We start from the raw sequence: 57004 nt of genomic DNA, 5'->3' as shown, positions 1-57004 counted from the left end.
TTAAGGGGCCTAAATGAAATTCTTGCACAGGGCACGGGAATGGCTAGTTACGGCACTGGGTGGGACCATTTGTAATATTTTTTTTTTTTAAAGTTTTAAACTTTTAACACTATAAAATGGCAAAAGCCTTAATTCTGAGTTTAGAGATAAGTTTTATAAAAAAAAACTGTAAATGCTAATAACCAGTAAAACTGTCATTGTGTCCGATCCTACTCTCCCACCCCTCGGAACAGGTGTTGTTAACCGCGTCCCAATGTTGATGTCATTTATGTACACCCCATAAGGGTTCTTGGAAAATAATTGTATTGTAGATCAGCAATGAGGAAATTGCCGCGGGGTAGTTTTCGTTGCCTAATTTATTATTATACGAAGTAAAAGTAGTTTTCCCCTATAAAACTGTCTAGCGAAATTATATAATTCAGAACATTATTTTCTGGTACAACTATCATATAAAATTAATTTCGATTCGTAAACAGCATACTTTGGGATAGCTGTTTGAGTGCTGTCGGCGGATCAACGTATAGAGAAAGTATCAGTTCTAATGTTAGCTGTACAATTGGCTCAAAGCAATCAAAGGGAAACTCCTTTTAAGCTTTAATTGAGTACCTACTGTATTTGTTGACATTACTTTAACAAATCACAGACTTGTGAAAGCAATAAATTGCCGCGAAAAGCCCAGCCCCGCCTCCGACCATCGAAGTGAAATGTAAATAATCGCTATAAATTCGCTTCTTTAATCGTTTTCTTATCTCTGATTAACTAATTAATGTTCTTAGACAGTATTTAGGCGAGTAAACATCATTTTAGAACCGTGAAGCTATAAATTTTCCGAGAAAGTCAATTCCCCCTCCCGCGTTACGTAATACAAGAAAATATGTAAATAATCGCATAAAACATTACGTATTATAGTTGAACATTGTAAAAATAGTCAAAATACTATAAAAATAATGTATAATACACATTATCGCGAAGAAAACTTGTGTTAACTTCGACCCCCCTACTCTCTCCCAGAGATATAAAGAGTTTGGTTATTTTAACCTATCATTGTTACGTTTATCGCCATACTCGGATGATACAAAGTGGTACAATTTCATTGGTCAAATGGACAGATTTTTTTCTAACGTCGAGCTTCTGTCTGTTTATTTCATTAAATTTACACAATTTTACAATCAAACTTCCACGTTACGATCTTCTATACAGCGAATTTCTCCATATAACGAATTTTTGCATCGTACAGGTACACTGCTCTTTCAGCCAAAAAATATATGTAACATTGCTTCTAAATAACAAAGTTCCGGATTTAGGTTCAATTTCAGATTTCAATCTGTAAACCTTTTGTAAAACCGCGGCCCAGGTGTGAGAATTACTAGTCGCTAGATTTTAAAACAATTTTGTTATCCGCTCCCTGCGGCTACCAGTTGTAAAGAAGGGATTATCTGACAACGAGAACATTTGCACCTAAACGATTTACAGTATTTATGTATTAAAATAAATAAATTTAATACAATTTTTCTTAGTAATACGGGTACTAAACGTTACTGTATTAAATTTATTTATTTGTTTTAATACATACATACTTAAGTTGTTATTGAAAAAAAAAATATTGTACTGTAATTTAATTTTATCTATATACATTTTAAATATATTAAACTTCATATTTATACATACATTTCATTTATAGTTGAGTACGTTTGACACTTTCATAGGCTAAACATACTTTTTATACTCTATCTTCTTTCTATCATAATGTCTAAATAATTTATAATATTTTGTTTTTCAGTATATTATTGCTTAGTTAAGTCACAGACCATTTATCAGACTCGCGTTGAACTCTCCCGATACGTTCTTCCATAACTAGATCAAACTCAGAAAGCAATTCTACCAACTTTAGGAAATTTCCGTTATTAGGCTGAAACAAATGTTCAGTTGTTCCACGAAAAGCTAAGCATTGTGAGGCCAACAGTCTAATAATTGACATAATTCTTTTTAGAAATCCTTTCCGATGCTGAATTTCTATATCCATAATTCGTTGATGCACACTAAATTTTTAAAAATTATCCCGCGGGGGAGAGAAAGAGGGTTAAGGATTATCTTCAAGAACTCGGCTTTACTGAGCTATTTTAGATGCGTTTTTTTTTCTTGCGTTTTTTCAGAAAATCGAACATATTTTTAGACCATGTAAAAATTCTGTAATTAATCTCAGAGGGAGACTAATTCTTGCAAGCAGTGAAAACGGGTGAGATAGGCTATAAGCTAATAATTTTAATTTTCTCTATCGTTACTTTTTGCCCGAGCAACGCCGAGCTCATCTGTGTTAGACGAATATCTGTGAAATTGACAGCTAGCAGCCGTTTTGACATATGCCTTTCCTTAAGTTGTCATTGTATTGTCTCCGCTTTAACGTATATGAATTTAGTAAAAATAGAGCAAAAAATAACGAATGCAAAAGTAGGCAAATGCAAATATTTCCTAAGCAACTCTCTCTATCACACGCAAAACGTAATAGTAGTCCAATATTACTTAAATAACTCTCTATCATACACAGGGACACGTTCCGCACATGATATATCCAGTCCATGCAAATCCTACTTTTTAATTCGAGTCCCTATTGTCACAAAATAATCCTTTTCAATGATAATAAGTAACTACAATTGTTGTAAAAAAACAATAATTCTTTTACCTGATCTACTTTTTAAAACACAAAAACTGAACTAGTATAAATGCAAAAATATTATACTGATACAGATATATATCTGATTTAAACACAGCACAGCCACTTGCTACTTCTCGAGACAAACTAACGTTAAAATCAAATATTGTCAATAATTTAAGCTCAAAGCAGAACTATCAACACGTTACACGTGCAATTGTCTTTTATGATAATTGCCGCCTCAGCTTTTAGGAGCGGTCGCGCGGTATATTACAAACAAAAACAATAGCTTTGCGCTGTCACGTCAAAAGCCTTTAGGCAAGCGCTCGCCAACAATGCACATGAACCAGAAACCAAAATCAAAGTGTACCGAACGCGCTTAGGCAGAAACGTGCGATAAATCAAATCGTATACATCAATATCAGAATAACATAGATTAATATAGAAAAGCGTTACGTAAAAATTTTTAATTATTGAATTGTTCAAATATTATTTTGATTTCGCTGCTTATGCCGCCCCCTTACGGTGCCGCCTGATGCAGCGCCTCTCTGCGTCATAGCCCGGCACGGCCCTGCTCAAGACACCAATAATTTTTACAGCATAAGAGGCCCCTTTTATGAAAATTTTCCCATCCGAATAAAATTATCTGTTTATAAAAATAAGAAAGTTAGCTTTTTCTTAAAAAAAACTTAATTTCCAGAATCCCCGGATGTTACAATTGATAATATTTACAATGTTCATAGAATGACTGGTCTAATCCCCTTAACGAAAACATTGAAACAGAAATTTTAAAAAAAGTATTAGTTTAATTCATATTATATTGTTTCTTGTGGGAAAATTTGTTTGGGTGTGAGAACAAATTGGTTATCGAACAACTTTTAGGTACGAATTAAGTTCGAAACCCGAGGTTTGACTGTATATGCTGAAGAGTTATTACTATTTTTACGATCGACTTTAAGTTTTTGTACATATTTAAATATCTATTCAATACAATTTTTATAAGTTAAATTGTATAATTTATTAAGTAAATTGTGGGTCCATAAAAGTTTATTGTTCCACGTGGTCTGTAGTTGGAACATCTGGCTTTCATCCGAAGGCTCGAGTTCTATTCCTAATATGAGAACATTTTACACACGCTAATTTCTAGACGATGTTATTGTTAGCTACTTTGTTATTGATCATACCGAGAATAATAAATTCTTCATAGAAAATTCTTCTTCTTCTTCTCTATGGCCCTCATAGTCCTTGCAGGACCTTGGCCTCATCCAGGATTTTCACCCATTCCCTTCTATTTTGAGCCTTCCTTCTCCAGCAGCTCACACCCATCCTTCTCAAATCATCTTTTACATCCTCATCCCATCTTTTTCGTGGTCTCTCTCTCCACCTTCTCCCCTCTGGTCTTTTTCTATACACTTGACACACATTTCTCTCCGGGTCCATTCTGACCAAATGCCCAATCCATCGAAATCTCCCTCTTTTGATTTCTGTCACAATATCAGAATTTTCATATAAATCTTCAAGAAAACAGAAAATTAGCTAACAATTTTAATTTAACATTCAGAAAATCATTTTCAAATTAATATTTTAATTTGTTTTTACTTTTTTTGTTCTTTTCCAAATCTATCAAATTTCATATAAAAATGTGAAAAATTAGGCTAATACATATAAGTAATATAATTTTAGATGAATAAATTTTATAAAATGATCCTTTAATCTTTGTACAATATTATTGAAAGCTGATTGATTAAATTTTTGATAATGTTGAAAACGTATATTATAATTTTATGTCAAAGAAGGATGTATTTCAAATTCATACAGCAGTATTGTCTGATTTATGTATTTTGTCAAAACACTAATTTGGTTGGAGATTTGAAATATCAATTTACACTGTAATATAATAAATACTTTTTAATATTAACTGCAATATAAAAATAAATTTTCAGTAATATCTTAATGTGAATTAATTAATTTTAGCTTTAAGAAATTATCTAACAAAATGAATTGTTTATTTAATCTTTAATTTTATTATATTTCTTACATAAGCAAATAAAAAATTTTAATTTATCAAAAAAGTACAGAAAATATGAAAGTATAATTTATAAATTATGGAATATAGTATTTTAAGAATATTCTAAACTTTCGCTAAAAATGTTTTATATAAGCTTGTATATATGCATAAGGCTGGCTGATGCACATATATAGTCCTACTACATATATAGTCTTGTATAGACTTCTATAAATAGCATTTGAGTGTACCTACCTAGTTATAAATATCATCAAAGATATATTTTTAATGGCTAGATAGACAAGACAGTAAAGGGAACAGCCTACTGTCTAAGAAACCTGGGATTGAATCTGAATGAGCAACCCCAGAAATTTTTTGTGGATATGTTGAAACTGTGTCTCTCAATATTTGGACATCCTCATTCATTACTAATTTATTCATTTTAAAATTACCTAAGTCTACATTTAGGTGCACTTGCAATTCTCTTTGAAATATCTACATCACCAATCAATTCATCTAATTTTCCTCTCAGTTCAATAGTCATTGTATAGAACATATTACGCTCAGCAGTAATATTCTGTAAATAAAAATAATATAATTATAACAAAAACATTTATTTGCAGTAAAACATTTAAGATCATAACCTTTAATTCCACAATAGCAAATAATAATATAAATAAAAATAAATATATTATTGCATATAGTTGTGCCTATCTATTAATATTTCCAATCTCTGTGACTCATAGACCAGATCTGGCATACCAAATTCACACTAAATTTTAAAATATTTTTATAATAGATAAATACATTTATAATTGGTGTGCAAATAAGTCAATTAAGTTATTGATAGTAATTATATTGTAAATGTATATATACAAATTTTAGAAATTCAATTAAATGTAAAAAAAATAAACATGCCAATAAATTTTCTTTTCCATGCACAAATGAGTGTGTAATTCTATGTTGCCAAATGAAAAATGTAAAAATATAGTAGAAAATTTACAACAGACAAAATTTTAATATTTTGCTTTAAAATTAAATTATTATTTTATTTAAAATGTGTCATTTATTTTTTCTTGCTGCTTTTCTTTGGTATGGCCTGTGAAATTTTGTTGTGAATCCTATTTGGTCCTCATGAAAAAGGTTGGAGTTCCTGATATGAATAATTGAAACTCTATATGAATAAAGCTGCATTGAAAAATTTTTATTCATAAAAAATATGCCACTTCCATTTCTTAACATGTGCAATTTTTTTATATTGTATTGCCAATTTGCTATGAAGAACAAGCAATTATTTATGGTGACATCACCACAATGCTGTCATTTTTAGTAGTCTTGTTGCCCCTGTACATCATACTTTTCCTGCTAACAATAAAGTGATACTAGTCATTTATCTAACTCTGTTCAGAAAAAACTTTTCAATTGAAAAAACATGACTTCTAGTCAAAACCAGAATTTTATATATAGTTAATCAGGCTTCCTACTCTTATGCCTTCCATATCGTCTCAACTTTTATCTATCTAACTCTATTCTAGAGACTAAGGAAGGACAGACAACAGATGGACACCATTGGCAATTTATAGGTCTGCAATATTTGAAAATTGCAGCCAAACAAAAAATAAATCTTTTATTGTAAAATTACCTTCATACAGTAAAAAGAATTTTACATACCTTTAATGACAGACACTTTTTATTTAACTGTTGGCGATAATATTGAACTTCTTTCATAGCAGTGGCATTATAAGGTTGAACATGTTGCTTTATGGAGATTATATCTGATTCTTTCTGTTTTAATTTTGACTGCAATTGTTTAATTTTATATGTTTTTTCAGCAAGTAGTTCATGAAGAATACATATTTGTTGTATTAGATGAAATTTCTCAGGTTGTGTACTCTAAATAAATTAAAAACTTCTTCATTATGTAAGTGAAAGATTAAAAATTTTGTTAAATACACAGGATAAAATATATTTAAATTATGCTCAGGTTTTAAATATAAAAATTCAGATGATAAATTATGAAAGAAATTTTGAACTTATTGCATTTTTCATTTTTTTGATAAATTTTAAACAAATAATCAAACAATATAAATTTCTGTTAAACTTTAAAATTACAATATATTATTAGAGAAACAGGTAAGAACATTAAAAACAATGTGGATATTGCTTTGTTTATTCATTTGAAATGATACATATAAAAATTTATGGTATATTAAAAAGTCCTTATTACTTACCCCTATTATTCTCCATTTATGTATGTTGGTTGGAGATTCAATTACATGCATCAAAGCTGAATTGTATATATCTTTTTTGAGCAATTCTTTTTTTGATTGCTGTAAATCAAATTGCATTTCTTCAAGCAGATTTCTACTAACAGTTACAGTGGATATTTTATTATTATCTTTATATTGAAACTTTAATAACTTCATTTCATTCATTTGTGAAGCAAATTCTTTCTTTTCTAGCAAAAAATGTACTTCTGTATCTTTCAGTTTTTCTTTTAAGGATAAAATTTCTTTATCTCTATTAGATAATTTTGATGTCAACTGATATTTTCTTCTTTCAGCTGTAAACAAATATATCTTTACAAATAATAAATTATCATAATTCTAAATTAATTACCTTTAATTTTATAACTTTTTGTAAAAACTAAACTCTAGTCTAAATATAAGCACAACTTTAACTTTATAAAAATATATTCATTCTGATTGGTTCAGACAATACATTCATTTATAAATTAATAAAGATTATATAATTAATATTTTTAATCATTTACATTACATTTTTACTTTCCCAGCTGTTACATACAACAGAGGGAAAGTATGGGAATTAGTCAAAAAATGACCCACCCAGATTTTTACATTTTTGAACTCAGGACACTTGAAACATTGAGAAATGCAAAAAAATCAGGGTTTTTTTCTGTATGTATGGATGTTAGTGTGTGTGTGTGTTTGTGAGGGAGGCCATGATTTTGTTCACCCTCTTTGAAACTTAATAACTCCTGTGCTTTTTGTCGAAAATTTCTGAAATTTTGTAGGGAGGTTTGTGTATTAGGAGGAGTGATACAATAAAATTTTGGTGGTTAAAGGTCGAGAGGTGTGGAGATAAAGGAGTTGTGTCATATCTTGAGTAGGGCTGACTTAATGACAATCTTATTTGTTATTAGCATTTACAATTTTTATAAAACCCATCTTTAAGTTTTTTATCTTTTTATAATAGTTATAAAATTTTATAATATAAAAATATTTTTAATAAAATATGATAACAGATGGCACCACCAAAATTTAAATGTTGCCAGAAAAGTTAAGCAACTGGTTGTTGGTTTTTTAAAATGTGTAATGGATAATTATAGGCATAATAAGGAAAAATTTTTCTGGCTTAATAAGGCATTTTTATTGATGAGGTAGAGGTTAAGAAAAGTGAATTTTTGACTTCAAAAATTATTAATTCTTGTGTAAAAGAGAAATTTAATAGATGTAAGGAGAATAAGCATTTTTTTTTTATTCTCATTTTTTCAGTGGTGTTGTATGGCTCTGAGGTTTGAATATTTGACTGGTTTTAAAATTTGAGAGTACTCAATGGAAATTTATCAGAAGAATGTATAATTTATGACGGTGGGTCATTATTATATTCTTATCCTTAAAGTTGGTACACTTCTTAATTGTGAAATATTATTAAACAATGTTTTTCTTGGTTGGCAATGATAGATTTTTAAATCAGTTATGCTTCAGTCAAGTAGGATTTTCTCTAGCATGAAGGAGGGTTAGGGAAGAAAGTTGTGTGCTTTAGTAAATTCATACAGTTATTCAGATCAATTATTGACTTCAAGGGATATTGATGTCTCAGATTTGTTAAAGTTTTGGATAATTACATGTTGGAGTTTAGAAGTAAAGCTTTAGCTAATAATAGGATTCTAGGGAATTATGCTGTGTTTTGATAAACGATTATTTGAATGTAAATATTGGTTTTTGGTATATTAGGTGTCTTTTGCAATTGAGATATGACTCTTTTTTCTTCTTTGGGTGAGAATCTGAATGTGTTTTTGTAATAGAATAACAGTGGAGTTATTCATATTTTTTGTTTTTGCACAAAGTTAGCAGGGAATCATGAAAAAAATTTTGGTTTATGATTTTATCATTAAGGAAGTTTAGTCATTGTAAATTCTGTTAATAATTTTACTAAATTATATTATTTTTTGTCTAATATATGAATTTTTTGATTTAATTAATTTTAGTTTTACAGAGTGCATTTTGTTGTCTATTTGGCAATTAAATAAGTGTTGTACTTGAGTTTTTCTGTACCATCCACTCAGTTGTGAATTATTTGGATTTTTGTTTTTTAACCTTTGAAATTTTGCTGATTTTTCTCTTGATAGGTTTAGTTTATTATTAATTTTAATTTGCTCTGTTTGTTTTTATTGGTGGTTTTTACAGCTGGTCAGAAAGACTATTTTATTTATTTTATTAATTTATTTTCTGCCTTAATTATATGGGTGATTATTTCTGTTAACTAGACCTAATATATGTTTTTTGTAACATCTTTTAAGTTTTATTATCGAATTTTTGTAATATCCCATATGGTGGACTTACTAACTAAACATAAATAAATATATTAAATGGCCTTTATTAAAGAATAAAATTGTTATGAAATTTATGCAAAACAATAGGAGATTAATATGAATATTTTCCAGTTGTTTTATTGTTAAGAATGTTTACTATAGCTATATTGATATACAAGTTACTTATTAATTATTATTTAATTTTGTATAAATTCTACTGCAAAAAAAGAAATTTACAATATAATTCTTACTTTCTTAACAAACTTCCTTAATTCTTTATAATGATAATAATAATAACTATTACTCAATAAAGAATGATAGTTAAGTCCATAAAAAAAAAATAAATAAATACCTTTTTGATTTCATTTTGTGGATCTAAAATCTTAGCCTTTTCAACAGCTAATTCTTTTCTAAGCTTTAGATTTTCATTTTCTTCTTGTTTCAATTTTTCATTAGTTATTTTAATTAATTGTTGTAAATTCTTATATTTTGTTTTCCATAATTCAGTTTGCTGTTTATATTGGTTTAATTCCTGAGTAAGATCCTTAATATCTACTTCAGACTCCTTTACTTCTTGTTTTAATTGAATTATATGATGTTGGAACATATCAATATATTGACTTTGTTCTTTGAGGTCTTCCTGTAAAATAATAACAAATACTTAAACGTAAAGAAATATTTAAGATAAGGTAAAACCAAAAATAATTTGTGGAATTCACTGTAATTATTAAAAATATAGTAATATATAACTTTTTAAAACTATAAATTTAAAAATTATGTATTTATCATTATATTTTTAATATATTTAATTTTTTAAAGTAAAATTAATATTATTATTGTTATGATTATGAAGAAAACAAATAATAATACTTATATACATAATAAAGTACATTCTATATTTTAAATTAATTTCCTTTGATTATTTTAGTGCTGGAACAAGCATGCTTCACATGCATACACTTGTGAAATGGTGGAAAGATTATACTTTTCCCTTGGATAGATGTTTAAGTTTTCTGTATAATCAATGTAGTTGTCCTGTATATTCAATTGTCTAGCATTCTTAAACTCAAAACATTCATTTCAGTTTCATAATGTACTATTATATCACTTCTGATTTTGAGTTAATTTATTTATTTGCATAAAAAATTATTATATTATGATTGAATTTCTGAAGGATTTTGTACATTATTGTGACATCATCACAATGCCAGGCTGAAATTTTTAATTTGTTTAATTTAAAATATATGTTCTCCACCTCAAATTAGTAGTGTCTTGCCCCTGTACTGTACATCAGACTTTTCCTGTTAGCAATAGTCTTGCCAGTCATCTGTCTAACTACTTTCAGGGAAAAATTTTTGAATTGAGCTGGAAATAACATGTCTTCCACCTTACATCAAAAGTTTGTACAAAGTTAATCAGGGCCTCCTCCTACTCCTAAGCTTTCCATATCTGATCTCAGCTTTCATCTAACTCCATTCTCAAGATTAAGGAAGGACAGACAGCAGATGGATGGATGGATGGATGGATGGATGGATGACAGTGGGAATTTGTTTACAATTTTTACAAATTGCAGCCCAATAACTACATTTTAATTCAATAGAAAATATGAATTAAGAATTTAGATTCAGCTTTTTATCAACTGTTCTGCTATTTCTCATAATGATTCAAGGCTATGCATATTGTAGTTTTGGGGCTTTAAACCCATTCCATTTGGCAAATCAAAAAGAAAAATGTTACTATGTTAATAAACAGTATGTTGTATTTATTTTGTACCTATTTGGTTCCTTCTTACCCTGCTGTATTGTTACTGTATATATTTATATTGCAAAAATTAATATTCTATGAAAAATAATGTTTTTAAACCCTATCCTTTTAAAAATCCTGTGCATGAATCTACAATAATTTATGATTTTAATAAAAAAATTACATCAAGTGATAATTAAAATTTGATTCATGTATAGATTTACCTGTGTTTCCATTAATATTTTCTTACATTTATCATAATCTTTATATAATTTGTTTAACAAATTATCTTGATATTCAAAATACTTTTCTGCTTCTTCCAATAAATTCTTTTGAGAAATACACTTAGTTTCCAACGTTTTTACTTTATCTGAAAAATGATGAGTCTGTAATAATAAAAAAATATATAACATATAATCTTTAATGATAATATTTTTTTATTAATTAAAATGTAAATTATATAATTTCTTAATTATACAAATTTATTAAACTATCATTTTATAAAAGAACATGTTTACATTTTGATACATGAGTTTAAAAGTGAATTTTAAGATTTGTTTTAATGAGAGAAAAATTTTAAAATAATGAATTTAATAAATTTTTTATTAAGGTTTAAGTAATTTAGTTATTAAATTAAAATTTAATAACTAAATTACTAAGTTGAGAAACTAATAGTTTTATTTGAAAAGAAACATTTTTGGACTCATTTGATCCATCATCATCTCTTCATGCAGAATTCAGAACAAACTACAATTGACACTTGATTTTAGAATATTTTATATTTAAAATTTATACAGAACAATAAAGAGAGTTATACAAACTGTCAACTCAAAACTCAATTTAATTGATTAAATCCAATTGATTGCCAAATGATTAAAGCCAAATGAGCTAAATTGTATAAACTCACATTATTTTTTAAATCCATTATTTCTGTTTTTTGAATAGTTGTTTTCTTTTCTAAATGAATGACCATTTTTCTTAAATCTTCAGTTTTCTTTTGGTATGTTTTAAGTTCTTCTATCACAGCCTCTCTCTTCTTCTCATAAGTAGAAATTAATATTTTTTTTTCTTGTTTTAACTTATTTTCATTGTGTAATTTCTGAAATTAATTGAAAATGCATTACAGATTAATTCAGAATATGAAGTATTTAAATTTAAAAACAATAACAAAGAATTGCAATAAATCAAATAAATTTTAGAATTGTAATCCTTAATTACTTTAAATATGAGACTAATATTTGATACAAATATAGATAAAGATTTTTATATTTAACTGAAGAACCAACCATAATGAGATTTAGTTAGAAAAAATAGACTAGCCTTACAATCGTTTTTTAATTATGAATTGTAATTATGCTAATTTACATGCTATATGCATATTATTCAATGTAGGTAACAATTAGAAAATAAAAAAATAGAATCATGAGACATATTTTAAATTAATAAATTTTATGCATTATGTTATAAATTATAACTAGAGTCAATATGATTTTATCTTGTAATTAATATTACAAGATTAAAAAGCTTAATAAAAAATTTGTGAGAGTAACTAAGATTTTTCAAATATTGAGACTCAGATTTGGGACTCTTATACAAATTTAACAATATTATAATTTTTTATTTGGACTTGATACTTTGAGTCCAAGTCCAAATTATATATATGTTAAAGAAAAGAAAAAAGAATTAAATTTCTTTGATTTTTACTACTTGTACTTCTTTACCATTACTAATAATGCTCAGTTCATCATAATATCTAGAATTCTAATAATATATAGTATATAATATTGAATATGATTTTGTTAAATATTTAAATTTATTTCAGTTTTTATATTTTTATAGATTCATAATTGATGATTTCAAACATTTCATTGCCCAGGACTGAAATTCAGTCTATTAATTTTTTGACACTTAAAATGAAAATAGACAGATTGATGCTAAAATGTGTACATGAATACATGTATAGAGAATATTCTTTATACACATTCCTCATATTCTCTACATTCTTTATACATGTTTCCCAAATTCTCTATACATGTATTTCACATGAGATAGTAGTTTGCAGCTGCTATTTTTATTTTATAACCTTTGCATTGTATACACTAATTACATATTTTTCTTTCTTAATGTTTAACGAATAAAAGTTATAAAAATCAATAATAATATTTATTACAGTAAAATAATAATGTAAATGAACAGCAACAAAATAACTTTTTACTTTATTTTATTTATCACTATAAACATATGAAAAATTATTCCAGGAATACAAAATAAAAACAATAAATAAAAATAATGTCACATTTTGCTGAATATCCTATTTGCAGAATAGAGAAATTTGAATAATGTTTATTGCTAGTGCTATTGCAATGTTGTTGAAATAAATATGTTATTTCAAGATAAATTATGCTAAAAGATTGCAAAGAACATTTAAAGAAACGTTTTTATTATCCTGCTAGCGCTTTCAATGTATTTATAAACGTCGTCTTCAGGCAGAATGAAGACGATGTTTATAAATACGTTGAAAGCGCTAGCAGGATGATGATAACATTTCTTTAAATGTTCTTTAATGCCTTTTTTGTGAACTTTCTCTTGGATCAGTAAAATTGTTGGCATGACATCCAATCTTTTATTAAAGTTACTTAAAAAGATTGCAAATTTTTCCCAACTATTTTTCCACAAATAGAAATAAACTTTTATCTTTAAAAATTTATCATAATTTCCTAAAAACAAGCAGTGGGTTATTCATGTTTTAAGTCAATTTGAAAGTGGGTGCAGGTTATCTTCCTTTAAGAGTCCATCAATAGTTCTGTGAGAGTCTGGAGACAAAGCAAGAGCCTATTAGAATATTCTCTAACCTTCATTTAATAATTAACATGATTCAGAAGTTTGTATATGTGAAAAAGACACAAACCACTTCTTTACACGTTCGTGAGAAATGGATACAAAGAAATACTGCGTCCGTCCAGAATCTATTTCCCATGGAGAAAACTTATCTGGCAAACTGATGATGCATCCTCAAGTATGTCTCACAGCTACCCATGAGATGCTGTAAGGAACCAAGTCCGAGCGTTATTTTTATTTTACTTTTATTTTGCTTATTATTCTATTTTTGTTTGGGGCTTATGTTTTGTTAGGACGAAGGTTTCCTCACCATTCACCTTAAGTATTTAAAAAGAGAAGAAATAAAACCCAACTCACCGACGAAAGAAAAGCGCCATAAGACTCACGCACATTTGCGCTCCCCGAGCGGCAAAGAATAGGTCCGCACCAAGAAGAGGGGGGGAGAACCCACAAGCACGAAATAAAACTCGCTAAACCTTAAGTAATAAAAACGTCCCGGAAAGAATTGTAAAAACAAATAATGTAAAAGGTTAGTGAGTAAACTGTCGGAAAAAGGGCTGCCAGACGATGAAATACGTTATTGTTAGCATTTAAGTATGTAAATGAGGGGAGTGACCGCATTCAGAATTGTGACGTCACCTCACACTATAAATCCCGAGTCTCAAGTGAAGACGGAGAGGTGAATTCTGATAGCAACGAGCTTGGTGAGCTTCGCAGCAGTAATAGAGAGGTGTCCGATAGGATCTCGAATAGTTCCAAGGTGATTTGAAGTGATTCGAATTTGGATCGACAGTCTGAGAAAGTCTTGAGAGTTGAGGAAATAGGTTCCGAGTATATTGAGGTGACGATTAGGATCTCTAGTTTATAAGAATTATTGTTATAAGTTAAGCTTTTTGGTTTTGTCGGATTCCCAAGGGGAATAGTTAAGTTAGATATAGATTTGAATTGAGAATTGTCGGGTTGACTTTGTTGAATTTCTTAGAATAAATTATTGTTTGATTTTTACTAAATCTTGTACATAGTTATTGCTAAACGACTAATTAAATCTTTGGTTTTTTTCTATTGACAAATATTGTCTTTATTTAATTCGGTGCACGCTTAAAGTCCAGGCCTGGCACGCTAACACGAATCCGAGTAAAGTACCCGGTAGGTTAACAGTTGTTTCCGACACGGTAGAGTCGATAATCGTTGTAAACTAAAATAGTACTTTACAATGCAAGGGTTACATTCCAACACGTAGGAAAAACTTACCCCCAATTGGAGAGAATTAGAAGGATAAAAAGGGGTAGAATCTAGGCTCTGGGCGGACATTCTCCTTGAAGCGAGTAGGCCAAGTATCTGTCCATCCATGTCCTCTCAGCTATTGTCTCCTGTCTCTCCTCTGAGAAGATCCATGAATGTTATGCCAACATTCACATAGATTAGATCTGAAGACATTGGACCGTTTAAGAGATAACATGCATAGATTTATGTAAACTCTCTCTCAGTATATTAGCTGTTAAGTAGCTAGCTTGTCAATTTTTACCTCCTTGTATGTATTTACCCAATGCTTTATCATACTCATTAAATTTGTTGTTTTGTTTGACTGGTGCCGATATCAGTTCTTGCGAGGTCCTCGCAAATCCCCATTCAAATTACTGTCTCTCCTATTCAACATAAGTAAGCCCATCAAGAGTTAGGATGCAAAGTCAAACTATCCTAACTGGTGTCAGGAATCCTGATTAGGGACAGAGATTTCCCAATCTCTCGCTCTCTAAATAACATAACAGTTACAAGCCATCCAGTGAATAGGGTGAGTGGGACCTCCTGACACAGCAGAAGGGGTGACAAGTAGTAATATGCGGCTTATCACACTTCTTTATCTAGATTTTTATCTAAGAGAATCTTTAAAAAACATGAAAAAATCCTTTACACTCTGCACATATTCATCTGCCATCACAATTTTTCTGAAAACCACCAAAGACACATTTACACCTTGCTTCAGTTCTCTCCCATTTTCTATACATCAAGCATATTTTCTATTTAATTTCTCAACTTTAGCATTTATATAATAATAAAGATGACAACATTTATAGTCTGCCCAATAAAAGTTGAATAGTCTTTCTAAAATCATTTTTATGAATGGTTAGTCAATTTCATTGATAATCAAGACACATGACTTGTTAACTGTAATGCTAATAGGTTATAAATATTTTTGCTCTTTCATTGCCATAAAGTGAATTTTGAATTCTGAAATAATTTGATATCCTTACTTGACATGTAATGTTTCATTTTCTTTATGTACAATAATGCTATTTTATACTATTTTGTTAACAAAATTAAAACTAAAGGCCAAATCATTACTATTATGATTTGTTCACTTCATTTTTAAAAACTAGTGTAAAAATCCATTCTTATTATAGAAAGTAATATTCCTACGCAATTGTGAGGGGCAAGCCATGGGTAGAGAGTCCGGATTAAACTCTCTATCACTTAATTGGCAGCACAGTCAGGTAGACTGGCCTGCTGAGTTATAGGATGGCTTCCTAAGAACTTAAATTGAAGAGCAGAAATTCGTAAGAACCCCTGCAAGTTTGTTTTTCCTGACACCAGCCTAGTTAGTGTTAGGCACGCTCATACACACCTGAGAGGAATCTCAAGTGGGAGGGTCACGAGTAAGTGGAATGGATGTAGGCTAAGATTAGAGACAAGAATGAGACATATTTAAAACAATAACAAGAATTTAATAAAAACAAATCTTAACAAGTTACAAGACAAATCTATTCTATCCTATTTGCGAGAGAGAGAGAGAGAGAATTTACATATATCAAATTATACTACCTTAATTAGGAGTCTTTGGATCGGCGATGAATACTTTATATATCTTCTAATCCTTCTTTAATTTAGTGCACCAGTTTAAAATAATATTGAGAAAACTTTTCTATGCAGTCAAGTTTTGCATAACTGCTATATGCAGAACTATTCATTCGTATGGAGTCGAACTTCTCCCTTTGGATGCTTATGTCGAACTCCTCTCTAGGGAGTCGATCAAAATAAAAATGTTTGAATGAAAAAAAGGGTTGATTTTTGAAAAGTTGTTCACTCTTTAATTGACAAAACAAATTTAAATTAATAAACACTGCAAACACCTAATAAACTAGCAACAATATTTTAAACAGGTGGAAATTTACAAGGTCACCCACCATAACTCAGCCATAAACTATCCTGATGCTGACTCCTTCCTCACTGCCTGGAAGTCATTCTACGAAGTATAAACTCTCCCTTTTCCCTCCCTTCTCCTCTCATCTTGCATCATACACCCTTCCCCCCTACACACATTTGGCAATCCCCTGTGTTTTCTTAACAGTTTGCTGCTTGATGATGCCTGTTCAACACAGGCAAAAATGTTCACACTTTGTTTAAAATATTGTTGCTGGTCTATTAACTGTTTGCAGTGTTTTTAATTTATGTTTTTAACCAGTTGTAAAGTAGCAGTTGTTAACTTAACAATTTTAATTGAAATTTTAAAGTGATATTTTTTATTAAATTATTTAAGGCTATTTAAATGCAAACAATTTGACTTAAACATTTTTAAAATGTCTATGAAAACAATTTTTTTCCTACCTTATGTATTGCTTGCTGATGCTTTTTTAAATCATTTTCATTTATTTTGTTTTGCTTCAATTCATTTTTCATTACTTCAAGCTCTATAAAGGAAATATTGTGATGATTGGAGTGCACATGACAACAAAGAAACAATATACAAAAAAAATAAGCTTTAATTCGCCCGATGGAACATAGGATGGCAGCTGATCTCTTTCCCTGAAACGGGTCTACAATAAGAGGTAAACTACAATTTATACAGAAGCTTTTCCCAACTATACCTATGCGATACAATGTTTATCTGAATCAATTACTTTATTCAAAGAATACAAATAACTTATGATTAGATACTTAAGACTAAAATATAACTAGATTATGAATATAATTAGTTGAAAAAAGGAGTATAAGGACAGTGGATAGAAAAGGGGTACCCAAAAGGATCTGTGATGATGTTTCCGTTGTGGTGGGTTGAGGGGACAAAACACTTTCCTGAGATGATGAATAGACTTTCTTGTGGCGATTTCCTATAACCGCGAACGAATCAAAAACAGGGCGAGGCAAAGGCAACAAGAACATTTATTAACTCACATACATCCGACTTGGATCTTACACGAAAAGGACGCCTCCTATCGTGAACAATTGACAAACGGAAGTGTACATTGACCAGACAATAAACAAAAACTTAGCTTGTATATACGTAACTCGATCCCGAATGGTTCTTTGACGGTCGGACACACAAAATAAGCGGATAGCGACTGACTAAAGCGCGGTTTACAATGACTAATATGATTAACCTTAACACTCCTCCTTAATCATATTACAGCGTAACTTTTCGAATATTACACGATTCAAAGGTTTTGTTAATATGTCAGCAAGCTGATCGACGCTTTTAATATGTTGCAGTTCAACGGTTGTGCCAATATGCTGCTGAATAAATTTTCTCTGAATCTCAATATGCTTTTTACCCTTAGTTATCTTTCCTTGGTGAGCGTTTTTAAGCATGTGAATTGCCGACTGATTGTCGACAAATAACGGGGTGGGTTTATCATTCTTTAATAATCTCAGTTCAATTCCTATTCTTCGTACCCAGCAGATATCGTCGATAGATGAAACTGCTGCACGGTACTCGGCCTCAGCTGTTGAGTTCGCCACGAGACGCTGCTTTCTTGAATACCATACAATTGGACCTCCTCTCATGATAAGAACTCCACTTGTGGAATGTAGACTATTGGCGTCTCCTCCGTAATCCGCATCTGTATATGCTATCAATTTCGGATCTCGGTTAAAAAATATTCCAAAATGTGTAGTTCCTCTTAAATACTGAAAAATTCTTTTAATCATCTTCCAGTGACTTTTCATGGGTCGATTACTGAATCTGCTCAGATAATTAACGGCGTAGCTTATATCTGGGCGGGAAATTGTTGCTAAATAAAGTAAGCTTCCGACGGCTTCGAGGTAACGATTTTGTTTTTCTAGTGGCTGGTCATTGACAAGATTTTCAGAATTCGTTTTCATTCCTGGCTCTATCGGTGTATTCACGGCGTTCACTTGATCATACCCAAATCGTTTTAATATTCGTTCTGTGTAATCAGGTTGACTCACAAAAATTCCCTCAGACGACACTTTGATCTTCATACCTAAGTATGTCATGTGTGATTGTAAAGTCCTTTTATAAGTAATTTCAAACTTGTCATTCAGTAACTTCAGAATCTTGAAAATGTCCTTCTCATTTTGGGCGGCAATGAACCCGTCGTCTACAACTAATATTATTATCACACTTCTGTCGTTGTTATAATAAACGCACGGATCGTCGTCGGTATTAGCGAATCCTATCGTGAGAAAAAAGTCAGAAATTTCGTCGTTCCAGTCTTTGGCGGCTTGCTTTAAACCGTACAGACTCTTTTCAAGCTTGCAAACTTTTTCTGTCCCATCAGAGAATCCTTCCGGCTGGTTCATATATATCTCTTCTTTGAGATTGGCATGTAGGTAAGCTGTCTTGACATCAAAAACTGTTACTTTCATTTTACTGGATGCTGCGTGACTGAGCACGAGTCTGATAGATGCATGTCTGGCTACGGGACTGAAGGTGTCTGAGTAATCGATGCCTTGTCTTTGCTCGAATCCTCTCACAACAAGTCTGGCTTTCATCCTGCCGTCCTGCTTACGACGTAACACCCATCTGCATGTAAGAGGTTTTGCATATTTTGGAGGTTCCACCAAGCTCCAAGTCTTCAGTTTGATCAGGCTGTCGTACTCGTTCTGCATAGCCTTATACCATCCTCTGTCCTTCAAAGCCTCCTTAACTGAAATATCCTCGGTTTCTCCTATCATGGCATAGTTGTGAATGAGTCCCATCTCATAATCGTTGAATCTGGTTGGAGCCTTTAGTTTTCGGCGATCTCGTAAACTTCGTTGAGTTTCCTCTGGCGGTTCTGGTCTTTCATCGGTTTCTTCTAGAGTGATGTATCGTGAATGATTCTGTGAACATCTATCATCCGAATCCTCCACGGTTTCGTCCTCAGTTTCAGGCTCTTCTATCTTCTCTCCTGTTCCTTTTTCTTTCATGCAGGTCTCGACTTCGGCAGTGCTTCCTTTAGTTTCAGACTTTTCATTGAAAATCACATTGTCAGAGCAGACGACCTCCTTTTCATCTGGTAAGTAGATTCTATAACAGGGTGAATCGAGATCATATCCGACGAAGATTCCTTTCATAGACTTTCTCTCCATCTTTCTCCTTTTATGATCTTCAATCAACACATAACATTCACAGCCAAAGCTTTTTAATTTTGAGATGTTTACCATACGTCCAAACCAAAGTTCGGCAGGACTTTTGTCATCTACAGAGCTCTTTCCTGTTTGATTAATGGTGAATACAGCGTAGTTAATAGCTTCAGCCCAAAGATTCTCGCTTAAATTTCTGGCATGTAAAACAGATCGAGCTGACTCTACTATGGTGCGCATCTCCCTTTCTATTCGTCCATTCTGCTGCGGTGTATATGTGTTTGTTCTGGTATGTAAAACTCCAAGCTCCTCCAATAACTCTCTGGTAGTCGAATTTTTGATTTCTGTCCCGTTGTCAGACCTTAGGCTTTTCACTTTTCTTCCAAATTGATTTTCAACTAGTTTCATGTATTTATCCAATGCTGCAGGGGCTTCGTCCTTGGTTCGTAAAAAATAAACAGTTCTAAAATGAGAAAAGTCGTCCTTGAATAAGAGAAAATATCTTGCCTTTCCCAGAGATAAGGTATCCATTTCACCTAAGTCAACATGTATCAGATCCAATACTTCCTTCGCTACCTTGTTATTTCTTGGGTGAGAGATATGATGTTGTTTGCCGTAGACACAGCCAATACAAACGTTGTTGTCCCAGTCATCAATATATCTTATATTGTTTCTGTCCAAAATACTCTTGCAATACTTCACATTCTGATGTGCCAGTCTTTCGTGCCATACTTTGATTGAGTTGGCCATCATGCACATTCCTGTGACCTCTCTGCGGAACATCATTTGATATAATCCTTCGACTCGTTGTGCTACTGCTATTTGCTCCTTTCCATCGGCCGTTTCGATAACTGATGTGTTGGCATTGGCAGTCTGAATAAACCCTTTATCCAACATTTGGGTAACCGAAAATAGATTGAATGATATATTAGGAACATATAAAACGTCTTTCACGGTTGCTGGATACCATTCCCTTCCATTAAAGGCCTCGAGTTCGACGTCACCTACTCCGATTCCATTGATTTCTGTGTTGTTCCCGAGTATCACTTTCGTATGCTCCTCCAGTGCTTTGTAATTTGTCAGCCATTCCTTCCTGAAGGTCATGTGCTGTGTGGCAGCACTATCTTGATACCAAATATCCTGTCGGTTTCGTCTTGAGTTCTTGTCATTTATTTTCGTAGACGTCAATCCTACAGTGACAAGAGCTCGTCGTTGTCCTTTGGTCTTATCTCCTTTGTCTGATTCGTCTGACTTCTCATTTTTACATTCCCTTGCAAAATGGCCCTTTTGATTGCAGTTGTTACAATTGTAGGTTTTCCTGCAGTATTCAAAATATTTCTGACACGTCTTATTCTTGCAATATTTCTTTATATGTCCCTTTTGTCCACATCTAAAACATTCGACTCCTGAATTTTTCTGCTGACTTCTGTCCTTGTTACCTTGCGTTTTCTGTTTTGAAATGAGGGCATTCTGTGCGATTGGTTCCTTCTTGTCGTCTTCCTTCAGTCTGTCTTCTTCCAGTCGAAGTCGCTCAATTAAAGTGTCGATGTTCTTGTCTGTTGGATTAGCGTTATCCCATGACGTCCTGAAGTGATGTAGTTTCGGCGGCAGTATTCCGAGCATTCTTGTTATAATCCAGCTTTCCTTAATTGTTTCTCCTTCAGCTTTTAAGTCTTCTGCATATTGTTGAACTGATAAGCAATTCTCCACTACAGACTTACTTGAATCATACTTATAATTAAAAAAATTTCTCTGTAGTCCTTCAATTGTGAGATCGGACCTTTTACCATACAAAGTTTCTAATTTGTGTATCATACTATACGCAGAGGTGCAATTTGCAATTTTCTTTGCGATATTACTGCTCACATTTAAACCTATACAAGTTTGAGCGTCTAAATCCTTTTTAATCCACGCTGCGACATCTGCCGCATTATTCGCATCTTCAGGTTTAAGAATGATTCCGTTCGCAACGTCGTACAAGTCCTTCGATCTCAACGTAAGATTTAGCTTAAACTTCCATGAGATATAATTAATATTTCCCTGCGAGTCTTCTGACAAAGTTTCCATTTGAGATTTCACGATATCCATATTGACAGAGAGCACTGACGAGGTTGACCGACGAATGAAGCTCGTCAAAGATGGCGATTGCGGACGATGAACGAAGATGTGGCTGACACGTGTCTCGACGCAACTTGCGGTTCTCAATTTATGCAATTTCCTTTCTTTCAGACAAATTCGACTGTTGAGATTCGTTCACGGGACCTGGGCCCATAACCTGTGGTGATTTCCTATAACCGCGAACGAATCAAAAACAGGGCGAGGCAAAGGCAACAAGAACATTTATTAACTCACATACATCCGACTTGGATCTTACACGAAAAGGACGCCTCCTATCGTGAACAATTGACAAACGGAAGTGTACATTGACCAGACAATAAACAAAAACTTAGCTTGTATATACGTAACTCGATCCCGAATGGTTCTTTGACGGTCGGACACACAAAATAAGCGGATAGCGACTGACTAAAGCGCGGTTTACAATGACTAATATGATTAACTTTAACATTTCTCTTCTCCAAAATTTCTCCTATATCTGGCTCGAAGGGACAGTAATATTTTCTTGTACTCTCACGATCAATGTTCCTCTCCTCTTCTCACAGCCTTTGTCTTCTCCATGTGATGCTAAAATGCACTGGGGAGCTCTCTTTTCATGTCCGTCCTGGTCAGATCCCTCGCCCCAAATGTACATGTGCTATCATTATTGCCCTGAGGGTCACATTCCGTTCCATTGTTCTAAAGGGATTACCCATCACCACACCAAAAAAGGAGGGTTTGAACAAGAAAATTCTAGAAGGAAAAGACAATAGCAGAGAGATAGAGGGAAGGAAATATACAAAATTTAAAGAAAAATAGAAAATATAAAAAGTTATGGCATGCAGCCACAATATAAAGTTTTAAGACTTTTCATAATGATAATCTTTAACCATTTTGAAAATTTTTAAGTTATTTCTGATATTGTATTAAAATACAAATTAACTTTTACATAATAATTAAATTTTAAAAAATGTTTAATTAAAGCATATAATGTAAGAAAGTGATAAATGTGATTATTTAGGTAGAATGAAGTTTAAAAACTGTCAAATTGTCTTTTAACATAAAAAATTATTACATATTTATTTGAAATATACTAATACGTATAGTCATATAATACTAAGATATTACCAATGAACAATTTATCACAAAATGCTTTGAAGGGTGCTTCTTGTCAATATAACTAATACTAATATTTTGGCTTAGCAATCTATTTTCAAGCACAATACCAAAGAGAATACTAACATCCAATTTCAAACAAAGACGGACAATAGCCATTCAGTTCAATTTTAAAAAATTATATTATATAGCAACAAAAAAAATTTAAGCAATATAAATCTGAATAATAATTACAAAAATGGTTTAAACACAATTTACAAAATAACCAAATATTTCTACAGAATTGGAAAGTTTTTTCTTTTCTAAGATATTAGATAGCACCTATAAAGTCTGATCAAACATAATAAGAATTATGTTTGATCTTTGATAAAACCAACTAATTCAAAAAGTTATGATTGCTGATAGTAATAGAGAAGGATAGGTGAATATCTGGAAAAAATTAGTTTTGTCTTGCACAAAGCAGTAATGAGAACAAATGTTAAAGTTGGTTCACTTTATTGTAGTCATAATGGATATTCTAGAACAATAGAAGAACTGTATTAAATTTTTGTGTGAGAAATGACAAGGAATATTAAAAATACCTTCAGTGACAAATGCCTTCTTCTTCTTCACCTTACCCGGAGAAAGCAAGAAAGATTTCATCAAAAATAAAAACAATTTTTTATTGAAATTCAGAATTTGATTATATGGTAAATTTGTAATTGCTTAAACTAGTTAGATAATATTTAGTAATCACTATGTCATTACCAAATATGCATTATGCCAGAATCCTATTCTAAACATTATTTATTGCTAGGAAATATAAAACCATTTAACTATAATATGCAGATATATTAATTTTGAAAATATATATTAAAAAACAGAATAAAATAAAAAAATTTTGAGGCTCTAGATCAGTAGTTTCTGAAGTGTATGTCCCACTTTCCAGTGAAGAAATTTCAATTGTCTGTGAAAATTACAACACAGAATTCCTTCATATATATTTGATGAAAATAGAGATTTTTATTGCTAATGCTGAGCATAAAAATCAATTAGGTCTTGTCTGGCTCTATAACCTAATTATTTCTTTAGTAAACAATGCACACACAACCAATAACCGGTGTAAAATAATAAAAAAACAAATACTATTGCAAATGTTTTCCAACTCCCGAGTTCTTTAAGCGCTCTAACAGCTACTAGATGGAACATCGTTTTCATCATTTCTTTAGCTTTGCAAATCAAAAAATATTCAGTGACAAGCAATGCAACAACCACCATAAATATTTTTTGTTCATAATTATTACACATGTTTAATTATTTATTTCAAGAATTTTATCTTCGATTTTATGAATAAGTTAGTTTATTTTATTTGATTTATTTTAATGAATGAAGAGTTGTATGTAAACAATATATAGAAAATCCTCATTAGTTCAAAATTCAAGGGATGAAATAATCACAACTTCGAATTATCATGTTCCCGGTTATCTGAGATTTACATATTTCTGTACAATATGCCAAATGCCACATAACTGTTGTAATTTATTAAGCAAACAGAATATGGCTATGTAAACAAAATGCTTTTTTATTAATTAATAATAATATAAACAAACTGCATGTAAACAGTGTGTGCGAGGCAAGAACCTCACAGGTTGCCAGGTAGATTTTATAAAAAGTAAAGCAGAATTCCTTGAAATGTACCTCAAATTATTTTTAAAGTGGCAAAAAGTAGTAAGTTACCCAAATCTAGTAGCCTAGAGCCCTACAAATATATCAATCTGCTACTTGTAGCCCAATCTTGCAATCCTGAAACCCATTCATATTTTACAAGATAAGTGAAAAAAGGGTAGTTCTTGGATAAGATGGAAAGTGCAAATGCATCCTGTTCCCCCATAAAAACCCCCAGTGTAAGGATCAACAATCATAAAATTAAAAGTCGGACTAATATCAAGTATCTGGGCTTAATACTTGACAATAAACTATCATGGAAAAAACACATAGATTACATTCAACAGAAGGCCAACTCCTTGGCACATTCTCTTTGCTCTATCTCACACAACTTTTGGGGCCTAAACTCCACCATCAGCAAGATCATTTACACTTGTGCCATCGAGCCTGTTGTCACCTATGGTGCTGAAATTTGGGGAAAAATTGCCTCCAACATCCACACAAAGAGAAGGTTTCTCTTCATCCAAATGGGCTGCCTTATTCCCATCACCAACAGCCCCTACTAATGCACTATAGGTCATCGCCAATCTGCGCCCTTTGGATCTAAAGATCATCCAAAACTACTGGTGTTACCGTCTCCTACATCAATACAATGAAACCTTTGACAACACCAAGATCCACCCTGCTGTCAAGATAATATGGGAGAAAGTCTGCACCCATGGTGTAGACAGTGGTGATATTCGAAATATTTAACAAAGGGTTCGCTAGCAGAAAATTTTTCCCTGACAATCACTGACAAACGAAATGGAAGTTTTGAATAGAAATAAATACAACACCTTTTCTTGCAACCGTATATCTAACAATCAGTGGCGTACTTGGAACGTAACGAGCCATGGGTGAAGGGCAGGTAACGATAATATTTTAGGGCTGTCGACCTTTTTTTTTTAGGCAGGGATAATCTTTACCGCGAAATGGCGCTTCTGGAAATACACACGTGTCATCATCATCTCTCGAGATACATTATACTTTTTTTTTCGCTGTCCATAGCCCGACACGTGTTCGACAGCCATCTTGTATTATCTCGCACACGTGGCATTCTGGGATCTCTCTTATGACTGGATCTACTTTCAAGAACTCTCTTGAATCGATCGCGATTAAACCTCGATTGAAACGGTCGAGAGAGATCGCACCAAGACATACTCCCTGACCTTGCTCACAATCTAGATTGTAATGCTCGGTACGAACGGGGTATAAGGCTCTAGTTTAGTAGTATTACAGAGTATAATACGCATATTTTAATATATTTTTTTAAAAAAACAAACCCACTGAGAAATGTTCCGTGTGTTTAACAAGGTTCGGGAAACTGAAAACTTTAACAACGGGTTCGGGCGAACCCATTTGGAAAACTGAAAATTTTAACAACGGGTTCGGCCGAACCTGTGCGAACCCGCCGAATATCACCACTGGGTGTAGATATTAATTATAACCAAAAGCCCATTCACCCTGCTTGGAGACCTCACAACTCCAACTCTTACATCCAGGGAAACTCCCACCTTTAGTAAATATTCACTGACAGCTCAAAGTCCACCAAGAAGACCCGTGACCACAACAACCGCTCCATCCATCAAGCAGTCTTCAGGCTGGAGGCCCATTGCTCAATCAATCAGGCCCAAAGCCTAGCAATCTTCAAGGCTCTCCTCTTCATAAACCAAAACCTTAACAAACTTCCCTACAACTGTATCAAAATCTACAGCGACAGTAAGGTCGCTCTTCAGCAGATCAACAGTAGTAACAACAAGCTTCCTATCATTCAAAAGACTCTCAACCTATTTCATCAGTTAAACAAGAACCAAATCTGCATATCTCTCAATTGGGTCAAGAGCCATTTTGGCACTCTTGGTAATGAGTAGGCAGACCTGCTCACCAGAAATGCACCCTCCATTGTCACTACCAACTCCTATGAAGCCATCTCCATCAGCTGGATTTCCCACCAGCTCAATCTCCTTACCATTGCAGAATGGCAGAATTACTGGAACAACGAAACCACTGGACAATTGACTCATGTAAGGTCACTGACAGGTGAGGATAAATTAATCCCATGTCAGGATGAATCTAAGGGACGTTTGCATGTGGGTGTGGTGGAGGAGGCAAATGATGACAAGTGTTTTACATAAGGAAACCCATTTATTGGATAACATATATGCTTACATCCACAATTGACAGTCCACTTTTCTACAGTCCTTCGGAGTGGCGAGGATTTCCCTTCCGTCGAAGCTCCAGGGCGGACGAGATTAGATCACTGGACAGCTGCTCGCAGAGGTGCTGAGGCGTCCTACGTTGTTGGCAGCAACACAACACAACACCGGTCATGGCTCTTTGCGGGATGCGGAGGAGACTCTCTCTGACCTTGGAGATTCCAATTTTTATAGTTCTTTGCTCGCTATTCCAATTTCAGATTGGTCCCTCATCCCCTTTCCTGTTTTCCGATTGGTCTCTCTTTTGTTTCTAGGCAAAACTCAGGATGACCCGGGTCATGGGGAAGGTCCGATTCGGAGTGTCCATCTGGCGCCTTTTTGACCATTGTGTTCAGAGATTGTTGATAAATTTACAAGACTCGAACTCATAATTTAGCCTGTTAATTGCGATTTCTGTCATCTAGGAACTTTTACGATTCAAGAGCAATGTTTTTCTATCTATTAAACTGTTCCCCCCTTCCAAAGTTGTCTTCTTAGATCGACTATTTATGAGCACTCGAGTCAGAATTTCACCTATTTATGAGCTTTTGGGTCATAATTCTATTTATTTATGGGCTTTCGTGTCAGAATTCTACCCTTCCGTTTGACATAGACGGTTCGTTTTTAACATGTGTTTTGGCACGTGTTCCGAAACTGGTTGTTTACATTTTGCATCACGATGTCTAGATCAAGAGTTTTTCTTTTTCTCTCTCTCTCTTTTCTATATAATCTATTGTTATAATTTAAATGCAAGAATTTTGTGATTTACGGACCTCGTCTGCAACCTCACAAATATTTTCCAGACATCTCCACCAGACAGAAGATGGACTATGTGGAGACCAGCCACAACTTGACACAACTTCTTACTGGTCATGGTAACTTTGGCTCCTACCTTCTTCATTTCCTAAACAAGGGGAATGGTAGGTGCCAGTGCAACATGAACAAAGACAAGGACCCTCAACACATCATCTTCCTGTGCCCCACCTACAGTAATGAGTGTAACACTAGTGGAAGCCATAACCACAGAGGGTCACCATTGGCCCTGCATGTTCAACACCTTAGTGAACTCTAGGACCTTTAAAGCCGTCACCACATTTGCCAAGTCAACGAATCTCTCTCATTAAGGACATAAACCACGATCACCAACCCAAGGCACCAACAATAACTGAGTTATACTGTAATGCTTCTACAATGGTTGTATTTTTGTGGCCTTTTGTTATTCAGTTATCATCATCCTTATGTAAATAGTTTCTAGCACGACTCTTACTATCAGTTCCCTTGCTAGCTTTCCACAGACTTGCTTCTGTAATCCTACAGGCTACTGTTCTGTTGTATTTTATATTGTACTGTATGCAGTGGTGATATTCAGCGGGTTCGCACAGGTTCAGTCGAACCCGTTGTTAAAATTTTCAGTTTTCCGAACCTTGTTAAACACATGGAACATTTCTCAGTGGTTTTTTTTTTAAAAAAGTATATTAAAATATACGTATTATACTCTGTAATACTACTAAACTAGAGCCTTATACCCCATTCGCACTGAGCATTTCAATCTAGATTGTGAGCAAGGTCAGGGACTATGTCTTGGTGCAATCTCTCTCGACTGTTTCAATCTAAACCGAAACAAGGTTTAATCGCGATCAATTCAAGAGAGTTCTTGAAACTAGATCCAGTCATAAGAGAGATCCCACAATCTCACGCGCGTGAGATAATACAAGATGGTTGTGGAACATGTGTCAGGCTATGGACAGCGAAATAAAAAGGATATTGTATTTTGAGAGACAATGACATCTATCTATTATCAGCAGTGCCATTCAGGGTGAAAAATTTCTCTGCCTAAAATAAAAAATAAAAAAAAAAAAGGTCAACAGCACTAATATACTATTGTTACCTGGTCTTCGCCCAGGGCTCGTTACGTTCCAAATACGCCACTGATTATTAGATATATCGCAAAAGAAGGTATTGTATTTATTTCTAGCCAAAACTTCCATTTCGTTTGTCGGTGATTGTCAGGGAAAAATTATCTGCTAGCGAACCCTTTGTTAACTATTTCGAATATCACCACTGACTGTATGGTACTTTATTCTGTATATAGCATTTTGCTCTTTTATATTTTGTACTTTGCATTTTGCTTCTTAGTTAGTATCATTTTGTATTTTAACTGTCACCCCCTTGTAAGTGTACTCGTCTACCCATTTCATGTAGGGTGGTAGCTCTGCTCCTCTGCAATGTTTGATTCTGCAGCACTTTGTTATTGGCTAATACCATTCTATTGTAAATTGTTTCCAGTGTATCTCACTTTACCGGTTATTCTCACTTGCACACTGTGGACTGTGGACTTGTTTATGTAATCAAGTAGGCTACCGTTCATTTGTATTCTGCAATGTATTGTATATTGTATTGCACTATTTAGTTCTGTACCCTTTTATTTAGTATCTTGTATTCGGTATTATGCATTTTGTATTTTGTTAGTGTTATCCAGAATCTATTACTGTCATCCCTTTGTAAGGGCACTCTGCAAAATGTAGCCCTTCTTCACGAACCATTGTGGTTGTAACCAGTTCATCCTCTAATATGTAATCCGCAATTCATCATTGCAAGTCATGTAACCACGTTATTCTATTGTATATGTTCTGTTTATCAATTATTGTTTTACCTTTGGTTCTATAATCAGCACCTGGCAGCCCTCATGTGATACCCCCTCTACCTTCTCTTTCCTCTTCACTCATTCCAATTTAATCCCATCCTAATTATCTCTCCACACCACTCCCCCCTCCTTTCACCTTCTTTCTCCTGGCTATACTTTATGGTTCAGCCATCTAAACAATCCTAAGTAAGTAAGTCCTTGGATAAGTTGACACCTGAAAATGTGTTACTATAAAAGCAAAGCCATGTTCACCAGATTAGAGTTATTCTTAGTCTATTGTTCTTATAGTATGGAGGCAGTTTGATCTAAATGAATGAGTTAACATACACATATCACAGTTTAGACAGATTTTTACTTTGAATTTCAAAATAGCCATATATATATATATTTACCAGTTTCCAGTAAAATTTCAAAAAACCCATTGTCTACAATATGTATCTAATATTCATTCTATATTCATTGTATAGTTTAATTTTTTTTTTTTTTTGCATTTATTTTTAATTTAAAAAAATTTAATTAAGAAAAATCCCATGTAAATATTATCAAGTTTTAAGTTTAGTTTAATAAGTTTAACAAGATTATATCATGAAAGAATCATTACCCAAGTCATTATTCAGCAGACTATCATATTTTAGGTCAAGTAAATGAAGAAATATCATAACATTACAAACAAATGATTAATTGAAAAATTACATTACATTAAAAGATGAAAAAGATTAAAATTTATATGTACTGTACAAAATATTCAGAAATAATAATAATATAGTCATTCAGTAATATAATTTCTACATTAAAGTTTATTAGTGACATATTATTTTGTAAATATTATAAGCAGAAATTTACTTATTCTACATAAAACTTATCTAGAAGTACCTTTCTGTAATTCCTCATTATGTGCTTCCAATAAGCTTTTCCTTTTACTTAATAATTCCAATTGTTTGATAAATTTATGATTATCATCTTTTATATTCTTTTTCTCTTTGTTACAATTAATTTTTTCTTCTTTTAATAATTTGATCTCTTTATTCAAATCCTTTATTTGTAATAAAAAGGGATTTAATATTTAATAAAACCTTTAAAACTACAAAAATTAAATATTCTAAATATAATTTTAAATAATTTACAGTTTGAATAACATTAAAATAGATTAGTATGAAATGTTCTTTTTAACTCAATACTTTTTCTTTGTATTGATTATTCATAACAATCATATATAAATATGTTCTATATGTCTAAGAAAGGCATGTTAAAATTATTGAAAGAAAAAATGAAATCTTGTAGAAAGTTATCATGCATACAGGTAAATAACTGCAATAAATTATAATTATTCAAGTTATTTCATACTCACTTTTAAATTTTCCTCAGAATTATTTTTTTCTCTCAATAATTTTCTGTATTTATTAATACATATACCATGTTGTTCTTTTTCATTATTCAAATTTTTTTTAATTTCTTCAAATTGCAGTTTTGTATTGCTATGGTTTGTCTATTTGATAAGAATAAAAAAAATAAAAATTGTAATTTATTTATATGAAATGAATTTAATTAAACTAAAATTAAACCTAATTATAAATTTCTGTTTTTATTATAATATTTAACTTAACTTTTTCTTTTGAAATTTCTGTTTCCATCTTAATAATACAATCTTTTAAATTTGCTATTTCTTCTTTAAGTTTTTCATTTTCAAAAGTTTTAATCTCCAAGTCTTGTTTTGTTTCTGTTAATATCACTTGGATATTTGAACATTTAGCTGTTTCTTTGACACAATCATCTTTTAGATTACATATCTGATCATTTAACTGAAAAAAACTTTCCAATTAAAAATTTAATAAATTTTGATAAAGTTTTATAATTAAAAAAATTAAATTAAGACAGAAGCATATGATTAAAATTACAGTATTTATTTCTTATGAAAGACATTTTATTTATCTTTTATACTTTTGTTTGTATTATATAATCAAATCATTACGCAGTTAAATACTAAAAATTTTATAAACTTTAATAACTTCAAATTATAATTCAATGAAGTTCTTTCGTGAAAATGAAAATTTGAATATAGAATATTTTGTAATACTGTAATTATGTTAGTGCTTAATTAGGAAAATAAAACATTTATTTACAAATATTAAAGACTCAACGTTAACTTTATATGTATTAAAAGCAATCTTATAAGGAGCATACAAGAACTCAGAATTTTTCTAATAAAACATTACAATTTTCATTAAAAAAACTAAATAAGATTATAATATTGATCTTCAGAGCCGTAACTAGCGTATGGCCAACGTGGCCCCTGCCATAGGCGCCGAATTAATAAAGGCGCCAATGAGAAGGTTTTGGAATATGTATTCGAAATTAATAACACAAAAACAGTTCTATATTTATATTTATATAGTATTTATGATCTGTAATTTTTACGAACATATATTTCAAAAATAAACCACAATTTTTGTTTTTACTTAATAACAAAAATTAAAAAGGTGCCATTTTTATTCTTGGCCATAGGCATCCAAAATCCTAGTTATGGCACTGTTGATCTTCCACACAAACCATTTAATACAAAATCTATTATAATCTGTTGCTTATAGAATTAAAACAATGAAGTAGATGAAAAAGAGAGTTTCTTCATAATAAAGAAACAACTACTTGTTTTTATTAACACAATATATTTTAATCTACTCTCTAATGAGGGCTATATCCAAAGCATGTCATAGCTTAAAGTGAATAAAGTTACAAAGTTCTACAAACTAATTAAATCTAAAAATCATATGTACAAAAATATGGCGTACAGCCACAGAATCTTTACAAAACCATAAATTCAGGTTTTTCTAATTTGTGTATAAAATATTTTAATCTAATAAATTTCATTTATATCAAATTAAAACTTTTAATTGAAATGACAAAAATTTTTTATTTGATATCAAATATAATTGACTAATAGTATTGAATAATTAGGAGTTTTTATAGCTTTAAGCTACCAAATATAAGAAAAGATTTAATCTTGTGACATTTCTAGATTATAAATTTCAATTAATTTGTATAAACAAGCATTCTGAGAGAAACAAATATTAAGGAAAAAAAAATTTTATCTTATACTGATAACAGTATATTAATAAAAAAGTAGCATGAATAATATTAAAGACAATTAAGCCCTAACATAGATTTAAGACCACTAATCCTATAGTACTATACTGTTATGAAAATTGGACTAGCCATTTTGTAGTTAATCTAATAAAGTAAGCAATACACCTTTAACAATGGGTGAGGTTGGAGAGATATTAACTGAGTCCAAAAGGTTGCTTCTATCCAACTTTACCTATTGTTAAAAATGTATCGATTAGAAAAATGCTTGCATTCACAATAGGGATTATGTGGAGAAATAATATACTATTGTATATTTAATGTAACAATAAGAGTTTTAAAATATACTAATTTTTTTTATTTATTTTAATACAAAATGGTTCTTATTTTAAGAATGATCTCCATACATCAAATTTCATTTTTGTTTTTATATCTTTCCAGGAATATTGTGTACAATAAAATTTCACAATTATTATATATTCACAATTACAAAAATGAATTAGTTCAATTAAACTGTATTCAGAAAATAAATTTTATTTATTTCCTTTTTTGTTTGTGGGTTGTTTTATATACATGCAGTTTATATGTATAAACTATCAGTCAATGCAATATCAGTTTTAAGCTACTGAATGTATATTTTTAACTAGGAAAAAATAAACTTTTTATTTTCAGGGATAGTTATAATATTCTAATTCTATAGATATGGGGTTAACAAATTATTCACAATAGTCATTATGATTGCAGTTTCTAGCACAATTGAAAATTTAAAGTTTAACTGTAACTTTGCATTATCATTTATCACTAACCAATATGAATAATAACAACTATCATCCAATAAAAACTAAAAAATAGCATTAAATATGACAAAGTAAACAATTTAAAAAATTCAAATTATCATAAACTCAGGAATTTTTTTTCTGTAGAATTGAAAGCAAGAACTCCTTAATTTTAATTGATCACTTTATAACTTTTCTGTACTAATAATATCTGAGTTATAAAATTAAGTGAGATAAGTAAATAAGACTGTAAGTAGTGGAAATTTGGTTTTATTCAGTATGACATTAAAAAAAATGTATTAAAACAATTAAAAAATATAATAAGTACATTTAAGTTATACAACTATTATTATTAGTTAATAGTAATTCATACAGTATTTGTTTGACTGCTCTGAGTATAACAAACACTAATTACAGTACAAAGTTTTATATGTACTATAACTTGTATGTTTGGGATTTGCTAACTCTAATATTAGACAATCTATGATAATATCTACGGATTCCATTATATTCCTTTACAATAAATAGATTCTATTGCATTCCTGATTCCAACACAAGACAGTCATTCTCAAATTTTATTCAAGCTAAAGCTTCAGGATGCTAATATATCCTATTTAAAAACTCATTTTTGAACAGGATATAAATCTTTACTTTTTGTAAATTTTATATCCTGAAAAAATACAAAATTTCATGTACATTATTATCTCCCACTTATTAATTTACCATTTTTATTTATTATTTTATGTTATTTTTTCTGTTTATTATGCAATTTTATAAAATTAATCTAACAAAATAAGTACACTATTTGATATATTATGTCCGTTGGCCATAGTAATGTATATTTTTGTATTTTATAATTTTATAAATTTAAGTTAGGTTTAAGATTTCTTCTGTTTCTCTCCCTTTCCTGTTGACAAAAAAGACTTCCTTCTTAATCACTTTACTATCTAATTGTTTTACTATCTGATGGGGAGTGATACCTCCGACGAAAAACAGCATTGTTAAAAACAGAGAGGAGAGGGAAAGAAGAAAGAAAGACAGAAGGGATCTCTGCTCTCGACGAGAAAGGTCGTGGAGAACGGGTTGTAAGTCAGAAAAACAGAAGATAGGAATTGAAGCTCGACGAGTGAGGTCGAGACAGAGAAGCTATCTAGTGTTAAAGCAGACAAAGAACTTCCTACTGAACTGCCAATTTTATTGGACAGATTTGACAGTGGATTATCGACAAAGTGAACGAGAGGTACCTACTGAAATAGATAATCGGAGGCATCAGTAACTCCGCCCAGTATCATGGAGCACCAAGAGCAGAAACCCAGGTATTTCCGCCTTCCCCTTATTCTGTACTTATATTCTCTCTTTCTTCCATTCTTATAGTCTGTAAGTAGGTTTAAGATAGATAAGGACCCTTGTAATATTAGTAGTATTGTTTTATGTATTCTGGATCTTACATGTTCACCACCTGAACGTTCGGATCCAGTGTAAAAGAACCCTGTAGTGTAGCGAATAAAAGTATAGTTTTGTAAATTAACAAAGTGTGTTTGTTAACCGTCGCTTACCATTCGCTGTTGGTTATCACAATATAATATATGATATACACTACCCCTACAATAATGGACGAGACAGCAAGATGTGATGGCATAAGGTAAAGAATACATGCTTTAATAGGAGGACGGTCCCCCATGTGCTGCAATTACACTAGCAACCCTTCTTGGCATACTTTCAACAAGGTTTTGATACACAGCTATGGGCATTTGTGTCCATTCCTGCTTCAAGAATGTTGCCAGCTCAGCTGTAGATTTCAGACATGGTTCCATTGTCTATAAGCATTGCTCTAACTCATCCCACAAATGTTTTATTGGGTTTAGGTTGAAACTCTGAGCAGGCCAGGGAAGACGGTTGACATCTCTATCTCGTTACCACTGCTTGACAGAGGCTGCAACATGACATGGAGCATCCTGGAAATAACATTCATCCATTTCATAAAATTCTCAGAGTGTAAGAAAAACCTTATTGTCAAAAATATTCATGTAGGTGTAGGCATTCAATTTACCAGGAACAACATGCAAAGGTCCAAGGCCATACCACAAAAAACACCCAAACAAGAACACCACCACCACTAATGTCAGATCCATTATTGTAGGGTAGTGTATAATATATATATGTATATATAAATAATTATTGATAATTCTCACTTGTTCTATAATATTTTCTTTTTCATATAACTTTTTCTGAAATTCCTCTTGTTCTTCTGTTGAATTTAATAATTTTATTCTAATTTGTTTTATTTCCTTCATTAAATTATCATTACTAATCAATAGTTCTTCTTTTTCTTCCTCTAATGCCTTCAATCTGAAAATAGAATATAATAATTTAATTATAATTCTTTTAAAAGCATTAAGTTAATAATTACATATTTCATTACTTAAAAGATCTAGCATTAATGAAATTTTCAGAATAGATCATCATTTGATCCTAAAATATAATTTTCATCATAATCTAACATTGATTATGATGAAAATCATATCATTAGGCTCTATGTATAGGTCTACAATTTTCAAATTGTACTATCTTTTGTTAATTTCAAGAATAGGGTTACATATCTGTACATCAAAACTACACTTAAAAACTGAGGGGCCAGAGGCCACAATTAACTATACATGGTGTCTATAAAGTCCATGTGAAATTTAAAAAATTTATAACTTTATTAATATTTGTGACTTGTAGAAAGCTTAATGTATTTAGTTTTAAGTAAAATTATTTAGTAACTCTTCAACATAATAATTTAACAATTTTTCAAAACTTTAAAATTACTTTTCTTTTCAGAATTACATGTGACCCATAGAGTCAACTGAAGAAAAAGTAAACTGTGTTCTTTGGTTAGCTGAACTTAGATACAATTAAACAATAAAAAAATATAGATTTTGTTATTTCCAATACATTCTACATACAGTAATTTCTCTATCACAAATACTAATAAAGTTACAAATTTTTAAAATTGCACACAGACTTTATGGATACCTTGTATATGACTTTCTGGTCTAAACTGGAAGTCACATGATTTCAATTCAAAATTTTCTCCAGTATGGAGTTAGATAAACTACTGGCATACTTGATTGTTATCAGGAGAAGAATAGGCAAGATACCACTAAAATGCAGACCAAATATGGGATGCTTGGGGGCCAAAAATCCCAATTAACTATACAGAAACTTCTGGTGTGAACTGGAAGTAACATGATTTTTCTTAAAAAATGATTAAAAATTGCAACCTGGCCTTGTGACAATGCCAAAATAAATAATTTCCTTTTTTAAAAGTTAGTATTTTTAGAATAATAATTAGAATTTAAATTTATATAAAGGTATTTAGCTTTTGATTAAATAATTGATATATTAAATTATATTATTATTATTTAATCTATTTTCTCTTTTCTCCATCATACCATGTTTTGTTAGGAGTGTGTTGTAATGCAAAATAATGTTTTTAAAGGAATTAATGATTATGATGTTTGTATCCTAATTCATTCACTTATTTCAAAAAAGTGTTCTATTTAATTCCATAATGAAACATTTCATTTATTTTTATTTGAAATTTGTTTCTATTTTATAATTTGTATTAATCCAACCTATGTAATAAAAGTATCTTGCAACTTAACCAATAGTTTTAACATAATCAATGAAAATACGTTAATTAATTATAATATTCCTTACTACGTTCAGTAATGCAGATGAATTAAGAAATAATTTAGTAAAAGTATTAAAACAATAGAATTATATTGAAAAAATATTGGCCTGTTTCTGCTTTATAGAAAAAATTAATTGAAAGAAATATCTATTTCAGGAAAAATAATAAATTAGAATAAGTATAAAGAAAATTTTAAAAAAAACTTTAATGATTATAAAGACATTTTTATGCAGAATTTAAAGTTTATTTATGCTTTGTCTGATTTTATGCATATTTTAAACAAACAAACTCACATGCGAACTAAAAAAAAAACTTAATTATTTCAATAAGTCAGAATAATTCAGTGCCGTACAATCTACGGAAGCGCCGCTTTCCTGGTATTTTCTAAAATATAAATACATATTATCGATTATTTTCATATTTTAACGTATGTACTTTGTATCATTTAAAATTAATATTTTATTATAATCGCATTATGTATCTTATTACAAATTTCTATACTACATGTGAAAAACAATAAGATCGCTATTGTATATTCGAATATAAATTCGTACATGCATGCATATTCCCAATGGATGAGCCGTATTTTCAAATACGGTACAGCTTCCTCGGCGAAAATATTTGAATCGTGTATAGCAACCATATTATACGCATTCGCGCACGCGCTTTAAGAGCACCGACCTCTCGCGGTTTAGCTCGTGGATGCTACCCCCCAAAATATCGTATAACGCTTCCAACGATCTATCTGTTGGCCGCTCGTAGGGAGCTGTTTGATTGAGTGTATTGTTTCGATTTAAAAAGTAAAGAATATTTAATGTTATTTAATATACGTTTCTTTACAAACCTTTATTTCATTATAATTTTCGGTAAAAGTACATTTATACAATCGAAGAATATTTTGTACCAGGTATGTATATCCACCGCACATTTTATTTCACCAAATAAGTTTTTATAATTTAATTTTTAATTTTAGCCCTTATATCAATGGCTAGCGATTCAGAGTGTAATTGTAATATTGAAAATTTATTAAAAAAAAGTTTTGTTTCAAGACCATACGATGAACAAGAAAGCATTATTAGAAGTAAAAGACCAACGCCTAAATTAAATATAACCACTGGAACAAAAAAATTTGTTCGACATTTTCAAGATAAAATTTATGAAGACGCAAAATGGATTTGTGGATGCGTAAAAATGCAAAAATTGTTTTGTTGGCCTTGCCTACTGTTTTCAGATAAAATTAGTGTGTGGAATAAACGTGGCTTTGATGATTTAAATAATTTACATAAATCTCGCAAAAGACACGAAAATAAAAGATGTCACATCCATTCTTTCATAAAATTGAAGAAATTTGGAAATCAAAGCAGAATAGAATTTGATATTAGTAAACAATATAAAATAAACATTGAAAATTATAACAAGATTGTTACTGCTAATAGATATGTTATAACTAAATTAATAGATGTTATATGTTTTTTATCAAAGCAAGAATTGGCATTTAGGGAATCTATTGAATCTAATAACAGAGGTAATTATATTGAATTTGTTTATTTATTAAGTACGTCAGATACTCAATTAAAAATATATTTAGAGAAGTCTACAGTTTTTACTGGCTCGTCGAACAGAATTCAAAATGATCTCGTTGAATCGATAGGAAATGTTTTATTGCAAGAAATTAAAAAGGAAATTGAAAACGCAAAATTTGTTGCTATAATTTTAGATGAAACAACCTTCGTCGGCCATAGAGCTCGGATGGCGACTGTATTTCGTTACGTGAAAGAAAACGGTGACATTGAAGAAAGATTTGTGGGCTTTACTGATGTGAGTGAGAATAGAGATGCAAATTCATTATTTACTCACATTAAGAGTTACTTAGACAAATTTCAATGCACTGACAAATTAGTGGCACAAACATACGACGGTGCTGCCGTAATGGCCAGTCAACATAATGGTGTCCAAGCAACAATTAAAGAAATATCAAAACAAGCTATTTTTGTACACTGTTATGCTCATAGATTGGACCTAGTTTTCTCTCAATCTGTTGAATATATAAAAGAATGTAAAATTTTTTTTCAAACTATGACAGGACTTTCTTCATTTTTTTCTAACTCTTCTAAAAGATCTCATGCCTTAGACTTAGAAGTCAAAAAACATTTTCCTTCAGCCACACCTATTAGATGGAATAACATTAGCCAAAGTGTGAACTGTGTTATGGAGTATAAACAAGAATTAAAACTTTTGTTGTTGAATATGGTTGAAAGTCCAGAACAATGGGATTCTGATACTACAATTGCTGCAAGAGGATTATACCAATGTTTAATGGATTTTGATTTCCACTTTTTATTACTAGTTTTTCATCAAATATTTGCACAGTCAGATATACTATTTGATATATTACAAGAAAAGAATTTTAATATAGCATATTGTATTACTAGAATAAATCAGTTTATTGACTTTTTACAAAAGAGAAGAAATGATTTTGATTTGATTTGGGATGTTTTGGAAAAAGATGAAAAATTTTTGGTTGAATCAGAAATTCAACCAAAAAAACGAATGAGACATACTGATATTGGGTCTGAAAAGGAGTTATATAAATGTCTGTTTCATGAAATAATGAATATATTGATACAAAATTGTATTGACAGATTTTCAGACATAAAATTTTTAAAATTTTTATCACTGTTAGATGTTGATAATTTTAAATATTATGATAGACAATTTCCCGAACCAAGTTTTAATTTTTTAAGTGAAGTGTATGGAGAATTTTTTGATTTAACTAAATTACGTAGTGAATTGCAATATTTATATGCATGTCCAGATTATATTGACAAGTCACTGTTAGACATAAAAAATATTATAATTAATGATGATCTGAACAAAGATGTACTGAAAGAATTATATGACTTAATATCATTAGTTTTTATGCTACCATCTGTTGAGTGCAGTTCTTCAACCCTGAAGCGAATTCATACATTCGCAAGGAACACTCAGTCAGAGGAAAGATTGTCGTCACTAGCATTGCTTTCAATAGAAAAAGAGCTTTTAAATACTTTGAAGGAATCGACAAGCAATTTTTATGATAAAGTAATTAATGACTGTGTGGAAAAAAATCACCATATAGAGTTAGTTTATAAAAAATAACAAAAACAAATTTTTATATCTGTTTCATTTCAATATATCTTTTAGAATTAAAATAAATTGTTTATTTTTGTCATTTCCAGTATTTGTTCATAATTTTTATGGAAACAGTGTTCCTATCATCAAATGTCATCACACGACACTGCAGAATATATTCAAAATGTAAGTTTAAAATGTAACAACATTAATGGGCACTTAGCAATGGAGACAACTAGGCTACGTTTACAGATAACTTGCCCATTATCACATGACACCTACATCACATGAATAAACCCATTATATCAAAATATGGTTTAATAACAAATATTAATTCTTGCTTTACTTTTAAAAATTTGTAATGAATTTACACCTAGTTTTTGCTTAGTCTTCTTTTATATTTTCTCATTGATATTCTCTTTCAACATATATTAATATCTGACTTCTCACAGATGATCATAATACATATGTTTCATTCAATTTCTTGCAACAATTTTTCAATAGTCAGATGAGTACAAAAATTTTCCAGACTGCTCTATACTGAAATATGTACATGCTTAAATCTCATTTGTGCATTTTAATTTTACACAGTCATTTCCTGGGATCATCACTATAACTATAAGAGGTTAGATGTACATTTTAAAGCAGTATTAAAGATTTTTTTTTAGAACTTGAAATATAATCTGTCTAAATAAACAGCATAAACAGATTGTATGTATTTATAAACAATATATGTTTAAAGTTCTAAAAATTTGTAAATGCATATAAAACATATATAACCTTTTACAGAAAAATATGTATTTCTTTATGACTATACTTACAAAGATGAGTCTTAGTCCATTTTTTGTCCTTTCACACGTTGTTTGAGGCAATAACAATTCTATTGGCAAAGTCGACCTTTCTTTGTAAGCTACCATTCGCTGAAAAATGTAAAATAGTTATAAAAGTCCTCTTGAGGACTTTTATAACTATTTTAGTGTGTCTGAGAAAGATCTTTATCATTCTAAACATTAATAACAAAAATACTAACAGGTGAAATGAAATGCAGTTTGCTGCAAAAGAATGAAGAAATCTAAGAGTTTTTTCTGTTGTCAATTTCCTTCTGTGTTTCCTGAACGATGGATTGGTCGTGGAGGACCTATACCTTGCCCTCCATGATCACCCGACAGAACTCACTGGATTTCTTTTTTTGGGGTAGGGTTAAAGATAAGGTTTATCAAACACCTGTTTCTGATATATCCATTTTAAAGGAAAGGATACAATTAGCAATCCTCACTGTTACATTGCAAATGTTAAAAAAACACTTGGAGGGAAATCAAGTACAGACTCGACATTCTTTGTGCTACTAACGGAGCTCATGTACAGCTACAATGAAGGTACTGTAAAAAAATCTTTTATATTTCTTCATTGTTTTGCAGCAAACTGCATTTCATTTCACTTGTTAGTATTTTTGTTATTAATGTTTAGAATGATAAAGATCTTTCTCAAACACGCTGTATTTTACATTTTTCAATGAATGGTAGCCCACAAAGAAAGGTCGACTTTGCCGAGAGAGGTTTGTTATTGCGTCAAACAGCGTGTGAAAGGACAAAAAATAGACTAAGACTCATCTTTCTTTGTATGTATAGTCATAAAGAAATATTTATTTTTCTGTAAATTTCATATTTGTCCTGGCAATTTTTATTTCATATACAACCTGTTTATAAATAAATAAAGATAAATATATTGTTCAACATTTATTTTGTAAAAAATTATAACTTACTTAATTTCTAATTGTGATTCATTTCTTTTTCTATCAGTCTGTTTAGTTAATTCTTCAGTATGTTTCAATAAATTTACATTTCTGGAATAACTTACTTTTTTCTTCTGAGAATCCAATATTTGTTTCCAGCTAGTTTTGTTTTTCTGAAATATTTAATGCCTCAAATAAATATAAAATTTATGGATGAAGTTATAGTAGATCAATAAGCTGTTGTTACATAACACACTAGATTAATTACTTTTTTAAATATTTGCTAATTAAAGTCAGAAATAATAATCAGCTTTTTAAACAAATGACATAAATGGTATAAAAAGTGATTTACTTGGATGAGATCAAACCATTTTTTAATACAATAGACAGTATTTTAGTCATCTCTTCTATTTAATACACTTATAATTACATATGTATAAGCACAGAAGAGACATTAAGGCAGGAAAAATTAATATCATGATGAGTCAATAAGCACTTAGTAAAGAAAATATAATAGATTGGGAAGATGCAAGAATGTTGGAAGAAATGGGAGAAAGGGGAAAGAGATATAAGGAAGCATGGATATGTGAAAAGACTTTAAGAGGTGAATTAATTAATGGCAAAGACTTTGAGATGTTACCAAAACCTTGGAAATGACTCTTAAACAAACTTTATTAATTAAGGTGACATTTTTTCTTCCTTTGTGTTTTTCAGATTTTTTGCAAATCTATGGTGTGGTTTTAGAGGAAAGAAATGAATAATTCAAGTAGGATAATTTTAATTATCCTGTTATCAATTTTGGCGATAATGTCATGTAAAAACTTTTCTAGTTTTTTTCTAGTAAAAGTTTTATTTAAAATCATTTTCTAACAGTAAATGATTTCAAATGATGAGAGTTAATGCTAATTGGTAAGTCAAGAAATAGTAAGTCTGGAATAATTTACTTCGTTGAAGGGAGTGTTAAATAATGGAAATGAGCCTTTTATTAAATAAAAGTTATCTTGAATGCTTTTACACTTTTAAATTTTAAGTTTGTCAATTGACATCAAATGATAATATTTGTGAAATGTTCTGTTTATCCATAAGAGATAGTATTATTTGATTTCATATTGCTTCATATTTCAAATATATCAAATCAATTTACAAAGTAGTTTTTAATGAATCATCTGATATCAATTGATGATTTAAAATTATTTTATCAATTGACAATAACCAGGGGTGGACGGGCCTTAAAATTTCTGTGTGGAAAAAATCATTACCGGCCCAGCCCATAAATAAAAAAAAATGACTTTTTTCTATTTATATTTAAATATATTCAAAATACAACATTGACAAAAATTGCAATAAGCACAAGTCTAGAACATTAATTTTTTATTTAGAAGTTTGCTTTGTTGAGCAATAATATTAATGACATCATCAGAATCTATTTCATTTAAAATATCCTTCTCCATTGACATTAACACGAAAGCTTCTAGATTTTCTTGCGAGATACTTGATCTTAATGAATTTTAACGTAGAAAAGCTCCGTTCACAGGACACTTGTGTTACAGACATAGATAGTAAATATTTGTATGCTTGACCAAGTGTAGAATAAGCACTATTTAACATGTTATATCCGAATAATATATTATAACAACAAATAGGACAATTTTTGCAAGCTTTGCAGTAAGAGGATGAAATCGAATCTTTATCGTTTTCTAGTTGATCATCAGTAGAATGTTCATTTTGGTTTAATTTTATAAAAGTTTCACTGACATTTTCCTTTAAAATATTCCATGACGATTTAAAATGTTGCAGTTCTGAAATAATATTAAGTTGCTTCTGGATTAAACTGTAGTAACACTTTACAGCTCTATATGAAGTGTCCAGTGAAGTCGGGTTAAAATACCAGATAATCTTTTCAATTAGGGTTGGCTCTCGGGTTGGTTTATTTTTGCGTCTTTAGTTAAAGGATGATAGAATCGTTTACGAATGTACTGTACAGTACATATGTATACTCCCTTGGACTTCACTTAGTCTTGAAAAGGGGTCAAGCGCATATGGACAGTCTACGAAAGTATATGTGCATTTGTACACAATTCTATCATCCCTTAAAGACACAAAAATTAACCAACCCAAGGACCAACTCTAGTTGTGTCGAATATATGTACGAAGCAGGCTCTTGGTATTTAGTGCGATTACAAACAACCAGATGTCAGTATTTTAAATTTTTATTTTATATAGCGTTATATTGTTTTGTAATAATATTATGTTCGACGCCGCAGGTTGCCCATCTACAATCAACGCCAGTGTGGGTGAATGGCAAACTAAAAATTAGTTAGCTGAACCTAAAAAATAGATTATTTTTAATTAAATCGTTTGTAACATAGAGAAATTATTACTGAATAACATTTTTACTTATCTAAAATAAAGGAAATGATATTATTGGCCATTAAATCTGTTATGATTACAATCAACGTTTTGGTGGCTGGGTGAAAAACCAGTAACCCGTGCTTCCAAAGATTCATAGGGATGGTGAATAGTTTCTAGCAACGTAAACAAATGACCAACTTTGTCTGTTTTGATTATTTTTCTCCTAAGATGCTTTGTTTGGGCCGAGTCGGCCAATGTAGTGTTGGACTTGGGTCGGCTGGACTAATTTAACTTTGGCTTCTGGTAGGGCCGGGTAAAACGATAAACGCCTACACATATATCTATATTACACATAAAAATTGAAATTTATCTTACTTAACGAAAAAAAATAAATGAATTTTTTTTAAAAATAACACCGAACAAAACGGTATATTATATGCATATTTAGAAAAACGGCCCAAATTGTATACGGCCCGTGTGGAATTTTCCACATTTTCCACATGGCCAGTCCGCCCCTGACAATAACTGATATCAATTGAAGTCATATGAAATTATCCAAAAAACCATTTCATAAGTGGTATTATTTCATCAATTCGTACCAAATGGTAATGTCTCATACAGGACCATTGAGAGCTTGTATGGGGTCTGGGGTAGAATGGGACCCTTCTGCCATTTTTTTAAAACAAATTAAATACATAAAACATATCTTTATAGTAAAAAACAAGGTTGAATCTTTTATTTTTTATTAGTAAAAATTGCATTAGTTTAAAGAAGTAGAAACCAATATGGGCCCTTAAATTTTCTCAGAATCAGGGAAAAATCAATGGCTCTGATCTGATATCATTTGAAACTGTCCAAATGTGTTGAAAAATATGAGATATGTGAAGCATTTTTCCAGTAGGAAGTAGATTAATAAGGAGATGGGATCAGAGCTGAATCAAATAGGTGCAAGGCCCGATTGAATTTTTTTTGCGGGGCCCCAGTGGCGTCTTTAGAACGTAAGGGGTCCTGTGCCAGGACCAAGATGGGGCCCCCTTAAGGAAAAAGAAAAAATAGTATATTACATACCTAGGACGTTGGTGTAGCCGGGGTTCTGTTATGGGGGGGCCTAGTAGAGGCCAACCTGACACAAAATTGAATTATTTCAAATTATTGGTCATTGAAATGAAATTTACATTGGAATCTACAATAACTGAACACACATATAATATGAAACTTCCTTTAACCATGTGTTCTCGTAATCTCGTAAAGAACACGCAGTACGTAGTGTTTTCGGATACATTTTTCACCTTGCACACAATTAGCCGTTGACCTTTTTTTTTTAGTTGCCAGAGTTTTTTAACTTTGTCAAATCCCTTCAGCCATCTATTAGTACTCAAGTAACTGATATTCAGAAGTTAGTCACGGACTGGGGACCCTGGGCCAGAGCCCAGTACGCCCTGCTATAAAGACGACACTGAGGGGCCCCTCAAACTTTGCATAACAAAATTAATTAACAGTTCATTTACATATTCAAATATGTTGTTTTATATTTCATAATAATATACCTAGATATTTATTTTTGTAAAATGTACTATTTTTAAATATATAAATTTTGTTGTGATGCGGGGCCCGATTGACTCCAATCGCTCCAATCGCCTCAAATCCGGCCCTGGATTCCCGGGATATCAGCTGTCATGGGTTCCAGAACATAAAGGTTTGGTGTTTAACCCTTCCCATTTGGAAAGAATTAAAAAATTAAATTAAAATGTAAATAGTATATTATATATAAATTTTTTATTATTTATTTTTACCATTCAGTTTTTTCTTACTCTATTGTGTTGCTTTATATACCTGTGGTAAAAATTAATAAATTATATTAAGAAAAAATAATGTGTCTTTTAAAACCCATGCCTAAAATCCCTGCGCATACACTAATTCCAGATGTACGCAAGTAGATATTGATAACTTTGCTATCAAGTTAGCCCTTTTTGTGTCTCCCGATAAGCTTGGTTGCCCTGAAAATTCTCCAGGCTCTGTTCTTGATTTAAGTGAACTTCAATAAAGTATATTTATTTTCTCTCTTATGAAGTTGGAATTACATTTATTATTTATACAGGATGCTCCATAAGTTGTTTTACCATTTAAATGTTGAATAGAGTTTTTATTAGTTAATTATTTATATTTATATATAATAAAGTACAGAAAATGTAGTTTTTAAAATTAAAACTATATACAGTCAAACCTGTTTTTATGCGGGGGATAGGGACCGCATTAAAAAAAACGCATAAAAAAAAATCTCACGAAACTTCACGAATGGCTGTAAATAATAGTTTTCGCAACACAATTAAAAAATATATTTTTTTTATGCGGTCAACAGGGACCGCATAAAAGAAGTCTCACATAGAAAATAACTCAAAACCGTACGAAATAGAATTTATTGACAACAGATGTCAGCACTTGACTGCATCGTCTGGTCTATCGTCTGTTTTACATATTTTTGTCCAGTTGGTGTTTTGTTGACTTAAAAAGTAAATTATTTCATTTTTCGCATATTCATGCAATAATATTACTATAATAAGTGCATTTATGCTATAATAAGTTTATTTAGCTATAATAAGTCAACGTAAGACATGACGAATCGCACGAGACTAGTCGCCAACTATACCGCACAAATGAAAAATTCGCATTAAAAAAATCGCACAAATAAAAATCGCACATAAAAAGAGCGCATAAAAACAGGTTTGACTGTATATATATATATATATATATGGAAAATGATATTATGTAAATGACTCTTATTTTCCATAATAGCTATGAAGATGTCTGGCTCTAGTGCTTGAATTTGTTCCAAAATATCTTTAAGCTGCTGGATGGTCCAGAGCTTATTGATTAACATCCAATCTTCTAGGTAACCCCAAAGTAGAAAGTCTGGTTGTGTCAAATTACTTGATTTGACACTAAATCACTGATTTTGGAAGTGAAATTTAATGATTTTTTTTTTCTTTGTTGGTTTGTTAAGAATCTAATAAATTTCAAGGAACAAGTTTTCAAAATCTGAAACAAAAATTTAAAAATATATAACAGCAAATAGTTATTAAATTTTTAAATGGAAAAGCACTTTATGAACCATGCTGTAATTAATAAGTCAATATCAAAAACTCAGTTAACTGGGATAAATTTTTAGACTGTTTTAAGAATAGTTAAAACTGGTTTGGAATAGCTGCTTGTTGCCATTTGCTTCCAATGAAACAACAGAATCACAAACAATATGCAGCTATTCAAAAGTAATTTTAACCATTTACAATTTAAAATATATCTTGGTTAATTGACTTTTGCTAATCTATATATATTAGCATATATTTGTATTATATATGACTTCTTAGACTGGAAAAATACAAATATCTGTTAATGTTTGGGATTCATTAAGGAAACAGAGAGATGATGAACATTTGTAACAGAGACAACTTCTTTTATTCTAAAGACTAAAACAAGAATAACATAGGATGCGTATCCAACAGACTGGTTCCACATGTGAGGGTGTGATGTAAAACTGCTGGTGTGAGACAGAAGGGACAAGATCTCTGTCCTAGGGAGGTTCTGCCTGACTAAATTGGTTCTCGCAGGTACTAACACCCCCACAATTTGATATCAGGGGGAACTTTAATGGGTTTGATTCCCATGTTGGCAATCCATTATCAATGCTTGCCTGAAAACAGAGGTGTAGGTAGGACATTGGTAGGCATCTCATTGGTTGGCAAATATTTGATGTTGATGTCTTTGCAAGCTAGAGCTTTCCGGATGAAGTGATAATGTTTCATTTGAGAATAGAAGATTGGGTTCTTAGTGAGTTTCTGGGTGCTTTGATTGTCATTATATGTTATTTTTGGAACATAGTGATTATTCTCTCCCCCTCCTTTTTGGTGTGGGGAATTCAATACCCAGAGCCCAGTAAATTGGTCCCATATTGTGCAGTTCAAATGTCATGCCAAGTTGAGATTTTTTGCCTTTCAGCCTGGTTTTGTTCAGAGGTATAGGTTTGGTCATTTTGAGGTAGGACATAATAGAGGTTGCCAATGTGATTTGCAACTGTGGCTACTGTCCCTTTTGGATCAATGACTTGGGCTCTGGATTGATCGAATATTACTCTGTAACCTTTGTCCATTATTTTGGAGACTGATAAGAGGTTTGTGTAAAGTGATGGCACATGAGGAATATCCAGCAGGTTGAAGGATCATTTCTGCTTATCTGTGTGTATATGAATTTGGGTAGTACCAACTGCTTCAATAGGTACAGTTTGGTACAGTTAGCAAGATCCAGATTGGCATTAGGAATAGGGTGCAAGCCCAAAAATGCTTTTTGTTTGGAACACGTGTGACATTTCTCCACTGTCGAGACACCAAGCATGGTTAGGCATTTTAGTGTAGAAAGTAGAATCACATGTGAAAAGTGTTCTATTGTCAAGTTTGCCAGATCTCTGTTGGCTATCTTGCTTCTTCTTGTTGTGATGGTCTCTTTCTTTGTGGCCAGCTTTTTGACAAAAAGTGCATCATAGTTTCAATCCTTGTTTGCTGCTCTCCATGTGGTTCAATTTGTAGAATTTAGAATGATCATCTTGATGGTGGATGGTTAGTGCATTGTTATTTTGTGATTCAGGGAAGATTGTCCTTTGTAGTCTTCTATGATCTTCACATTTAAGGTTTTGAGTTTGGGAAAGTTGTCTGTCGTTTCTATCACAGTACGAAAGGTGTTGAAACCATTGAGCAGACTGTATAACAATACAGAGAGTTCCTCATTTACCACAATTACTAAGTCGGCAAGATTATCTGCAGTATCTAAGAACTTAGCGATGTGACTGTGGATGTGTTCTCCTTATTAACTTGGTGAGAATCAGCATTTTTATGAGAGATGTCTTTTTCACTGAACCACAGGATTGATAAATTGATCTGAGCTTTTCCCAAATTTCCCTTGAAGTTACACAATTCTGTGTGTTTCAGTTTGGATGGACTCAACATTAATATTAAATTTGATCTTGCCTTATGATCATTTTTCATCTGGCTGTCATATTCAGCTTGAGATTCTCGGTTATTGGTGATTATGGCGGGACATGGTAACACACTGCTGGTGTATTCCCACACACCATCCCTTTCAAGCACTGTTTCAGCTTGAAGACAAGCATAATGTAATTTTCAATTTAGCAATTCAACTTTGAATGAATTCATCCTTATTGAAATGATAATTGATCAATAAAATACGAAAGACAAAAAATACAAACATCTTGGCTGATCAATCGGTGGTCAGTATTGCAGTAAAGGTACCTGTTAAGGTTTGAGATTCATTAGAGATGGAGAGATGATGAACGTTTATAACTGAGGCAACTCCTTTTATTTAAAGACTAAAACAAAAATAAGATAGAATGCTTATCCATCAGATGAGTCCCATACGTGAGAATGTGACTCAAAACTGCAGGTGTGAGTCAGAAGGGACAAGGAGATTTCTCTGTGCAACCAAATTTCTGCTGGACCAAATTGGTTCTCACTTGCAAGTACTAACAATATCTTTATACTATATAGTTTTATTTAAGAGCAGCTAAGAAAAAAATACTATATTTAAACAAATATATTTTTAGATTTAGTTGAAAATTAGTTTAAAAAATTTATTTTTTAAATCTTGTAAACAACAACATAAGTTTCAGAATCTTACATAAAGTTTGCAATATATTTTTTTTAAATGAGTTTTGAACAATTGCATTTTGTTTAATTTTAATAAAATTATTTCATTATTTGTCATTAAATATTCCTATATAAATTTTCTGAACTGTTACAAAGTTTAAAAACTAAGTTTTCAGTAATATATTGAGATATCTTGAGGCTCAGAAACTAAGAAAATTTGCAAAATTAATGCAGTAATAATGAAGCAATGGAAAATGAAAAATATAGTTAACTTCTTTAATTAATAAAGATATAAATTAAGTGTTTCAATTAATTACATGAATTTATCTATTTAAAATAATTTTAGGTTGAAAACATGTATGGTATAGTCTTTTAAACCATTTATAGGGGAGAAAGGAGCCAATGCCCCAGAGCTGCAATATCCACAAATAATGATTTAGACTGTCAGCCCGTGACAGGTGTGCACGTATCGGTAAATATTGATTAGTTGTCTTCTTGGATTACTTCCATTTTTCCAACGACTGTATACAACTAATAAGAGTCTCCTACAATTCGTTGAAAAGTGGTTGTCTGATTTGATCACTGATTAAACAGATGACAACTTATGTTGGAAGGACTATATTTCTCTTTATTAATTTTTTACAAAGTTTTTAAGCTTCAATATACATAGTATATATATTGATTTATAATTAAATTGTATATTTATTTGAGATGAATTAATGAAAAAATTAACCTCTAGAAGTTTGACAAACTTCATTAATTGTAATCTATATGCATAGATAACATATATAACTTGAACTTCACTCCAGTCAAAGCCTTTATCTTTATTGCACGTTTTATAGCCATGGTTATAGAATTTTTAATGTCACTTGTATTGATTATATAAGACACTTAAATACGTGAAAGCTACAATAAATTTTAAATAAATATATTTAAATTACATTCAATAAATGGCTTCATACTATTAACATTTCAGAATAATGCGTGAATTATCTGATGAATTAATACGTTTAATTTTCTGCGAATATCTAAATGAAACGGATCAAAATTCGTGTAAAAACATTAGCTTTGAATTTTCAGAAATTAAAATAAAAGGCGGAAAAAATAATTCAATATACAAAAGCATTCCTTACTGAATTTAACGGTGATTTAATTTCTGTCATCTCTCGTCTTTGCGATGTAGATATTCGGATTTATTTTTATATATAGTATTGCTATCTCGTTGCTATGGGAATATTTTAATATAAACAAACACAAACATCCCTGCACGTAAATTATACATATTCAAATAATTCATAAAACAAACGTTTTTGAAAAATGAAAACTTAGAAAGAGCCGAAAATTATTATGTTTTTATGACATTTCCCGTTTTCCTGATTTCTTATCGTCTCAAGCAATAGTAATCAGGAAATGCATTAATACTTTTCTAAAATAGCGAAATTAAATTGTTATATATGATTTAGGTATCGATTCTTTTCCATTATCATTTTACTCCTCACACATCACACTTTTTTCTATTTAACTCTTGGTTTTTTTTCCGTATCTGAATGTTTTGAACTTACCGCTATTTAAAATTCAGTTAAGATAAATATTTTAAAACGTTAACATTTTGAAGCATCGATATTTTATAGTTTTTTGTAAGTGAATTATAACGAAGGATTTTCGAATTAATTGAAAAAGGAAATTTTAAAAGGCTCTGTTTTTAGAAGGATTGTTAAAAATCTCTCCAGCTTTCATTTTCGCCTCGGGACTATACCTGTTAATTTAACCTGAAAGACAATTTTATTTTGTTTAATGTCATAGTTATGAAATTTCGAAACAAATACATTTATTTTTAGTAAAGAAAATGTGTACGAGTAAACAAATTTCATAACTTGGAAACGTTTTGAGATATGGCCCACCACCTTAATATCTTAATCAATGATACAATTTTCCTGAAAATTCCTAGAAACGAAACTTCCCTTAAACAAAACTTCCCTGAAAAATTTCAGAAATTTCCGACAAAAGGCACAGGAGTTATTTAAGCTTTAAAATGGGTTTTAAAAAAATTATGCCCACCCACATACATACGCACTAACATCCATACATAACGAAAAATCTAGCAACGAGTTGCATAATTTTCTCGGATGTTATGATGATATAGTTTTAAAATGACATTTATTAATTACAATAAATAAAATTATGTGGCGCCATCAGTTATAATATTTTGTTATAAAAACTTTTTATATTGTTAATTATAAAATGGCAAAAAAGCCTAATTTTGAGGGTAGTGATGAGTTTTATAATAAAAAATATATATAATATATATATATATATATATATAAATGCTAATAACGACTAGTATTAAATCCGAGCTCTCTCGAGATATGACACATGACACCCTCTATCACTTTACTCCCTCAACTTCTCCAAAAGTTAATAGCATTAATGCCCCTTATACATAACCTGCTAAATTTTATTTCTTCATCTTTACTCCATCTTCAGATATTAAACGAAATAGAAATCTATACACGCACGCAAACCCACGAAATTTTTTCACATTCTTTTTGACATTTTTGGGTTCGGGATCTAAAAAAATAGAGATTTGCAAAAAAAAAAAAAAAATTCAGAGTCAAATTGATTCCACGATTCCACTATTTCCCTTGTTATGTATACATAACAGCCGGGAAAATAAACAGCTTTTTAAAAATGTTCCTGCATTTCTCGGTGTTGCGAGGAATTCTGAGTTCAAAATGTAAAAATCTCGGAAAAGTCATTTTTTGACTGATCCTCATATTTTGTCTTTGTTATACAGAGTGATATTTTCCTCTGCTGTAATCGAAGTGCGACCACATATTAAACGAGAGCCGGCGCGTGAGGTTAGGCGATGAAGCGATCTCAGATGGCATTTTCGGGTCACACAATGAAATTTTTATTTATTATAATGTACAACAACTAAGTAAATAATTTACTTAATTGGCTTCTTTGGTAATTTTTCAAAATAAATATGTTAATTGGCACTATTGTTTTTATTTTGCGCCTCTCCTGAGTGCTCTGGCACTGATATTTTTCAAGAAGTCAAATGAAAAAATACGATGTTTTCTAGTTTTCAGTGGTGTTCTGTTGATTATTGAGAACCTTAGAACTTAGTATATTTTATCAAAGTTTCCGTTTAATTAAAAAGTTAGACCTATGTGCCTCAAAAATGTTAGCATTCAGAGGAAGTTCGGATAAAATATTTGCACCAAACAATTGTAAATTTTTTTTTAACTCTTGGAATTATCATAAAAATTTGACCTTGTTACGAGTGAGTATTTAAGAGGTTTGTCCGAGAATTATCACATTACCTAAGAAGATATACAAAATAAATCTTATTTGTCTAATGGGACAAAAGATTCGAAAGGCCATTGTTGTTATTAATGATTGTAAATATTACAATATAATTTTAGACCAATACTCCGGAAATGAACAGAATCAAGAGAATGTCTGGTTATTCTAACAAGGTTCTGAATATTTACTCAGAATCCGACGGGTCGAATAATCCCCAGGAATTTTTCGGGGGGTAATCCGTTCAGATATGTCGGGCCCCGTCCCTCACCACCCGGTCGCTCCATTGTGGGCCTGGCCGAACCCATAATGGGCCTACTAAAAGAGGCCCTCTTAGCGCCCCAAGGCGGAAAGAGTTATAAAAAAAAGAATATTTACTCAAAGAATATTTTAATAAGTTACCGGAGTGGTTTTACTAAATTAATACTACCAGAACTGGAATCATCATGCCTAAAATTTGAAAATGTGCGTAATGGGGTTAAGTCAAAATCCTGGAGCCGTTTTTGTTCCCCGCTCGTGCCATTCTGAATCTTGTCAATTTAATTAATATTTTTTTTACCAGAAATCCTTAATTAGTTAATAGTTTTCACCAGAAATCATTAATATTTTTTACCAGTGCAAAAGTGTTTGTATTTTTTTCAGTTCCATTAACAGATGAAGTGTTTTAAAAAGTAGATAAATCCTTAGCATGAAAAGGTGTAAGTGATACGAGATGGGAAAGTTACCTCGAGATATAAGTTAGAAATATATGATGCGCTAATAGAAATTTATTTGAACGAACAGAGCGAGATCGCAATATTAAAACCAACAGTAGATTGCTAGTTTGAAATATCTAAATTTAAATTTTCGTGCGGAGTTGTTAGTTGATACGAAATGATACGTAAAATTAACATAGCATCAAAATATTAAAAAGCTCAAATACAATCTTATCGGAATGCATTAAAATTTTAAAAAGCCTTAGTTCATTTTTAGAGGAATGTCGTGTCAATGGATTGTAGCAAATATTCTGCTATGGCAAAGAAATAGCTATTGCCATGGAAATACAGGTATCCCCCGTATAACACGGTTGTTACGTTCCAAAAAATTGCTGTGTTATGCGAATCCGTATTATACGAAGCAAAGAACAAGTGCGAAAAAGGGGGTTAGGTTCCAAGAATTAAAAAACATGCTGTTAAATTTTTCTTTAAATCGGATTTATTATTCACAAGTTGAAAGGCAAATACAAGATTACAAATAAAAATAACAATATACTGAATATTATACTGTAAAAATATAAAATAATTTATATTGTTAATTTAAATACTCGCTATGGGCGCCCCTAGTGGCCATTTTTGACATACATTGATAGAATCCGGTTTTTCAGCTTTATATAGTAGATTTTATTCATGGTTAAAATACTTATTATTTTACCATAGGATTATTCATCCTATATGATGATCTCAACCTGAGTATCTTCAACTGGTAACAGTTTTTATTACATTTTATGTTGTACGAGAGTTTTATTTAATTTCCGAACCGTGTTAAAATGAACCCGCGCTATAAAAGTTCCGTGTTATACGGGGGATGTTCCCAATTCTCGAACCGTGTTAGAGCGAATTCGTGCTATAGAAGTACCGTGTTATACGGGGGTTACCTGTATCTCCAGATTTCGAGCTCTAACCTCAGATCAGAATTGGGCAGAAAAAGAAACAATATGATAACTATGGAGAAGATATAATAAGTTTTGATCCCTCCGAAAGCTTTTTTGAAAGATTTTGGAGGGATCAATTTTTCCTTCGTGGAATTTATACAAATATCCATTATTTAATGGATATTTGTATAAAAATTTTCCTAATTGCGAAAAAACAATAAATTATTTCAAATTTTATATGATTTTCCACTGTTAGCCAATAGATTCTGAAGTTATTTTAAAAAAATTATCAGGACTTACATACGGGATTAATGGTCGATAACAATTCTGATGTAGAGCCATTTAATTTATTCAATCAACTTTTAATTGTCAGAAATATAAAAATGATGTTACCACTAAGTTTTAAATTACAGTGGAACCTCGCTTAACGAGCATCATTCGTTCCAGAGTCTTACTCGTAATGCGAAGAACTCGTTAAACGAAACAATTTTTCTCATAGAAATTAGTGTAAAATACGATAATGCGTTCCACGCCGAAATAATGCTCAAATGTTTTATGTATAACGTTTATTCAAAAAACAATTGTACAATATACACTGTTAAGGAGCGTGAATCATCATCTTTTCTTCTAGCGCGGAATGAACCATCCTAGAATGAGAATTAGATTTGCAGAAACAAAACCAAATCACAGCTAATATGTTTGATAAACACTCCAAACGATATGCCAAATTCTTAGATTATCTAAAGGCTATAATTAAATATTAGAAATTAATTAATTTGACTAGAGGTAGGCAATTATGTTTCCATCTCGTGTTAAATTTAATAGTTATAAATAGTTAATTTTTAATTCAGACATTTCTAAAATTTAATTTGGAATCTGTCATTAAATTTAATGACCCAAGAATTTGGCATATCGTTTGGCGTGTTTATTATATAACGGACTATGGTTGTTGATGTTTATAAGTAATATGTGTGAACACAAGTTTGAAAAAATATGTGATCACTAGCGACGCTAAGATGCTAGCGGAACGAGTGCTAAACACAGACTGATGGAGCATGCTGCATACGCACAATTCGGGACTTCCCGTCTTCTCATCACTCGTTATGCGAAATATCGCTAGTTAAGCGAGGTAAATTTTTACAATTTGTTTTGCTCGTTATGCAAAATGCTCGTTGTGAAAGGTACTCGTTAAGCGAGGTTCCACTGTATATTGACGAAAGTAATTTAATCAATTTGACACTTCCGCTCGACTTGGTCCGCAACTGTTAATCCAACTTTGAAACTTTCGCTTGCCATGATATTTTATTTTTTGACTGCTAAGAATTTTTTTTTTTTTTTTGCCTTCATTACTTACAACGGGACAATTTTGCTTTCGAAGGAATCTACATTTATTGTCAAATTTTGTCATGTCTACGAGAGTCAGAGTCAAAGCTGTATGTTTCCCATCGGCATTGCAATCCGTTAGTTTAGTCCCGAGGTCACGTCGACCCGTGACCTCGGGACTGCAATTAGAAAAAATTGTAGACCTGTAAATTCCCATTGTCTGTCTTAATCTCGAGAACGGAGTTACATGAAATCCGAGACCAGATATGGAAACCTTGGGAACGGAAGGTCCAATTAACTATATAAGAACTTCCGATGCAAACCGGAAGTTACGTTTTTTCAATTCAAAACTCCACCTCCCCGAAAGCAGTTAATAGATGACCTATTAACACGACTCTATTGTTAAAGAAAAAGTATGATGTACAGGGGCAACCTGTACATCATACTTTTTCTTTAACAATAGAGTCGTAACAATAGCCACTACTAATTTGAGGTGGAAAGCACATGTTTTAAATTAAATGATTTAAAAATATGATTAAA

At 31.2% G+C, this 57004-nt stretch overlaps 1 protein-coding gene across 2 annotated transcripts; it reads right to left on the bottom strand.

Annotated features, from left to right (window-relative positions):
- Nucleotides 1-4800: 4800 nt before the first annotated feature.
- LOC136981726 (cilia- and flagella-associated protein 58-like) lies at nucleotides 4801-51397 on the bottom strand. Of its 2 annotated transcripts, XM_067278076.1 has the most exons (13): nucleotides 51339-51397; nucleotides 42233-42375; nucleotides 35873-36029; nucleotides 31431-31625; nucleotides 31175-31312; nucleotides 30700-30859; nucleotides 17395-17477; nucleotides 11861-12052; nucleotides 11178-11339; nucleotides 9563-9850; nucleotides 6887-7218; nucleotides 6327-6548; nucleotides 4801-5232 (listed from the first exon to the last, which is right to left on the bottom strand). In XM_067278076.1, exons 1-11 carry the CDS (start codon nucleotides 51366-51368, stop codon nucleotides 7195-7197), a joined length of 1572 nt encoding a protein of 523 aa, XP_067134177.1. In that variant the 5' UTR covers nucleotides 51369-51397; the 3' UTR covers nucleotides 4801-5232; nucleotides 6327-6548; nucleotides 6887-7194. The 2 variants fall into 2 exon arrangements, with proteins under 2 accessions (XP_067134177.1, XP_067134187.1); XM_067278086.1 differs by lacking the exons at nucleotides 42233-42375; nucleotides 51339-51397 and adding an exon at nucleotides 38264-38297 and having other exon boundaries at nucleotides 4802-5232.
- Between the last annotated feature and the right edge of the window lie 5607 nt (nucleotides 51398-57004).

This window comes from Centruroides vittatus, unplaced genomic scaffold (assembly GCF_030686945.1).
Source record: "Centruroides vittatus isolate TY-2023 unplaced genomic scaffold, ASM3068694v2 contig_1168, whole genome shotgun sequence".
NCBI classification, from domain to species: domain Eukaryota; kingdom Metazoa; phylum Arthropoda; class Arachnida; order Scorpiones; family Buthidae; genus Centruroides; species Centruroides vittatus.
Note: the sequence above shows the minus strand (reverse complement) of the source record. Positions and strands in the feature narration are given on the sequence as shown.

What these genes read in the sequence shown, in the direction of transcription:
- LOC136981726 (XM_067278076.1), bottom strand. Translation starts at nt 51,368, where the DNA reads ATGACAGAAATTAAATCACCGTTAAATTCA. An exon ending in GAATCACAATTAGAAATTAA is followed by an intron (nt 36,030 to 42,232) that starts GTAAGTTATAAT and finishes TTCTATTTTCAG; the next exon opens with ATTGAAGGCATTAGAGGAAG. An exon ending in ATCAGCAAGCAATACATAAG is followed by an intron (nt 12,053 to 17,394) that starts GTAGGAAAAAAA and finishes AATTAATTTCAG; the next exon opens with AAATTACACAATGAAAATAA.